The sequence below is a fragment of the Hyperolius riggenbachi genome, chromosome 2 (genome assembly GCF_040937935.1).
Source record: "Hyperolius riggenbachi isolate aHypRig1 chromosome 2, aHypRig1.pri, whole genome shotgun sequence".
Classification (NCBI taxonomy): domain Eukaryota; kingdom Metazoa; phylum Chordata; class Amphibia; order Anura; family Hyperoliidae; genus Hyperolius; species Hyperolius riggenbachi.
In genome coordinates, this window is record NC_090647.1 from 183175044 (window position 1) to 183247132 (window position 72089).

The window sequence follows — 72089 nt, forward strand, 5'->3', positions numbered from 1 at the left end:
TGTCTATTTTTTTTACAGTTCAAATTTTTGGGGATTATTGTGATAAAAAGAATAAGTACAAACAATTTCCTTTTATTGTAGTTTAACTTGCATCTGTCAGGTTAATCTCTATTGCAGAATGCCAGTAAGGCTTGGTACCCATGGAATGATGAAAGTGCCAGTAACTAACGAAACATGGCAGATGATTCGTTACTCGGCAGGTGGGAACAGTCGCCTCACAACAATGGTTTAAGATTGGTCATTTCGGATGCACAATGCTATTGTTCGCAACCTTCCCCCTGCCTGCTAGAAACCACTCTGTTGCATGCACTAATCGTCCCTCTGCTCCCCTCACATAGCACATAGGCATCGTCAGACAGATGTTGCTAATGTGTATATACAGTGTTATGGCTGCGCTGTTGCCCTGCAGGGATCAGTATCTTATCAAAAGAGCTCAGAGAAACATCTTCAGGTGAGTATGTAGCTTAACTGTTTGTTCAGCAGGAATAATATGATGCCCAACCCTGTCAGTTCCTCCTATCCAAAAGTTAAAAGTCATTTGCTTTTATTAGGCAACACATGATATTTGTTTTGTGTAATTTAACTTGCACCTTTAAGGGTAGCTTCTTCCCTCCCTGCATCACTTGTCACATGACTGCAGAATGCTGGTAACTGTTTATTTAGCAGCATTACCATTAAGCCCCCTATCAAATCATCCTACTTAGGTGGGAAATGTGGCCCTACTATAACAAAGGGTTTGAAAACCTTGTAAAAAGTTAAAATAAATTCTTAAAGAGAGTCTGAAGCGAGAATAAATCTCGCTTCAGACCTCATAAATAGCAGGGGCATGTGTGCCCCTGCTAAAACGCCGCTATCCTGCGGCTTAACTGGGGTCCCTGATCCCACAAATCCCCTTCGTAAAGCGGGGGAGCGCTTCTTGGTTGGGGCAGGGCTAACCGCCGCAGCCCTGCCCCACGCGCGTCTGTAAGCACGTATCTCCGCCCCCCCCCCCACCCCTCTCAGTCTTCCTTCACTGAGAGGGGCGGGGGAGAGGCGGCGATGTGCCGCTGATAGACGCGACTGGAGGCAGGGCTGCGGCGGTTAGCCCTGCCTCCAGGAGCGACCAAATGTACGACCAAGTCGTGCGGGGGGGATTTGGGGGTGAAGGGACCCCCGTTTAGCGGCGCGATAGCGGCGGTTTAGCAGGGGCACACGTGCTTCTGCTAACTTTGAGCTCTGAAGCGAGATTTATTCTCGCTTCAGAGTCTCTTTAAATACAGGAGGATACATAATCAAAAGATTGTGTGACTAGACTAAAATGTTTCCTTATGTGATAAATGGAAACAGCTGTTGCTTTCCAGATGACCCTCCTTCAGTTGGACAGCAGAAGGAACCACAGAGATTGTTTGCTAATATAAGTCAGTGTCGATAAGATGTATTAAATACAAATGAAAACCAAAAATGGGGCATGTATCATGTTTGCTAATCACGAGAATGCTGCCAAGATTTATGACAAACAGATAAAATCCTCCTGTGAATTTCTTGCATACCTTGGAAGGTGTGACATGGCCAGAAAGGATCATAAATCCAGGATTCACTCAGATTAAATAGTTATGCATCTTAATGACATTGATTTATATTGGAAAAAAATCTATGTGCCTCCTTCTGATGTCCAAATCTATATAGGTTGAGGTTTTAAAGATCGATTTCAGTACACAGCATGTAAATGTCTGAAATATCTATTTCTATACAGATAGTTTTCTCTTTGAATCTTATAAAAAAATAGCCAGTAAATTGTATCATACTGATTCAAGACTTTCTGTGTTTGCCCATTCCCCAACAGCAGGCACAGAATTGACATGGAAATGTAACTTTTGAATTGGTGTTATTTTTGTTCACAGTTTTTCAAAAATGTCTTCTGTATTGGGTTTTTACAGGGACGTAATAAGACTGCAATGGTTATAGTGTACCTAAACTGACGTGACATGATGACATAAACGCAGATATATATAATACTAAGCCTACATAGAACTTGCCTGTGAACACTTTTTATTTTTTGTGTGGCAAGTGTTAATAGTGTATTATCTATAGAGCCTTCTACTACCTAACAGCTATACTATCTAATAGAGATAATTTGTATACAAATTAAGCAATCAAACAGTAAGTCAAGTGCAGCCCCGGCTCTCCTGAAGATTAAAGGATTGTTTCCACTAGGGGTGATTTGCGTAATTTCCCCGCGTGCAAATTTGGATAGGGAGATGCAGCCTATTGAAATCAATAGGCTGCCAATTGATTCTCATGTGGGGAAAAAAACAGATGGCATGTAGAAAAAAATCGCATCACACATGTGAATCCCTATAGCTGTTCATGACAGAACTGGAGGGATTGGGATGTATTCTTGCATCACAGCAAGTGGCAGCATGCATTTTATCTAAGTGAGCAAACACTGCTGATAACTGGAGAGAGCAGAAAAGTTGAAATGTACATTATTTATTTTTGCACTTATTTGTTTGTTTTCTTCTTTTTGAATGCTGCTAGATCTTTCCTGTACTGTGCTTAAGATGAGCTTAATGTATTCTTTGTGCTTTATCGCTATATTTCTACTGTACTCAGTATTTAATGTGGGATGTTATTTACTGTTTTTGTGAGTAGAGTGGACTCTGTGGGCCAGATTTATCAAAGTGTCAGCGACAGTTTTTTCTTCTAAAACTGTTCTAACCAGCAGAGGAACTGTTCTGCATGATAGTAAGAAGCTTCTTAAATCCTACGTAATAGTGGCAATTTAGCGTGTATTTCTAGAGCTGCACTACAGTTAAGAAAAGTGCAAATCCATCCCTAAACTGCTGCAGATTATGAAGTGTTTAATAGCTGTTCTACGGATAGTGCAGCAGTGCAGGCTAGGCATGATTTGTGAAGGGCTCCTCCCCCTCACTCAGAGCCTGCTGACAGCAGATGTATTGGTTACCTCAGCAACAGCAATTCCTCGCACACATTGGAACTGTCTGAGAGACCTTCCTAACTCCTCCTATTCCTAACAGTTTAAGAAGGAATCTGCACTGTTTAGTGATTACTTAGGAAGTCTGAGGCAGTTCTGCACGGATTTCTAAAAACATACTAATATTTTGTCTCAGACAATCTTGATAAATGTCCCCCTGTGAAACCTGTAATTAGAGTTGTCTCGAGCCTCTGATTTTAGGTTCGCAAACCTCTACGCGAACATGTGAAAAAAGTTTGCGAACCGGAGAACTTCACGAACCGCCATAAACTTCAATGGGCAGGCAAACTTTCAAAACTACAAACACTAATTCTGGCCACTAAAGGGATGGAAAAGATGTTTCAGGGGGTCTAACACCTGGAGGGGGGCATGGCGGAGTGGGATACACGCCAAAGGTCCCGGGGAAAAATCCAGATTTGATGCACAGCAGGGTTTAAGGGAAGAAATCACAATGCATTACTAAATTGGAGGCCTAAAGTGCTTTAAAACATCTTGCATGTGTATAGATCAATCAGGTAGTGTAATTAGTGTACTGCTTCACACTGACAGAATAAACTCACTTTGTAATGCACCGCAAACAGCTGTTAGTGTAGTGACGGGTGGCCATGCTGGACTGGTGCGCACCAGGCGAGAGTGCAGGCGATGGCGGTTTTCAAGCCTATATGGTTGGGCTGAGGTAGCTCAATGACAGAACAACAGTGACTGAGTGTCCAGCTGATTGAATTTGGTCTGTCCACAATGAAGCAAGGACCTTATTATCTTTTTAGGTCAGATGTGCCCCCCAACACACTCATATAGCCGGTCATTGCTTCATTGTGATACTCAAGCCCCTTCACCGCGGAAGTTATGATCACGAAGGGGAATTTACACATGTACATGCCTTTTGTTTTGTTGTTGCAGCCCAGCGCAGCCAGAAAAATTAGGCAGGCATGTACTTGCACCAGAACAATTATTATAGTGGCCGCTGCTAGCAGCGGTCTTAAAAATTTAGGAGTCCACCTGGAGTCCTGGACCCTGTTGGTGGTGGCGGAGAAGGCAGTCAAGCGGCCTGCAGGCAGAGATGCTGTGTGGGGACCGACTTAGTCTTGGGGCAGGCAGTCACACGGTATGCAGACAGAGATGCTGTGTGTGAGGACTGTCTTCGGGCAGGCCTGACCGTGCTTTGCAGACCAGGCATCCGTGGTCAGATGGACCCTTGACCCAACGCTGTGTGCCAGAGATGACACCACTTGCCTTTCAACATCACGGTACAGTTTGTGTATCGCCTTTTTTGAGAAATAATTGTGTGATGGTATCTCACACTGCGGTGTGTGGCTATGCTTTTGTGTGCTGCTTTTCCTCAAGTGGTCATCCCATTGCAGTTTGTGCTTTGTAACCATGTGCCTTTGTAAGCTAGTTGTTCCTACGCAGGTCTTGGTCTTTCCATGGCTCAATTTTCGGTGGCAGAAAGTACAGATGGCATTGCTCTCATCTGAGGCAGACACACAAAAAATGTCCACACCGCTGAGCCCTGGGATGATGGCACTTTGGTGATGGCAGCCGACGGAGTGTTAAGTGGGGTGCCAGAATCAGAGCAGGAGGAGAAAGATATGTCATGCTTCCATCTGGAAGCTAAGGAAGATGAGGTGTTCCGTGTTAAATAGTCAACTACGTCCTGACAATATTGGGGGTTGATGACACGTGCCTTCTTCTGAACACTGAACTTTGGTTGAGGGCCGCACAAAATCACGACAGCACAACCTCAAACAGACCTGCCGGGTGGCCTGCCTCTGCCTCTTGTTTTGTCCATATTGGGTGGGATGAAATGAAAGGTATGCACAGACTTGACTAATACGATATGCGGTTACACAGGTGCAGTGAAAATGTTGCAGTGACTGCTGGTACAACAATGTGCGGTCACACCGTTGCAGTGAAAAGGTGACTGCTGGTACAACAATGTGCGGTTACACAGGTGCAGTGAAAGGTATGCATGGACTGGTATATAAAACAGTGTGCGGTCACATAGATGCAGTGAAAACTATACAGTGACTGCTATATAAAACAGCGTGCGGTCACACAGGTGCAGTGAAAGGTATGCAGTGACTGGTATTACAAATGTGCAGCTGTCACACACACAGGTACAGTATACAGGTATGCAATGACTGGTAAATATAACTGTGTGCTGTTACACAGGTGCAGTGAAAGGTATGCACGGACTGTTATTACAAGTGAGTAGCTGTCACATAAACAGGTACAGTGAACAGGTATGCCGTGACTGGTATATATAACTGCGTGCTGTTACACAGGTGCAGTGAAAGGTATGCACGGCACGGACTGGTATTACAAATGTGCAGCTGTCACACACACAGGTGCAGTGAAAAGGTAGGCACTGAATGTGCTGGGCCTTGCACAGTATAGCAATTAGCAAGGGCCAGCTGCGACAGCCAGGGCTGTATATGCAGTGTTAGTGGGCCGCACACAAAAAAAACATCACAAGAACATTAGCTCTCAAAAGAGCTTTGTTGGGGTGCTTTTTAGCAATATGTATCAGCAAGGAGCAAGCTAACAAGCCTAACAAGAGCCTAACTAAGCTTTCCCTATGTCTCTGCAGCAACTTCTCCCTTCTCTCACTACTACAGCAGGCATGGGCTCGCGGAATTCCGCGGAAGCTTAAATTCCGAATTCCGTCGGAATTTGGGTTTCCGGGTCGTTCCGCGGAATCCGGAATATACAATCCGGAATTCGGAATTCCGCGGAAATCAGACAAAACGGAACCGGAATGAATTGACCAATGAGGAGATGCGGAATGAGTTGACCAATCATGATCAGAGGAAATGTAGCGCGGTAAAAAAAACCCGTAATTCCGTATATTTAATGCGGAAATCTGTATAAATATACGGAAAATTTGATGTAAACGGAAAAGTACTGTCCAATAACTGTCCTCATAAATTTACACCAATCACAGGCCCTAGCAACCACATCCTAGCTACCTATCAGAGTCTATCCCACCCCTCTAGTATATAAGACAGGCTTATGCTGATGTCATGTGTGGGTTTTAGTTAGAGGAGAATTGTGAAAGAGAGAGCTCAGAGCTGCAGTATTATATTGTGTGCTGTTGAGACATTTTTTTTCACTGTGATTGCTAATTTGCTATTATTGCTATATATATTAGATAGATACTAGTAGTAGTGAGAGATAGATTTGATTGTAGTGTGATTGTAGACAGTGTGAGAGCAGTTTGAAGTTAGATCAGGCCTGTATTAGTAGTGTGAGTGAGAGACAGATTTAGTGTGATAGATACAGTTTGAGTGACAAGTGACTGAGAGTAGTTTGAAATTAGTAAGTCAGTGAGAGTGGTTAGATAAAGCTAGATAGTCTAGTGTATTTTATTTCCTTTTTCATAGTGTCAGTTTTTCTTTTATACTTTGTTTCATTCACTTTGATTTCATTTTGATTTCATTTCACTTTGATTTCATTGACTTCATTGATTTTCTTCATTGATTGCCTGTAAGTCCCCTTCCCTCTTCTTAAATAAAATTTAATTTCACTACTGTCCCAGACCCCTACCAAAAAAATATAAAAATGAGGCACATCAAGAAGAGTGTTGGTGGACGAGGTGGGTCCTCCTCATCAGGACGCCAGCAGCAGGCAGGGCCCAGCAATGTAGAAGAAAGTGATCAGTTTGAGGTTCTTCCTGGGCGCAGCAGGGGAACTCCCCGGATCACTTCTATGTTCCCAACCACTGGGCGCCGCATCATTGGCAAGCAGGATGCGGCCTCATTGGTTGACTGGATCGGTGCGGAGCCCTCCACCCAATCTGAAGAGCTGATGTGCAGTGGCAGCAGTGCAAATAGCAGGGAAGACTCTGTGGCAGCTGGTCATGTTGCAGAGTCTGGCTTCTCCCCCAATCTTTTGGACGATGATGCTGACGAGGGTAATATTGGACAATTGTGGGGAGAAGCCCTGCATGAGACAATGGGACCCAATTCACAAAGTTTGGTGGAGGATGTGGTGAATGAAGTGGCTCCAGTTTTTTCTCCATCCACTCGTCCACCAAGAAATGCCCCAGTCAATCGTCGTGAACTGTCAAGTCCCCATTTGGAGGACGATTTGTCTTGTGTGGGTGATTATGAGGTGACCGACAAAAATTGGACGCCAACTAATTCACCGAACAGCAGCAGTGAAAGTGAACCTGTTAGGCGTTCATCGGTCAGGAGGGTGCATCTGGTGGAGTCTAGGGGGGGCATGGACTCCGCTGGTGGTGTGATAGGCAGCAGCAGCAGCATGCTTAATCAGCAGGGCCAAACACAGCAGCAGCAGCAGCTTGTCCAGCAGCCTGCAGCACCATCTGTGAGCACCCAGTCCCATGCTGGTCAGCGACCGGTCAACACCAAGAGAAAGGGCCGGACCTCCCAAGCATGGGACTATTTCACTGATCACTCACAGGATCCTTCCCGTGCAGTGTGTAACCTGTGCAGTGTGTCGGTGAGCAGAGGGAAAGCAGCATCTGGGTTTGGGACATCAGGTTTGCGTTCCCACCTTAAAACAAGTCATATTGTGCAGTGGGACTTAATAAAAAAAAATACCAGCCAAAGTAAAGGCAGCAGTGCACAGAGTGCGGCAGGAGGAGATGCAGCAGTTCCTCTCAGCCGTTCCTCTGTGCGTCCTGTGCAACCTGCGCAGTCCCACTGCATGGCTGTTCCCTCTGCACGCCAGGCTGGTGGCGGCAACCAGACCTTGGCGGTGTGCTCATCACCAGCTGTCTCCTCCCCACAAAATGTTGCCGCCCAGCGCCAAGCCTCTCTCACTGAGATGGTTGCACGGAAGAGGCCTCTCCCCCCTAATGATCCCATAGCGCTACGCAACAATGGGCTCGTGGCAAAGCTGTTGGCCCAACAGCTCTTGCCCTATCAGTTTGTGGAAAGTGCCCCCTTCCGCCAACTGATGAGCTGTTTGGCTCCACAATGGCGGGTCCCCAGCCGCCATTACTTTTCCCGAGTTGCTATCCCTGCCCTACACCTGGATGTAGCTGGGCGTGTATCCCTTTCATTGGACTACGCGGTTTGTGGAAGGGTGCACCTCACTACCGATGCCTGGACCAGCAGGCATGGGCAGGGACGCTATTTGACTGTGACAGCTCACTGGGTCACCCTTCATGGCGCTGGGGAGGGTATGAGCTGTGGGGCTCTGGTGGTGCCGCCCCGGGGGGTCAAGGGGAGGCCCGTCTCCCTCCCTTCTGCCACTTCTTCTGTAGCAGGTCAGGCCGCTGCTGAGCCTCCCAGCAAGCGGCCACGCTGTTACGCTAATCTTCAGCACAAGCGCTGTCAAGCTGTGCTGAGGATGGAGCCAGTGCAAGACAGGAGTCTCACGGGAGATGTGATCCTGTCTGTCCTACAGGAGCAGATCCAGCAGTGGCTGACCCCCCGAGATCTGTTGACAGGTAATGTGGTGTCAGACAATGGCACCAACATTCTGGCCGCCATTCGTACTGGTGGCTACACACACCTGCCTTGCCTCGCACATGTCCTCAACCTCATCGTGCAACGGTTTCTGCGAACCTATGAGGGTTTGAGTGACGTGGTGCTTTTGGCACGTAAAGTGTGTGGCCACATTAGACGCTCCGCAACCGCCACCGCGTCCTTGGCCAAACTGCAGCGCATCCACAGCTTGCCGCAGCACAAGCTGATGGTTGACTGCCAGACGCGGTGGAACTCCACACTGTACATGTTGAGAAGGTTGTTGGAGCAAAAAATGGCGGTCATCCATTACCTGTCTTCAGCCTCCTCCTCCCATTCGTCAAGACCACCTCCGGAGAATCTGACTGGGGACCAGTGGCGGCAGATCAGGGAGGTCTGCAATGTTTTGGCACCTTTTGATGAGGCTACCAAGGTGGTCAGCATGGAGCACTGCAACATTTCCGAAGTGCTTCCCCTTGTGCTAATGCTGGACAGGACACTGGGCCACCTGATAGAATTGGCGGAGGAAGGCCATGCTGGGGCAAGTGGTGGAGAGCCCCAGGATGCTCAGGCCCAGGAGGAGGAGGAGGAGGAGGTGGTGGTGACAGAGTCAGGGCCTGAACATGCGGGAGAGCTAATCGTCCGGGGGTGGGACGACCTTAATGAGCAGCAGGAGCATGAAGCAGAAAATGCCCTTTCTGACAGCCAGGAAGAGTTGGAAAGCGGTCATCTCTCCCACATGGCTGCTCACATGCTCCTCTGCCTCAGGAAGGACCCCCGGATCATCCGACTGAAAGCGAGGGATGATCTGTGGGTGGCCACCATATTGGACCCACGCTGCAAGGGGAAAGTGGGGGAGTTAATGGGATGTACCCAACAATTTAGCTCCCGAATGTCAGCAATCCGGCAGGATTTAATCAGGCGAGTGGAGCAGGCCTTTCCACCACCACCTGAACCTCCGCTTTCCCATACTCAGCGACAGCCAGCTAGTCACAGCCAGCAGAGGTGTGGTGGCGGTAATACGAGCAGCAACCCCACCCGACCTGTTAATCTGCTGGCTGTGATGAGGGGATTTTACACGCCCCAATCACCCAATACTCCCACCAGCAGCAGCACTATCGGCAGCAGTAGTACTAGTCACCACCAACGGCTGGTTCGCATGGTGAATGACTACTTGGGGTCATCCAGTGCAACAGACAATATGGATACAGATGACCCCATGGAGTATTGGGTGAAAAAGCTGGACACCTGGCCTGAGCTCGCTCAGTACGCACTGGAGGTTCTGTCATGCCCCGCCTCCAGTGTGCTTTCTGAGCGGGTATTCAGTGCCGCAGGAGGGGTGGTCACCGACTACCGGACCCGTCTGTCCGCAGAAAATGTGGACAGACTCACATTTATTAAAATGAATGAGTCCTGGATCAATGACCAGTTCAAAGGCCCTGTCACTGATTCCAGAGAGTGAGTAAAAGGGTCTTGTCATAATCCCTCGCACGCTCTCCCGCAAAATTATATATTAATTGGATACAATCTCCCCAAAAATTTTCTAATGTAAAGCGGATCCGAGATGAAAAACTAAATCTAACAAGTCACTTGTCTATATACTGTATCTTGTCTAAAGTTTAGGGGCTTTATTCACAAAGCGGTGATAACTCAGTTATCATGCCTAAAAGACTTTAGGCATGATAACCTTTGCACCACACTGGTGAAAAGTCAGTTTAGGCATGATAAGTTTAGGTGTGATAAGTTTAGGTGTGATAAGTTTAGGCATGCTAAGTTTAGATAAGTTTAGTTCGCTTGCAAAGTCCCGCACGCAAAGCAGCGCCATTAAACTCTATGCGAAGTGCACCAGACTTTGCTAGCGCAAAACTTTTGATAAGCTGTGCACTGCGGTGCTAACGCAGTTGGGGCCTGATTCACAAAGCGGTGCTAACAGTTAGCACCCTGGTGAAAAGCCCTTTATCACGCCTAAACTCAGTTTAGGCATGATAAGTTTAGGTGTGCTAAGTTTAGGTGTGATAAGTTTAGGCATGATAAGTTTAGGTGTGATAAGTTTAGGCATGATAAGTTTAAGCGCCAACTGCGTTAGCACCGCAGTGCACAGCTGATCAAAAGTTTTGCGCTAGCAAAGTCTGGTGCACTTTGCATACAGTTTAATGGCGCTGCTTTGCGTGCGGGACTTTGCACGCTATCTACACTTATCTAAACTTAGCATGCCTAAACTTATCACACCTAAACTTATCACACCTAAACTTATCACACCTAAACTGGCTTTTCACCAGAGTGGTGCAAAGGTTATCATGCCTAAAATCTTTTAGGCGTGATAACTGAGTTATCACCGCTTTGTGAATCAGGCCCAAGGTGCTTAAACTTATCATGCCTAAACTTATCACACCTAAACTTATCATGCCTAAACTTATCATGCCTAAACTGCGTTTAGGCGTGATAAAGGGCTTTTCACCAGGGTGCTAACTGTTAGCACCGCTTTGTGAATCAGGCCCTAGATGTTTTACACAGCAAATCTAGCTGTAAACAGCTTCAACGGTATATTTTTCAACAATATTATTTTTTCCCGTGATACAAATGTGAGCAGAAATGTTTTCTGCTTGTCACTATTACACAATTACACACACAGGCACGCTTATCTGTGTCTAGGCATGCAAATCTGCATATCTGCATATTGTACTCTGTACTCCTATCTCCTCCATTACAAAGGCAACTGATCTGTATCTGCACTCTGTGTGTTGTCCGGGTTGAAAAATAGTGATGTCCGAGCTGTGGCGAGAGTCCAACTGTGGCTTCGCAACCGCTGCCTGGCTGGAACTAATGTATTTTATTTAAAAATAATTTCTGCTGCCTCTAACCAAAATTACTTCTGCGGCCGCCAACTCAGCTACCTGACGTTATACTTTTCTGCCCAGGTCTCTAGTGTGTGAGGGCCTGTACTGCTGCCATTACCTGCTGTGTCAAACCTCATGATACCTACCACTGCTGCGACAACTTCAACTTCTTGACATTATATCCTTCAATCCAGGTCTCTTTAGGGGCCGAGGGCTTGTACCGCTGCCGAAATTATTTCTTACTACCTGCTGTGTCAAACCTCATGATACCTACCACTGCTGCTGTGACAACTTCAACTTCTGGACTTTATAACCTTCAATCCAGTTCTCTCTAGGGGCCGAGGGCCTGTACCGCCGCTGAAATTATTTCTTACCACCTGCTGTGTCAAACCTCATGATACCTACCACTGCTGCTGCGACAACTTCAACTTCTGGACTTTATAACCTTCAATCCAGGTCTCTCTAGGGGCCGAGGGCCTGTACCGCCGCTGAAATTATTTCTTACCACCTGCTGTGTCAAACCTCATGATACCTACCACTGCTGCTGTGACTACTTCAACTGCTGGACTTTATACCCTTCAATCCAGGTCTCTCTAGGGGCCGAGGGCCTGTACCGCTGCTGACATTATTTCTTACTACCTGCTGTGTCAAACCTCATGATACCTACCACTGCTGCTGTGACAACTTCAACTTCTGGACTTTATAACCTTCAATCCAGGTCTCTCTAGGGGCCGAGGGCCTGTACCGCTGCTGACATTATTTCTTACCACCTGCTGTGTCAAACCTGATGATACCTACCACTGCTGCTGCGACAACTTCAACTTCTGGACTTTATAACCTTCAATCCAGGTCTCTCTAGGGGCCGAGGGCCTGTACCGCCGCTGAAATTATTTCTTACCACCTGCTGTGTCAAACCTCATGATACCTACCACTGCTGCTGTGACAACTTCAACTTCTGGACTTTATAACCTTCAATCCAGTTCTCTCTAGGGGCCGAGGGCCTGTACCGCCGCTGAAATTATTTCTTACCACCTGCTGTGTCAAACCTCATGATACCTACCACTGCTGCTGCGACAACTTCAACTTCTGGACTTTATAACCTTCAATCCAGGTCTCTCTAGGGGCCGAGGGCCTGTACCGCCGCTGAAATTATTTCTTACCACCTGCTGTGTCAAACCTCATGATACCTACCACTGCTGCTGTGACTACTTCAACTGCTGGACTTTATACCCTTCAATCCAGGTCTCTCTAGGGGCCGAGGGCCTGTACCGCTGCTGACATTATTTCTTACTACCTGCTGTGTCAAACCTGATGATACCTACCACTGCTGCTGTGACAACTTCAACTTCTGGACTTTATAACCTTCAATCCAGGTCTCTCTAGGGGCCAAGGGCATGTACCGCTGCTGACATTTTTACTTACTACCTGCTGTGTCAAACCTCATGATACCTACCTCTGCTGCTGTGACTACTTCAACTGCTGGACTTAACCTTGAATCCAGGTCTCTCTAGGGGTCAAGGGCATGTACCGCTGCTGAAATTATTTCTTACCACCTGCTGTGTCAAACCTCATGATACCTACCACTGCTGCTGTGACAACTTCAACTTCTGGACTTTATAACCTTCAATCCAGGTCTCTCTAGGGGCCGAGGGCCTGTACCGCTGCTGACATTATTTCTTACCACCTGCTGTGTCAAACCTGATGATACCTACCACTGCTGCTGTGACAACTTCAACTTCTGGACTTTATAACCTTCAATCCAGGTCTCTCTAGGGGCCGAGGGCCTGTACCGCTGCTGACATTATTTCTTACTACCTGCTGTGTCAAACTTCATGATACCTACCTCTGGTGCTGTGACTACTTCAACTTCTGGACATTATAACCTTCAATCCAGGTCTCTCTAGGGGCCGAGGGCCTGTACCGCTGCTGAAATTATTTCTTACCACCTGCTGTGTCAAACCTGAATATACCTACCACTGCTGCTGCGACAACTTCAACTTCTGGACTTTATAACCTTCAATCCAGGTCTCTCTAGGGGCCGAGGGCCTGTACCGCCACTGAAATTATTTCTTACCACCTGCTGTGTCAAACCTCATGATACCTACCTCTGGTGCTGTGACTACTTCAACTTCTGGACATTATAACCTTCAATCCAGGTCTCTCTAGGGGCCGAGGGCCTGTACCGCTGCTGAAATTATTTCTTACCACCTGCTGTGTCAAACCTGATGATACCTACCACTGCTGCTGTGACAACTTCAACTTCTGGACTTTATAACCTTCAATCCAGGTCTCTCTAGGGGCCAAGGGCATGTACCGCTGCTGACATTTTTACTTACTACCTGCTGTGTCAAACCTCATGATACCTACCTCTGCTGCTGTGACTACTTCAACTGCTGGACTTAACCTTGAATCCAGGTCTCTCTAGGGGTCAAGGGCATGTACCGCTGCTGAAATTATTTCTTACCACCTGCTGTGTCAAACCTCATGATACCTACCACTGCTGCTGTGACAACTTCAACTTCTGGACTTTATAACCTTCAATCCAGGTCTCTCTAGGGGCCGAGGGCCTGTACCGCCGCTGAAATTATTTCTTACCACCTGCTGTGTCAAACCTGATGATACCTACCACTGCTGCTGCGACAACTTCAACTTCTGGACTTTATAACCTTCAATCCAGGTCTCTCTAGGGGCCGAGGGCCTGTACCGCCACTGAAATTATTTCTTACCACCTGCTGTGTCAAACCTCATGATACCTACCACTGCTGCTGTGACAACTTCAACTTCTGGACTTTATAACCTTCAATCCAGGTCTCTCTAGGTGCCGAGGGCCTGTACCGCCGCTGAAATTATTTCTTACCACCTGCTGTGTCAAACCTCATGATACCTACCACTGCTGCTGTGACAACTTCAACTTCTGGACTTTATAACCTTCAATCCAGGTCTCTCTAGGGGCCGAGGGCCTGTACCGCTGCTGACATTATTTCTTACCACCTGCTGTGTCAAACCTGATGATACCTACCACTGCTGCTGCGACAACTTCAACTTCTGGACTTTATAACCTTCAATCCAGGTCTCTCTAGGGGCCGAGGGCCTGTACCGCCGCTGAAATTATTTCTTACCACCTGCTGTGTCAAACCTCATGATACCTACCACTGCTGCTGTGACTACTTCAACTGCTGGACTTTATACCCTTCAATCCAGGTCTCTCTAGGGGCCGAGGGCCTGTACCGCTGCTGACATTATTTCTTACTACCTGCTGTGTCAAACCTGATGATACCTACCACTGCTGCTGTGACAACTTCAACTTCTGGACTTTATAACCTTCAATCCAGGTCTCTCTAGGGGCCAAGGGCATGTACCGCTGCTGACATTTTTACTTACTACCTGCTGTGTCAAACCTCATGATACCTACCTCTGCTGCTGTGACTACTTCAACTGCTGGACTTAACCTTGAATCCAGGTCTCTCTAGGGGTCAAGGGCATGTACCGCTGCTGAAATTATTTCTTACCACCTGCTGTGTCAAACCTCATGATACCTACCACTGCTGCTGTGACAACTTCAACTTCTGGACTTTATAACCTTCAATCCAGGTCTCTCTAGGGGCCGAGGGCCTGTACCGCCGCTGAAATTATTTCTTACCACCTGCTGTGTCAAACCTGATGATACCTACCACTGCTGCAGTGACAACTTCAACTTCTGGACTTTATAACCTTCAATCCAGGTCTCTCTAGGGGCCAAGGGCATGTACCGCTGCTGACATTTTTACTTACTACCTGCTGTGTCAAACCTCATGATACCTACCTCTGCTGCTGTGACTACTTCAACTGCTGGACTTAACCTTGAATCCAGGTCTCTCTAGGGGTCAAGGGCATGTACCGCTGCTGAAATTATTTCTTACCACCTGCTGTGTCAAACCTCATGATACCTACCACTGCTGCTGTGACAACTTCAACTTCTGGACTTTATAACCTTCAATCCAGGTCTCTCTAGGGGCCGAGGGCCTGTACCGCCGCTGAAATTATTTCTTACCACCTGCTGTGTCAAACCTGATGATACCTACCACTGCTGCTGTGACAACTTCAACTTCTGGACTTTATAACCTTCAATCCAGGTCTCTCTAGGGGCCGAGGGCCTGTACCGCCGCTGACATTATTTCTTACTACCTGCTGTGTCAAACCTCATGATACCTACCTCTGGTGCTGTGACTACTTCAACTTCTGGACATTATAACCTTCAATCCAGGTCTCTCTAGGGGCCGAGGGCCTGTACCGCTGCTGAAATTATTTCTTACCACCTGCTGTGTCAAACCTCATGATACCTACCACTGCTGCTGTGACAACTTCAACTTCTGGACTTTATAACCTTCAATCCAGGTCTCTCTAGGGGCCGAGGGCCTGTACCGCCGCTGAAATTATTTCTTACCACCTGCTGTGTCAAACCTGATGATACCTACCACTGCTGCTGTGACAACTTCAACTTCTGGACTTTATAACCTTCAATCCAGGTCTCTCTAGGGGCCGAGGGCCTGTACCGCTGCTGACATTATTTCTTACCACCTGCTGTGTCAAACCTGATGATACCTACCACTGCTGCTGCGACAACTTCAACTTCTGGACTTTATAACCTTCAATCCAGGTCTCTCTAGGGGCCGAGGGCCTGTACCGCTGCTGACATTATTTCTTACCACCTGCTGTGTCAAACCTCATGATACCTACCACTGCTGCTGTGACAACTTCAACTTCTGGACTTTATAACCTTCAATCCAGGTCTCTCTAGGGGCCGAGGGCCTGTACCGCCGCTGAAATTATTTCTTACCACCTGCTGTGTCAAACCTGATGATACCTACCACTGCTGCTGTGACAACTTCAACTTCTGGACTTTATAACCTTCAATCCAGGTCTCTCTAGGGGCCGAGGGCCTGTACCGCTGCTGACATTATTTCTTACCACCTGCTGTGTCAAACCTGATGATACCTACCACTGCTGCTGCGACAACTTCAACTTCTGGACTTTATAACCTTCAATCCAGGTCTCTCTAGGGGCCGAGGGCCTGTACCGCTGCTGACATTATTTCTTACCACCTGCTGTGTCAAACCTCATGATACCTACCACTGCTGCTGTGACAACTTCAACTTCTGGACTTTATAACCTTCAATCCAGGTCTCTCTAGGGGCCGAGGGCCTGTACCGCCGCTGACATTATTTCTTACTACCTGCTGTGTCAAACCTCATGATACCTACCTCTGGTGCTGTGACTACTTCAACTTCTGGACATTATAACCTTCAATCCAGGTCTCTCTAGGGGCCGAGGGCCTGTACCGCCACTGAAATTATTTCTTACCACCTGCTGTGTCAAACCTCATGATACCTACCACTGCTGCTGTGACAACTTCAACTTCTGGACTTTATAACCTTCAATCCAGGTCTCTCTAGGGGCCGAGGGCCTGTACCGCCGCTGAAATTATTTCTTACCACCTGCTGTGTCAAACCTCATGATACCTACCACTGCTGCTGCGACAACTTCAACTTCTGGACTTTATAACCTTCAATCCAGTTCTCTCTAGGGGCCGAGGGCCTGTACCGCCGCTGAAATTATTTCTTACCACCTGCTGTGTCAAACCTCATGATACCTACCACTGCTGCTGCGACAACTTCAACTTCTGGACTTTATAACCTTCAATCCAGGTCTCTCTAGGGGCCGAGGGCCTGTACCGCTGCTGACATTATTTCTTACCACCTGCTGTGTCAAACCTCATGATACCTACCACTGCTGCTGTGACAACTTCAACTTCTGGACTTTATAACCTTCAATCCAGGTCTCTCTAGGGGCCGAGGGCCTGTACCGCCGCTGACATTATTTCTTACTACCTGCTGTGTCAAACCTCATGATACCTACCTCTGGTGCTGTGACTACTTCAACTTCTGGACATTATAACCTTCAATCCAGGTCTCTCTAGGGGCCGAGGGCCTGTACCGCCACTGAAATTATTTCTTACCACCTGCTGTGTCAAACCTCATGATACCTACCACTGCTGCTGTGACAACTTCAACTTCTGGACTTTATAACCTTCAATCCAGGTCTCTCTAGGGGCCGAGGGCCTGTACCGCCGCTGACATTATTTCTTACTACCTGCTGTGTCAAACCTCATGATACCTACCTCTGGTGCTGTGACAACTTCAACTTCTGGACTTTATAACCTTCAATCCAGGTCTCTCTAGGGGCCGAGGGCCTGTACCGCTGCTGACATTATTTCTTACCACCTGCTGTTTCAAACCTGATGATACCTACCACTGCTGCTGCGACAACTTCAACTTCTGGACTTTATAACCTTCAATCCAGGTCTCTCTAGGGGCCGAGGGCCTGTACCGCTGCTGACATTATTTCTTACCACCTGCTGTGTCAAACCTCATGATACCTACCACTGCTGCTGTGACAACTTCAACTTCTGGACTTTATAACCTTCAATCCAGGTCTCTCTAGGGGCCGAGGGCCTGTACCGCCGCTGAAATTATTTCTTACCACCTGCTGTGTCAAACCTCATGATACCTACCACTGCTGCTGCGACAACTTCAACTTCTGGACTTTATAACCTTCAATCCAGGTCTCTCTAGGGGCCGAGGGCCTGTACCGCTGCTGACATTATTTCTTACTACCTGCTGTGTCAAACCTGATGATACCTACTACTGCTGCTGTGACAACTTCAACTTCTGGACTTTATAACCTTCAATCCAGGTCTCTGTAGGGGCCGAAGGCCTGTACCGCTGTCGACATTATTACCTGCTGCTATGTCAAACCTTATGAAACCTACTTCTGGGGCTGTGACAACTTCAACTGCTGGACTTTATATCCTTCAATCCAGGTTAGAGAAGTGTTGTGATCGTCACAAATTAATAAAAGTATTCTAAGTAGTAGAGTGAGAGGAAGATTTTAAATCCTGAACAATTTGAGGGACAATTTAACTTCTGATTTAATTTCAACCGATCTTTTGAAAGAGTAAAATTTTAAATGAAGCCTTGGTTAAATTGGACATTAGAATGTTTTTTTAGTTGAACACGCAACATTTGTTGAATGTTGTACAATGAAATTCTTAACACAGACATAACATATTGGATACTTCTCCCCATTACCAAAATAAATTTTGGAGCCGACACCAGACAAAAACATACCCGGCCACCGCCAGGCCATTAGCTAGTGAATGCATAAATTGGTTAATTTAAAAAAAAAAAAAAGGACTTTTTTTTAAGCAATATTTTAATTGCAATAAAAAAAATAAAAATAAATAAAAAAAAAAAAAAAAAATATATATATATATATATATATATATATATATATATATATATATATATATATATATGTGTCTATAAATATAAAATATACAAACATGAACAACAATAAACATATACAGATTTATCCATTTAAAGATTTAAATGGCAAAATACCAAAATGCTCTCATAGAGAGAAACAACAAATTGTGAGAACAGTCATAGTCAACCCACAGACCGGCACAAAACACGTACAACATCATCTTGCTGCAGAGGGAGTCACTGTGTATTGTGCAACCATTCGGCATACTTGACACAAGGAGATGCTGTATGCGAGAGTGATGCAGAGGAAGCCTTTTACCTGCACACACCACAAACAGAGCTGCATGAGTTATGCTAAAGCACATTTTGGATAAGCCACCTTCATTTTGAAATACGGTGCTGCGGCCTGATAGAACATTAGGTTATTTTTTCATAACAAGGTGCGTTATGTATGTATGAAAAAAAGAAAGCACATCATTTCAAGAAAAGCACCTGCTAATGACAGTAAAATTTGGTGCTGGTATTGTTGTTGGCCTGTGTGGGTAGTGCAGGGACTGGAAATCTTTTCAAAGTTGAGGGACGCATGGATTCAACTCAGTATCAGTATCAGGGTACCAATGTCTCAGAATCAGTGATAAATCTGAAGCTGCGCCAGGATTGAAACTTGCCACAAGACAACGACCCAAAACACTAATCAAAATCCACTAAGGCAATAAGGCATTCATGCAGCAGAGGTACAAGTACAACGTTCTGGAATTGACATCTCACCCAGACCCAGACCTGAATGAATTAACAGCAACGCACTTCAAGTTACAGTGGCTTGCAAAAGTATTTCGGCCCCCTTGAAGTTTACCACATTTTGTCACATTACTGCCACAAACATGAATCAATTTTATTGGAATTCCACGTGAAAGACCAATACAAAGTGGTGTACACGTGAGAAGTGGCATGAAAAACATGCATGATTTCAAAAAATTTTTGGAAATAATTAATTGAAAAGTGGGGTGTGAGTAATTATTCAGCCCCCTTTGCTCTGAGAGCAGTCAGAGAGCAGTCAATTGACCATACACATTGCCTGATGAGTGCTAATGACTAATTACAGTGCACCTGTGTGTATTCGAATGTCAGTTCTGTGATGGCCTCAGAGGTTGAAAAAGACAATATTGTGAGCAACAACACCATGATGACTAAATAACACAACAGACAGGTCGGGGGTAAAGTTATTGAGAAATGTAAAGCAGCCGTTTGTCGACAAAAAAATTGTACTGCTGCCATTCTTGAAATCTTGGAAAAAAACCTCTTGAAGTCTGCAAAAGACTGGAGACTTGGGTGGACGTTCACCTTCCAGCAGGACAATGACCCTAAACAGAAAGCCAGGGCAACAAATTACAATGGTTAAAAAAAATATATATATATTCATGTGTTGGAATGGGCAACTCAAAGTCCAGATTGAAATCCAAACGGGAATCAGTAGCAAGATATGAAAACTGCTGTTCGCAAACGCTGTCCATCTAATCTGACTGAGCTGGAGCTGTTTTGCAAAGAAGAATGGGCAAGGATTTCAGTCGCTAGATGTGCAAAGCTGGTAGAGACATGCCCTAAAAGACTGGCATCTGTAATTGCAGCAAAATGTGGTTCTACAAAGTATTTACTTTGGGGGCTGAATAATTACGCACACCAAACTTCACTAAGCAGTTATTTATTTTGTTTTTTAAAAGTTTTTGGAATCATGTACGATTTTCGAGCCTTTTCTCACGTGTATGTATACAACACTATATACTGGTCTTTGAGGTGGAATAAAAAAAAATTACCGTATATTCTGTCGTATGAGACCACAGGGCGTATAAGACGACCCCCCAACTTTTCCAGTTAAAATATAGAGTTTGGGATATACTCGCTGTATAAGACTACACTTCTTCCAATGAACACCAAATAAAAAATATCATATGCTGGTGCTATGTATGAACAGATACTGGTGCTGTACTGTACGTGGTGCCCAGTATATAACAGTATATAGGCGATTGACTGGTTGGATTGGTCAACACTCCTTGTCTCCCTGTTTATCAGAGCGGCATGGAAGAATAGACTGCGTTATGGCCATAAAACACGCCTCTTTCACCTTCTGGCCTTCCCCTATTTACCTCCTTCTCTGCCTCTCAGATCGCGCACATGTGCGCCTGCGCCGTTTCACTACAGTCCCCAGCAGCGAGATATGAAAATCGGTAACAGGATAGAGCGTATCACCATGCATCAATTACACCCGCCGTATAAGACGACCCCTGACTTTTCAGAAGATTTTCAAGGTTTAAAAAGTAGTCTTATACGCCAGAATATACAGTATTTATGTTTGTGACAGTAATGTCACAAAAGGTGGAAAAATTCGAGGGGGCCGAATACTTTTGCAAACCACTGTAAGGCTTGAAGTTAAAAAGCAATAACATTTTCAGATAAACACAAGGGATTAATGATGAGAACAGTCAGAGTCAACCATCATCAGAACAACACAAAAGACCTGCATAATCATCTTGATGCAGTGACTGTGCAGCATTCAACCTATGGCCACACTTACACAAGGAGATGCTGTATGCGAGAGTGAAGCAGAGTAAGCCTTCTCTCCGCCCACAGCACAAACAGAGCCAAAAGAAAACCATTCAGGTTTATCATCTCTATGATTTTCTTCTGTCTTGAGCAAGACTTCAGGAACAAGTTACATTCTTCTTTTCCCAGCAAGCTGGGAAAAAGACTCATGCAGCTGCTGTGCCTCCTGTCTGTACTGCAATACCCTCTGCCGCTGAACCTCAGCTTCTGCCTCTGCCGCCTCTCTTTGTTGAACCATATTCGCCACATGTTGGTTAAATTGGGCTTCCAGTTGTTGCAGGCGATTTTCAAATTCTGCCCTTTGTTGCTGCATCCCGCTTTCATACTCTGACTTCCATAAAGCTAGTGTTGAAGTTAGACCCTGAACCTGAACTTCAAGCTGACCCACACGTTCACTGACATTTCCTGTGCCTGGAAATCAAAAGATGAAAAAAAAAAAAAAAACTCAATATGCATTAACCCTAAGTACTAATAAAAGTCAACTGCGATCACATTTCAATGTAAAAACTAGACGTTGTCGTTTAAGAGGAAACCACAGGACAGGGTCGGACCGGGAGCTGGAAAAACTGAAGAAATACACTTGCTGGCCAAGCAGCAGTAATAATCAAGTGTTGCTGCTCACAGTAAAGAAGACTTGCTGAAGGTTTGCTTTGGGTGTGATAGCATTGGGTTACTGCAGCTTGGCCAGTTTTTGCTCAGTTTTTCCCCCTCACAGTCCGACACTGCCACATGATGTTGTCTATGTGTCTGATTGACTGTATGTGGCTCCGCCTAACTTGACCAATTTTAACCCCAGTCACCCAGTGACCCAGTGTGCCAACCAAGTATGGGAAGTCTGTCTTTAATACGTTGAGAATTACAGCTGTTTACATTTACTCATTGAAGTCACTAGGGAAAATGAGATTGACTTTTTGTTGCTCCGCCCTATTTTTTTAGTCCCCAAAATGTGACATAATGTTTCAGCTTCACTCCATGACCAAGTGACCCAAGTTTGGTGAGTGTAACTTGTAACTGTAACAAAGCTTTACGAGTGGCAATAGTTTCAAATTTTCCAATAAAAGTCTATTTGAAATATGGGGTTTCAGATTTCTACTCCTTAAACTCTGGTAGGAGTAGCGTATAGGAAATTGATACATTTTTTTGGCCGTTAATAACTCCACCCACTTTGGGATGACCCCCCCCCCAAAAAAAAAAAATATTTGTATTTGGGTTGACACCAACAATATGTGTTCCGAGTAAGGGGGTTGTAGCTTCAAAATTGTCGGAGTGGCAGCGATTTGAAATTTTTATCTGTCAAAGTCCATACGGAAACAGGGGTCTTCCAGGATCCGCTGCAAGGGCCCAGAGTGTGGGAACGCTTAATAAAGCACAAACGACGAATAAGTGTGGAAATTTTGGCGCTTTTACACATAAAACTGTAGGAGGAGTAGCGTGTAGAAAATGGGGGGGGGGGGTGTGCACTACTAATAATCAAAAGAACGAGCTGAAATATTAATTTTCTCAAGTGCTACTTTTGCCTTGTGGGGATCTGTGATACTAACACTGGACCTTAAAGAGGAACTCTAGCCTAAACAAACATACTGTCATATGTACAAGTTACAGTAGTTATGTAAATTAAAATAGATAGGTATTATAATCTCTTAAGCACACTGTTTTAAAAGGACAGGCAAAGGTGTGTGATTTCATGATGGCAGCCATATTTTTGTTTGAAAGGAGGAGATAGGGAGCATGACACGCAGTTCCAACTGTCCTGTGTCCTGATCACCTCTCCCAGTTGCTAGGCAACGTGATTAACAAAATAGAAAATCCCATCATGCTCTTCACAGAATCAGGGTAAAAAAGCCCTGTTTTTTTTATTTGAAGGACAGATCTTTGCTAAAAATTCCGCTAAAAAATGTTTCTTTGGTAAGAAAAAAAAAGTTCTGATGCTGTGAAACTGTTAGAAACACAAAGCCTTTTCAGTTCTGCTGAGGCGATTTTTAGTCCAGAGGTTCATTTTAAGCTTTGCAACTGTAACTTTATCATTCAATGACACCATCCATTTTCCGACTTAGAATAAACTTGTAAGACCCTTAGCAAGGACATTTTAATCCTCACTAGTTAGCGGGTCCGGGGAATGCAGCCCCAAAACCTCTCACATGATGTCAGCAGGCAAGTTTTAGCCGCTTGTGTTGTATGTCTAAATTAAATGTTGTTTAGATTATTATATTTAAGATAACCTTTTTCATGAAATTTATCTTTTGATAGTGTTGCACATGCGCCCAAGAGTCCATTCTTAGCTTTGTTTTATACTACTATTCATGTTGACATGGTGAATGTGCAGATTTTTGAAAATTGATTTCAGATATATTGCAAATATTTTTTGGTCGACGGTCTAATTGGAAGTTGGCCCGTTATCTAAGTAGTCACTGTGTAATCATTGTTGATTAACACTGAATGCATTTTGTTACAACTGACATATGCAGAAAACGATTGGTGAAGCCACAAATCGCACAACCATCAAAGGGATGGCCTACAGCAGCAGAAGACCCAAGCGGGTACCACTCATCTCCACTACAAATGGGAAAGAGGCTACAATTTGAGCAAGTCTCCCAAAATTGTCCAAATGAAGACTGGCAAAATGTTGCCTGGTGTTATGAGTCTCGATAGATTCAGAATGTGGCGAGAAAAGATTGCGAACCTGGGACCATCATGCCTTCTTACCACCGTGTAGGCTGACGGTGGTTCTTTAAATTTTTGGGAGATCTTTTCTTGCCACACTTTAGGGCCCTTAGTGCCAAATTGCCAATGGGGCATCATTTACATGCCACGGGCTACCTGAGCATTGTTTCTGACCATGTCCATCCCTTCATGACCACCATGTACCCATCATCTGATGGCCACTTCCAGCAGGATCATGCACCATGTCACAAAGAATAATTTCAAAATGGTTTCTTGAACATGACAATGAGTTCACTATACTTAAATGTCCCCACAGTCACCAGATCTCAACCCAATAGAGCATCTTTGGGATGTCATGGAACAGGAGCTTCGTGCCCTGGATGTCCATCCCACAAATCTCCATCAAATGCAAGATCTATGCCTCATAGAATTAAGTGTGGTCTGAAGGGAAAAGTGGGTGAAACACCATATTAGTACGGCGTTCAAAATAATCCTTCCAATGAGTGTAACTATTTAATGTGGAAAAATTCGACAAATTACCATTATCAGTAATTTATATACTATACATTTGTTACAACCCAGTTGTGTATAACGCTGAGAAGCATGGGAGTGTAGAACAATGCCAGCTGAGAAAAATGGTGTATGAAAACTGTCATACAGTAGTGTATCAGTTCCTTCCTACTTGCTGAATCTTTATGCTATAAAAATGTAAGTCGAACTTACGATCAACTGGTGTGGTGGATGTGCTTCTACCAGCTGTACTCCTGCTGGCGCGGCGGAGGTTGTGCCTATGTTCCACAGACAATGAAGCTATGGAAAATGAAAAACATGGTATTATAAACGACTGAACGATCTAATTACAACAAAAACCCAAATTTTTAAAGAACAAATAGCTTTTTAACCAGACAAGGTCTACAGTGCAAGTCAATTCTTTCTAGTACAATGGTAAACCTTTTCAACCTTTCACAGTACATACAGCAATCCAATGATTACCTTACATAAATTATTATGTCAAATGAAACTTAAAGTTTTGAATAGAACTTGAAGAACTAAACAGGGCATAGCAAGACAATCACCTAATCATTAAAGGCAAGAGAATGCGCAAAAAGTTAATTACCCATTATAACACCATTTCACCACCTACACTGGGATCTGACCTATTAACCCTTGTTAAATATATACTTTTTATAAATTTCACATGAATCCATATTATATCAGTTGTGACAAAGTGGCTGGGAAGGTGCCACTCTCTTTGTCACAAGTGATGTGCGATGGACGGTATGTTGCACCCAGGTTCAGGCGCTACATCCTGTAGCAGCTCCGGAGGATAGGCTTTTGCTGACTGTCAGGAGTGACAGGGGTTAAAGCCTTGAGAAGGGTCCGGAGCTGACCAGATGTAGAGCAGGGTGGGTGCATCTGGTCGCCAGGTCCTGGGTGGAATATAGTATGCATTATATTTGTGGACTGCTGCCTGTCTAGCCCACAAAGGGTTAACAACAGAGCTAACAAGTCTCTGGAGAGGAAGAGGTGAGGAGGGGTGTGTGACAATCCAGCCCCGCGATCCCGTCGAGATCTGCTACCGTTAGCGTACGCAGGAAGTACGGGCGCAGACGGACAACGAGATCGGTTGCTGGATCGTCAGAGGTAAAATAGAAAATGAAAAAGGAGACAGAGCGTGCCAATCCCGTCTAATCTGCTCCCGTTAGCATACGCAGGAAGTACGGTGAACAGACTGACAATAAGGATTGGTCTTGCAGCTGCCGACAATATGTAATGGGACAAACATCCACCAATCCCGTATTACTAGGCCACTGTTGACATGCAGGTCTCATGCACTAGAGACTGCTGGAGGCAAATTCACTGTGTGCGTAGTAAACGGTTAAGATTGGTTGGAGGTGCCCATACATGTACAATTCTGATTGTATATACAATCGGTAAACTAAAAATATCGGTTTCGCGCTGGAAATCGGGTAATAAACTGCCACCACTCTCTCAAGTTCAGGGAAGAAAGAGACTCCCGCTATCATAATACGGTAGCCAGCCCAATCACGTTCAACACGCCCAAGTCACCGTTCGGGGAATAGTCACTTCCGACGGCTTAAAGACTGAGCAATGTGACGTTAAAGAACGGTTACTGGGTCCCTATATGATGCAATCTCGAATTGTATTTACAATCGAGAAACGAAAGTTATCGATTTCGCACAGGAAATCTGGTACTAGCTAATCCTAGAAGGAAGAAACGGTTATTTACAACCTAGCTAGCAAACAATTTATAAGCAAATCATAAAACAATGCGGTAGTATGACTGACTCTTCAGAGGGCAGATTCGTTATAGCAGCAATCAGATGACCAGAAAAGGCACACAACTGAACGATAAAATCGTTAGTTTATTTCTAAACTACATACACACAGCTTATTTTAGAACAGATTGATTGGACAGAGAGAAGAGAGGAAGAGAAACAGAATGTCTGAATATACAGTTTAAATACCGTTATTGGTAGTCCCTGCGGCAATCGCAAGTCTTTGGCGAAAGTCCCAAAATGGCGGTTGCCATGCGGCCAACAGGCCTTTGTTAGAAAGTTCGAAGATGGAGGTTTTGGCCCGTGTCCCTGCGAGCTGCCAGGATGTTACTAGGCATCAGATTGAAGGTAAAGGACCCAGAGCTTTCTGGGCTCTGTCTGGTTATAGCCCCCACTCCAGCAAGGAGGGGTTAGGGGGCGTGGATCACACACCTCTTTGGAACAGGAGGTCTCTGCCCCTCTCATAGAGGCAAGAATTTACCTGAATCATGATAAGTGTGCTCATCTGCAAACCGTACAAGTTATGTTAAATCTAATAACATTTTTAGGTTTGTCAGAATTTATCAAGAACGTTGATACCAAACTTGGGGGGTTTAGAGTGAACGGTGACCCCAAAATGCATATCTCTGCTTTGGCAGGGCTTACCTTGAAATCAGAAACATCCAAGCGTGCGGTTGGTTCAAAATTTCAGAATAAGCGGGTTCTACAGGCCGTTGCCTATTTGGGAAGTCATCTTTATGATAAAAGATGGATTTCATATTTGTGAGGTCACAGATAGGTTTCCTACTAGTCACTGAGAAAGCCAGCTGTAGTCTCTAAGTGGCTTCTGCAGGATGTTAGCAGGACCTCCTGTGGCTGCTCTTTTCATGTAAGGAGCTGAGGAGCCACCAAGTCTGGGTTAGGCAGTGGAGGTGTGAGATTTCCCTCTTTCTGCCTGCTTGGGGGTCCCTGAATGCCCAGGACCCTTTGTCACACGGAGGTTTGAAAAAACTAGGTAATAAGAGCATTTTCTACATTTGACCAGGGAGAGGAACTGTTAACCCCAGGCTTCCCTGGTCTTTTTATAAACCAAGCCTTTCCCTATCTGCTGTCATTTTTTTAATAGTGGCAACAGGGAATATTTTATAAGGCTCTAACTACTTTTTTAGGACGAATAAACGTTGATTTGTCACAGGGTGTGTCCAGCAGGTTCTGTCAGTCTGGACAGAAAAGGTTTTCGTTTGTTTCCAGGAAGTAGCTCTGCTGAGAAGCTGATGCAGGGGACTGCATGTGTTTGGACTGACATTTGTGTGTTACTCAACGCTGAAAGTAAGCACCCGGCCGGAGTTGGCCTTACCTTTGTTTTGGTGGAATTACTTTATTACTGAACTGCAAACTGTTGTTTGTGAACCTGCTGCCAAAATAAACTTTGATTTATGTTTGCATATAAACCTGCTTGGAGTTGCTCTGTTCCTGCTACAATGCTTACCATCTGAAGAGGGTCCTCACACAGTCCATATGTATTATTCACTTACGCCTTCTATTCTATTTTGCACTTTTGCCTATTTTATCTTACTTCTGAAGTAATGTACTGTACTGCAGCACAGTACTGAACATGAACAACTCTGTTTTGCAAACAATGATGTGCCCTGTTATTAATATAACTGCTGCCATTGTTAAGAAATATTGCTTACAGCATGGAAACCGTCTATGACAGTGACTTACTGAGGCAAATGAAAACTTTGAAGTACAAGGTAAACAAAAAACTGCTGAAGCAGTCGGATTCACAACTTTGATAACATACAGAGTGCGGTCATTTCCTTACCAATGCTTACTTTCAACATCATGAAGAAAAAAAAAACTTACATGCAACCGATCGGCTACGGCGCCTACGTTTCCTACTCCGGCCTCTGTGTTTCTGTGCAGTAGGAGGAGCAGCCGTTTCAGCTGCAGCAGCGGTTTCATCTGCAGCAGCAGGAGTTTCCACTGGCTCAGCTGAGTCACCGGTAGGAGGGCTGCGATCAGGGCTGGTCCTGGGAGTGATGTTGGCTGAAGAGGGTGGAGAAGAGGAGGAACGGGCCGGCTCCTGCAGTCGTGCTGTCCTACGATGATGACGAGCTGGAAAAGAATGTTGGAAAATTATCAAAAAAAAAACACATACTAAGTAAAGGTAAACATTGCATTGGGGAACAATAACTACACAAAGTGAATGATAGACGTTATCAATATAATGATATAGCCTTACCTAAAGAATTATTAGGAACACCCCTTCAATTTATGATTAATGCAGTTATTATGATACCCCGTTGCTGAACTCTGCCTGTCCATTGGAGTACGTATCTGTCTCCTGAATCTGTACCTTATCTGTCTGTGTGTTAATGACCTGGCTTGTCCGACCTCGAGAACTGGCCTCACTGTTAGAGGCAGTTCCCAGACCTGTTAGTGACACTCCCTCATTGGTGTCACTCACGTTCTGTCCTTCCCACTATTCTCAGCCTGGCTCCGCCCCTTGGGGAGCATCAGGCCTGTGGAAGGAATCTGATCCAGAGTACTTGCTCTTACTGTCTAGCACCTATCCTATAGGTGTTTGGCTCAATATATACTGTTGCACCGAACACTATCATCTCTCAGGTGTCCAGAGGTTAGAGATATATCTGATTATCGGTGATACTGCAGATCATCAATAATCAGGTATATATCTGCATTCTCGGTGATACTGCAGATCACCGGTAATCAGACCCTCTCTGTGTTACACCTATCGTTACATAGAGGGTAGAGGATTATGGGCCAACTGATTCAAGCTGATAGAAGAGCAACGTTAACTGAAATAACCACTCATTAAAAACAAGGTATGCAGCAAAGCATTTGTGAAGCCACAACATGCACAACCTTGAGGCACATGGGCTACTGTAGCAGAAGAACCCACCGGGTAGCACTCATCTCCACTACAAATGGGATAAAGAGGGTACAATTTGCCAAAGCTCAGCAAATGTAGACAGTTGATTTGAAAAATGTTGCCCGGTGCTATCATTCTCGATAGACTCTGATTTTGTTGTAAAAAGAATGACAACATGGAACCATCATTAATTATTTCTTTATTTCAGTATTTATATAGCGCCGACATATTACTCAGCGCTGTACAGAGTGTATTCTCTTGTCACTAACTGTCCCTCAGAGAGGCTCACAATCTAGTCCCTACCATAATCATATGTTTATGTATGTATTGTATAGTGCATGCATCATAGTCTACGGACATTTTTTAGGGAGAAGCCAATTAACTGATCTGTATATTTTTGGGATGTGGGAGGAAACCAGAGTGCCAAGAGGAAACACACGGAGATATGGGCAAAATATACAAACTCGTTGCAGATGTTGACTTGGCTGGTATTCAAACCATGGACCCAGCGTTGCAAGGCGAGAGCGTTAACCACTATAACACCGTGCTGCCCATGTCCATCATGCCTTGCTACAACTGTGCAGGCTGGTGGTGGTGATGTACTGGTGTGAGGGATGTTTTATTGGCACACTTTAGGCCCCTAAGTGCAAATTGGTCATCATTTAAATGCCACGGGCTACCTGAGCATTGTTTCTGACCATGTCCATCCTTCATGACCACCATGTACCCATCCTCTGATGGATACTTGCAGCAATATAATGCACCATATCACAAAAAAAAAAAAAAAAAAAAAGGTTTCTTGAAAATGCCAATGAGTTCACTGTATTAAAATGGCCCCCACAGTCATCCGATCTCAACCCAATAGAACATCTTTGGGATGTGATGGAACGGGAGCTTCGTGCCCTGGATGTCCATCCAACAAATCTCCATCAACTGCAAAATGCTATCCTATCAATATGGGCCAACATCTCTAAAGAATGCTTTCAGCACCTTCCTGCATCAATGCCACGTAGAATTAAGGCACTTGTGAAGGTGAACATGAGCCAAACTCCATAATGGTGTTCCTAAAAATCATTAAAGGTGAAGGTTCAGGGAGGGGGGTTAAAAAATAGAAATCCATTTCCACTTACCTGGTGCTTCCTCCAGCCCGTGGCAGGCAGGAGGTGCCCTCGCCGTCGCTCCGCAGGCTCCCGCTGGTTTCCGGTGCCCGACCCGACCTGGCCAGGCCGGCTGCCAGGTCGGGCTCTTCTGTGCTCCAATGCCCGGCACTTCTGCGTCCCACGCCGGCGCGCTGACGTCATGCGCAGTACAGCCCAGCGGACGTCCGATGACGTCAGCGCGCCGGCGTGGGACGCAGAAGTGCCTGGCCAGGTCGGGTCGGGCACCGGAGACCAGCGGGAGCCTGCGGAGCGACGGCGAGGGCACCTCCTGCCTGCCACGGGCTGGAGGAAGCACCAGGTAAGTGGAAATGGATTTCTATTTTTTTACTCCCCTCCCTGAACCTTCCCTTTAAGGTGAGTGTATTTAGGGCTGGTTATGCTAAAGATGAGAATAGTCAATGTAAATAAAAAATGATATAGAAATATCAAAACAAAGAATTTACTTACATCTCCTAATGTCACGTTTTATTCTCCTCACTGCTCCTGGAGTTTTAGATTTGAAATCACTCCACATGGTCTGTAATTTCTTTACAGACCATGTGCGATTGAACCTGGAGCGAAGACCGTCAGAGAGCTGGCCCAATACGATCCTCTTTTCCTCTCTTCTGCCCTTATCATAACGGCCTTCCAACATGGTCTGTAAATATATATAAAAAATAAATTGTCTAAGTTGTAAGTAGTACTGTAAACATCAAATGCAGCAATAAAGACAATATCAATACAAGTCCAAAAAAAAAAAAAAAAAAATTGTCACTGGTGACTATGAAAGTCGTTACAGATGAAGCATTCATTGTAGTTATTGAGAAATGTATTACAAGACAGCAGTGGTGCTCATCTGAGCTAGGATCTCCACGTTACTCGGATATCCTAGCTCTTTTTCCACTATTCTAATTCGAATACCGAGCTCGAATAGTATTAGCTATCTGGGCTGTGCTATCCGAGCGCACTCGGATAGCAAGCAGCTATCCGGAGTTATCCTAGCTATCCGAGCTCGGATAGCGTCACGAGCTATTAGCGGCATGCCAGACGTCACCTCGAGTCCTCACCAGCAAATCAGAGGGCTCAAAGCCCTCTGACTGCAGCCAATCACAGAGGGGGAGCATGGACAAGCCCCCTGTGAGGCTTGGTGGTGTATTCTCCACAGTCAGCATGCAACGCATGAGCTGGCGTGGAGGAGGTACACACACTAGCACCAGGAAACAGGCTATCCCTAGTATAGTGGAGGGGAGGACTGACTCCAATAGGAGATTGTGGCGCACAGAGCCGGTGCAGATCTGACAGCCACAAACAATGCTTTCGTTATAACGTCTCAGCGCAAAGTAGCGCTGAGCGCATAAACCAGAACTGAGGAGATCAGGACAGGTAGACAGAATGAACGCTTGCTAGCTAGCGGCTACTTAGCGACAGCAAGCGTCCAAAACCAGACAGACTGGAATGAGGCAGCCAATGCGCTGTGGCGATGGCGTGCCTCACAAAGACAGGACAGGACAGTCAGAAAATAGCAGGATTAAGATAGATGAACGTAACACAGATAAATATACAATAAGTATGTTTTCCTAGCGTATTACAATTACAGCTATCAATGAAACTATTTGTAACTTCTGACTAACATATGTATATATCGGCAATGAACCGATATATGACATAAGCAGGAACGCTGACTAGGACTGGAGTAATACAGGGAACAGGACTCAGAAGGATTCGCTATCTCTTCGCAGAGATGAACGCAATCCACAAACAGTAACAGAACAGGATTCAGAAGGATTCGTTATCTCTTCGCAGAGATGAACGCAATCCACAAACAGGAACAGAACAGGATTCAGAAGGATTCGTTATCTCTTCGCAGAGATGAACGCAATCCACAAACAGGACCAGGAACAGGATAACTAGCTCAGCACGGGTGTTCACGGTACGCGCAAACTACCAAAACGTGCTGGAAAACTGACTAACTGAACACAGGAAATAAACAGTTCGTGTACGTATATATCAGCAACACTGATATATCAACGTAACACAAATACAAGGAAAATAATAAACGTTCTGGTATGCATATATATTGGCAATGAACCAATATATGATGCAAAGACCAGCAAAGTATCTTTAACAAGAAACACGATCGGGGGCTAAAGCGACAGCAAGACAGGCTTAAGCTGAAGCTATGAAAACCCAAGGAAACCCTGCAGGAAGCAGATCTTTATACTGAGGTCATCCAATGGGAGCAGACATGCAGATTCCCACACAGGTGAATGATAATCAGTCACAAGCCGACAGCAGGGAAAGACAGACAAAGCTATGCAACTTGCATGGAAATAGATCAGAACTGCCTGAGCTGCAGCACTACTTCCAGCAATAGCTGCTGCAGCAGCGATCATTACACCCCCCCTCTATAAATAGCGGACACCATCTTGCCTCACTCGTCCTGCTTGCGACTTACTGACTGATAGTACTGATAGAACTGCTCCAGTGCTTTTTGTCTGTGTGCAAGTGCATTGCTATTGTTCTAAACCTAGCGTTTTTACACTCCAACACTTGATCTTCAACTGTATTGCTTTGTATTGTAGATAGATTGTATTTTTGGTAGTTTAGTTTGGGTGATTACTAGGGGGACTAGGGAGGGAGAGAGACTGTCACTGGTGCTGCTGCAGGCCTGCAGGCAGCCAGCAGTTAGGCCCTGTGCCTAGGCAAGGCAGCCCGCCCTGCTCTGTGCTCTAGTCTCTAGTTAACTTACCTGTGCTATCACCTGTCCTACTCTACTCCTGTACTACTACTACTTCTGTGTTACAATAGATTTGTACTATTTTGTAGTTCTCAAGGCCCAGATTTAATGCTATACCTGTCCTGCTGTATCTGCTCTCTGTAATCTAGTCACACCTGTTGTATTATTTAGCTAGATTCTTCTATTGTTTAGTTAGTAGTACTGTAGTGTACTGTTCTCTAGTCTGTGTATAGGTACCGTCCGTCACCGCGTTACCTAGGGTCTTTGTGTGCGCAGTGCACATCTGCGCTGTCCGCACCCTCTCGTTAGTGCTACACCCGTCCTATTGTTTATATATTACTTCTATTGTGTATTCGCTGACTTTAACTGTAGTCTGTGTATAGGGACACCGTCAGTCAGCGTCAGCTAGGGTCTTTGTGTGCGCAGTGCGCACTCACTCATTAGCGCTACACCGATCTCTGCTGTAGAGTACACCTGTCCGTCACCTCACACACCCACCACCACCAGTCCCACCCCATTAAAGTACCCCACTTGTCACACCCGCCTTTACATACATAAGGTTTATTTTTCATTTGTATAATATTAAAAATATGTCTGGCGCCGGCAGCCGTGGTTTGGGCAGGGGCAGCAAGGGCAGCAAGGCCATCGCCAAGAGAGGAGGTCGTGGGCGTGGCAGCCGCGCCACCATCACCATGTGCAGTTCTGCGTCTGCACCAGTGGCTATTCCGCCATTAGCCACTGGCCGTGGACGCCTTGGCCGCCCAACAGCTGGGAGTCACGCTGCAGAGACACAGCAGCAGCAGCAGCAACATGTGGCCCAGATGTTCCTCCCACCGGCAGGTCGTAGCCGTCCTATTGAGGAGAAGGACGCAGACGCTGTAGTGGAACTGATGGTGGATGAGCAGGCCACCATTAGCTCTGGAAACGAGTCCTCCATCCCCGTCACCACTCCTGTTCGCAAGAGCAGCAGCAGACGACCAGCACTGCCTGGGGAGCAGGAGGAGGAGTGCAGTTCTCCAGCCCCAGCGGGCGACATAAACACCCTGTCACTCAGCACCTTTATATCCCAAAGCACAGCGGGGTTATGGAATGCTTTTGCGGAAGAATTGGCAGAGGAAGGAATGCTCATGGGCACTTTGGGGGGTGATGCTTTGGACAGTCAGACAGTGGTGACTGTCCATCCGCCCATGCATGCAGAAGGGGAGTTTGGGGGATCCCAGCAGGACATGTTTGTGGAGGGGGAGGATGATGATGATGACAGGGTGCAGGACAAAGACTTGGTGCCATGTCCTGGGAGTGGGGATGTCATCAGCTCTGAGGAGGAGGAGGAGGATGCGTCTGCGTGCATTGCTAGAAAGATCAGCATCGCAGGAATGGGAAGGATCACAAGTGGGTGTGGTATGCAGGCCACACAGCGTGCTGATCAGGAGACGAGTTATGCCAGTGCCACCACCAGCCGCACCAAGAACCCCCCCAACCACAACAGGGAGACCAGCGGCAGCAGCACCTTCCAGCCGAAGGGGCAACTTCACCTCCCCAATATGGAATTTTTTCACCCTTACATATTTGGAGTGCAAGTATGCCACCTGCAACCAGTGCCGCAAACAGCTCAGCAGAGGGAAGGAGGCCTCTGCGTTTGGCACCACCTCTCTGGTCAACCACCTTTCACGAGCATGTGGAGTTCGTGAAGTTGAAGGAAGCTGGCAGTGGCAGACCTGCCACCACTGCGAAGCCATCGGCAGCAGGAGTGTGTCAGCAACGCACTGCTCCTCCTCCCTCTGCAACTCCTGCCGCCGACACTGAGGCCTGTCCTGGTAGTCCGAAAGTGGCCTCCTCTGCTCCCTCCACTGCTTCCAGTGCCAGCAAAAGGCCTCGCCAGACCCTGCTCAGCGACACCTTCCTGGGGGTGGTCAGGGTTCTGCCTTTCATCAGCCGTCGCGTGCGTCAGCTGAACGGCTTGCTGGCATGGGCCATGTGCTCCAAACTCCTGCCTTATTCCCTTGTGCAGGAGGGGAGCGACATGCGTGCGTTCCTGATGTGTGCAGCCCCCGATTGGTCAATCCCCAGCAGACATTATTTTGCACGCACAGCCATCCCTGCACTTCACCTTGTGATGGCCAATGTCGGGAGAGGGCAGGAGCACGCGGTGGGTCAATGGGTCCACGTCACCATGGACTCGTGGAGCAGCCGGTTTGGGACAGGCCGCTATCTGTCCTTCACCGTGCATTGGGTCAGCTTGGTGGAAGGGGGTGAGGAGGGGGGAGCAGCATCGGCCGGCACTGTCAGAGCAGCAGCAGCAGCACCAACAACGCAGTAGGTGGTGCCACCATGCAGGGTCAGCGGAACAGCTGCAGGTTCCTCTGATCCGCTTCCATCCTCCGGCACACCAGCCCAAACCCCCCGCCTCAGAGGAGGACAGCACTCTCGGCTCTGGGGATGCCAATGATGTGCCAACAGACGTGGCCAGACTCTTCCCAATGGCAGCGCACATGCTGAGGTGCCTGCGCAAGGACCCAAGGGTGATCCAGATGAAGCAGAGGGAGGACATCTGGATCTGCATGATGCTGGACCCACGTCTGAAGGGGAAGCTCAGCCAGTTCCTGCCTGCAGGAGGAGACCGTGCGCAACAAATGAGGGACTTGCAGCTGTCCCTTGTTGAGCGCTTGGAAGAAGCCTTCCCTCAGACATCCACCCCCACTGTCCAGCCAGCACAGAGGCAGCAGCAGGTGCCTGCATCCACCAGCAGCAAGCGCACGCGCACCACAGACCTGCTGTATCTGACCCAAGAGCTCTACATGAGTGTAGAGCTGCCAAGGACTAGAGAGGAGGTGCATGCAGCAGCATCCTTCTACAGTCACAGGCAGCGCTTGACCCGCATGGTGGCTGACTACATGGGGTCCTTCAGCGGGCTTGACAGCGTGGCCCCTGTTGATCCCATGGAGTATTGGGTCAAGCACCTGCCAATCTGGAGCGAGCTTGCGCAGTACGCCATGGAAGTGCTCTCCTGCCCCCCTTCCAGCGTACTGTCAGAGCGTAGCTTCAGTGCAGCCGGTGAAGTCGTCACTGAGAAGCGATCTCGTCTGTCTCACAAGTCTGTGGACAGACTGACGTTTCGCAAAATGAACCAGGCTTGGGTGGAAGGCGAATTCATGGCCCCTGTTGTCGGCGAGAGGGGGACATGAAGTGACGACTGGCACACACCAGGCTACACCTGCTGCTGCTGTTGTATTTCATCCTGCTGTCTGTGTCTCCACTGCCAGGGAACACATTACAAAGTGCTGCTGCCCATGCGCCACCAGCTATTACGATCAACAATAGCTGCATTAATTTGAAAAAAAAAAAAGGAAAAATGTCATTAATTTAGAGGTGTCTGGGTTGAAAACTGTGCTGTCCCAATTGTGTATTGGACACAATGTGGGCTTCACGACCGCTAGGACCAAGGGCCTACTATGTCTCGCTACCTGCACTCCTGCCTGCTGCCAAATGCCAGTCTGCCACACACACTCATCCTCCTCACGCTGCCTGCTGCTGTATTGCCTGCTGCTGTCTGTGTGTTTCCACTGCCAGGGAACACATTACAAGGTGCTGCTGCCCATGCGCCACCAGCTATTACGCTCAACAATAGCTGCATTAATTTGGGAAAAAAAAAATGTAATTATTTTAGAGGTGTCCGGGTTGAAAACTGTGCTGTCCCAATTGTGTATTGGACACAATGTGGGCTTCACGACCGCTGTCAGGAACCTCATGATGTTCATTTACGGCCCTAGAACCACCGCTAGGAAACAGGGCCTATTATGTCAGTCACATCACACTGCCTGACACACATTACTCCTCCACCTTCTCATGCAAACACTTTTCATGAAGTTAATTTACAATTTTTTATATCTTTTTTATAACTACTACATCACCACCTAATCACTTGATGTTTTTCTTCAGAAAAAAAAGGTGGTTTCATGCATCATTGACCTCCAAACAAGTTTTACAAGCTATTTAAGGCCAGCTCGAATATTTTACTCGAATACAGACTCGGATAGTGACGTCGGATATCCGAGTTTGAACCGGATATTCAATTACATCGGATATTGAACTTCAAGTGATTTCGGATAGTTTACTATCCGAATTCGACCAAACTCGAATAGGATAATGAGGTATCCAAGCAACACTGCAAGACAGGCATTAATACAGTAAATAAAAAAATTACTTTAATTATAAAAGTTTTTTCAGCCTTCTTGAGGCGGGCGGAGGTGCTGGTCCTCTCCCTCCTACTGCTCGTCACTGCAGCTGTCATGATGGCACACTGGCAATCCGGCAAGTCTATAAATATTAAAATTGTCAACTAAGAAATACATTCTTTCAAAGGTTAACATTTTATTTAAACAACTATGTCATGATATAGCAGCTAGTTATAATGTTGGGATAATACCGCAGCATATTTTTGCCAATTTTCTGTCGGCTGTGTACTACTTCAGATGTGTATGTATGTTAAGAGGACAGTATAGTACATTTGCATCTAAAGGTGAGCTTTTGTGAATAGTGGGAGCAGAAAATGCTACATTGGTTAGCTACCCTCTGTCAAGGAAATAGCTTATTATACCAATAACCAGCACTTTGGTCTGCTATGAAATACTGTCTCATATGTGTATTTTGCTTTTGTCACCTGTAACTTTTAGTAGAGAAGTCTACAGTGCCTATAACAAGAAAACGGGTAATTAGACTATTAGCCAGGCAGTGTCCAGAATTAACACCTGGACTGGATGCAGTGTGCATTGATCAAACCAGCACAGGAGCCATGAATTTAAATATGACAGCCTGCTGGAATGTTAAAGAAGCCTGGAAAACCTTACTAAGAAGTCTTTTGATGTGTGTGGTAAAATACAATTTTATCTGTGAAAATTACATCTATGGGGAGATGGGAAATGTCTGGAAAAGCAATTAAAACTAGTTCATCCCCGTCCAAACGGGCTTGCAGCCTCAAGGCATATCTCCCAGCATATAAGGCAGGGCTAGATTACTATAATCATCTTCTCTTGGAGGTAGCGCATAGTAGAGATGATCCCGATCAAATCAGAAATTGCTAGCTGATAACAGTGCAATTAGAGGGCAGGCAAGCTTGTAAATATACACAGCATGATACAGAAATGATCTGGAGGGTCCTTGGGAAAAAAAATCTGTTTGATCTATCTCCATTGTTATAATGAATGCATGTGAAGAATTGCAGATAAGGCGTGAAACAGGTTGAAAAGTTTGGATAGCCATAGACTCCAGGAAGGCTGCTTTCTGACTTGTGTGCAAGACTGGCAGGGACAGCAGTCCTATTACCTGCAACTAGTCTCTGACTCTGTGTAATGTGGGACTGCAATACAGATTAGCTCTCTGCTCCATCTCCTGCTATTCTCAGTCTCACTCCATTCCTCCTCTCTCTGTGCTAGTGCACGACAAAATCACAATAGCAATCGCCAGCAATTTGAAAATGTGACTTGATAATTTGGGCTGAGGCTGCCATGATAATGGGCCTCAAGTCTATGTTTTCCCCCAGGCCAAAAGGTCCAAGTCCTCCCCTGGCAGCAGCAGAGTGTGTGTGTATAGTGTATGGCTACTGTGTGCTGTGTGTGTATAGTGTGTGTGTACGTGTGTATAGTGTGTGTGTGTGTAATGTACTAGGCATGAACGATTTATCGATTTTAAACCGAAATCGGGATCACGGAAACGGCGATTCCGTGATCGTCAGAGTGGCGATTTTTACGATATCCCCCGCCCTCCCGCTCTGCACTCCCCTTGCCGCTCTGTGTACAATTCGCGGCAGCTCAGCGGCTCTCATTCCCGGCGGTTCGCCTGCAAACTTCATTCTCCCACTGTGCGCCGCCTCTCCTCCTCCGTCATCAGCTCTTTTGGCTTGTTCCTCTGCCTAGCGTGTCATCAGCTGGGCGGGTGCCGGGCATCAGACTCCGCCAACAGGCTCTCACTTGTTTTCCTCTGCAGGACAGTGGAACATCAGAGCTGCCTCAGGTAGACTTTTAGGAGCTGGAAGAAGCCGGCAAGTAAAGCTTTACTTCTTTATTGTACCTCAGAGCCTCCACACACGGGCTTGTTTTCCCTCTCTCTCCATTGCTAGCTGGGCCTGTCAGATAAAAATAGTGTGGCCACTGGCCAGCAATCAGGCTTAGGAAATGGAATTACAGGATCACAGTTCAGCGCCCGCCTCCTTTGCACAGTAGAATTCTGAATGAGGCTTACAGCCTGCTAAAGCTTGATTTGAAGAAAATCGTGGGTCAAATCGAAATCGCAATTTCTGACAGAAATCGTGCGATTCAATCTTTTCCTAAAATCGTTCAGGCCTATAGTGTACTGTGCATAGTGTGTGTGTTGTGTGCAGTGTGTGTGTTGTGTGCAGTGTGTGTGTGCGCGCGTGTATAGTGTATGTACTGTGTGCATTTGTATATTGTGTGTGTGTGGTATATGTGAGTGCATGCCGCAATAAGTATATTTTATGGTGACACACTCTGCTGCATTACAACTATTTTCTGGTGAACCCATGCCGCAATAAGTGTATTTTCTGAATTTCGGGTGAAACGCTGCTGTATTGGGGTGGTCTTGGGGGAGGGGTTCACCACAGGGGTAGTGTTCACCACGAGGGTGGGGGGATGGCGCTGAGCTGCAATCACGGGGGGTGGTGTGGGGGGGGGGGGGTCCAAGGATTTCTTGCCGGGACTCGGGAGTGACAAAATGTCTAGAGACGCCTCTGCCGGTGTAATGTCAGCATGGGCAGCACAGAAGCTCCATTCTTCACTGAGTATCACGCATGCTCAGTGGGGAGGTAGAAGGTATTTTCATGAAATATCTCAGCTTCCACAGCACGTACACACTCGTAATGTTCAGATTAGGGAGGGGACCCCTCGATCTAGCTCTGTGCCGAATTGAAGCCCCCGACCCCCGCTGGTTCCCGGTTTGTTGTAATCAGTCTCGGGAACTAGCCGGGCTCGGGGGCTACAATTCGGCACAGAGCTAGATCTGGGGGTCCCCTCCCTCCCCTGAAAATTTCGGGTATGTACGTGCTGCGAAAGCGGAGATATTTAGGACGTTGTACGTGGCTGCACATTTGAATGGGACGCAGGCTGCTAATGCGCATGCGGGGCTGCCCAATCTGCGGGGCTGCCCATTCTGACACTACACCGGCAGCCACCGTCCCACACACAGTTACGTCACACGTAGGCCTATGGGGCACCACCACACAGCGGGAAACAGGCAGACCCACCTCACGCTTGTCACAATTCAAGTTTTACAATGGTGCCCGCCCACAACCACTATATATGTAACAAATAGTACAGCACACAAAAACCTGTCACTGGCAAGTGGCGACTACAGTGTTACAGGTGCAAGTAGGGTATGGTAAACAGTGTGTTAAAGGGAACCAGAGAGGAATGGGTTGTTAAAATAGATAACGCTTTCATACATACCTGGGGCTTCTACCAGCCCCATAAGCCTGGATCGCTCCCACGCCGCCATCCTCCGCTTCCTGGAACCGCTGGTACTGGGCCCGTCACTTCCAGTGGACACGGCCAATTGTCCGCATCACAGGGGCTCACTCCATACCCGTACGCATGCGGCTGCGCAGTAGGCAGCCTCATGCGTACTTGTATTGAGGGAGCGCCATGTGATGCGGAGAATCGGCCGCGTCCGCCGGCCGACTCGCGGAAATGACGGGACCCGGTACCGGCGGATCCATGCAGCAGAGGACGGCGGCGTGGGAGCGATCCGTGCGTATGGGGCTGGAGGAAGCCCCAGGTATGTATAAAACATTTATTTGATCCTCTCTGGTTCCCTTTAATGATTACTAATATTCACAGCAAAGCATCTATAGAAGTGATTATTATTAGCAGCACATGACCATCAATATAGAAATAGTCCTGTACTTGAGACACGCCCTTTTGGGGCACCCCTGGCCCAAACACCCGATTCCTAGTTGCAACCTCTGCAACCGCCATATTGCTACACCCCTGCACTCCAGAAAGAGGGGGAAAAAATAGGAAAACAAAAAAAATACAAAAAGGACTAGGAGGGACTGTCTCTACAAAAACAACTGTTGTTAGGTAAAAATGAGAAAAAAAAATTTAAGCATGTAAAAACATTGCTGCATACATTGCATACATACAATGGCACATATATACTATTTGCACACATACACATATATAAATACAAATTACTAAACTTACCAGAAAGGTGCTGCTGATTCTGAACTGTCTCTGGACGAGATAAAGTCACCCAAGGCAGCTGTGTTTTCGAGTCTCGCCGTCCACGTGCAGTCCTCCTGAGTCCTGACTCCTCTGATGACGTACTTCCGCCCCGGCAGCAGCCAATCCGTGCCAGCGTTTATAGAAAACGGATTTTCGTATTAAAATACGAATTTTTTTTAAAACAGCTTCCTTCTAAAACTTTATTAGTTGTTCACCAGACTACACACAAGCAAACGGAAATACGCGTAGGCATTATGGAAATACAGGTAGTATGCGGAATTATGCGGAATTATGCGGAATTCCACGGAATACCGCGGAATACCGCCGGAATACAGCAGTAACGGAATTTATCGTTTGCGGAAAGCGGAATTTGCGCGGAATCGGAAATTGGCTATTCCGACCATGCCTGTACTACAGCAGCAGACAGAGTGAGATCATGGCTGACGCTGCTGACTTATATAGGGGAGGGGGCTCCAGGAGGGAGTTCAGCCTGATTGGCTGCCATGTGTCTGCTGACTGTGATGTAGAGAGTCAAAGTTTAGCCCAAGGATGTAGTATGGGGGGCGGGTCGAACTCGCCATAAAGTTCGTGTTTCGACGCGAACCAGCGATGTTCACGATAATAAGTTTGCGGCCGAACCGTTCGGGACAACTCTATTTGTAATTACTGTGCTTGCTGTCCAAGGTACTTTTGTACTCATATACTGATGCTACTGGGAGGGAGGGTATTAAAGGGAACCTAAACTGAGAGGGATATGGATGTTTACTTTAAAACAATACCAGTTGCCCGGCTGTCCTGCTGATCTTTTTGGCAGTAGTGGCTGAATCACAGACCTTAAACAAGCATGCAGCTAATCCAGTCTGACTTCAGTCAGAGCACCTGATCTGCATGCTTGTTGAGAGGCTGTAGCTGAAAGTATTAGAGACACAGGATCAGCAGGAGAGTCAGGCAACTGGTATTATTTTAAAAGGAAAAATCCATATCCTTCTCAGTTTAGGTTCCCTTTAAGATGTTTTGGTGAATCTAACATTATAGAAGCAGAGTAGAATAACTGAAACACAGAATCCTACTCAGGATAACAATGCATAAAAAAGAAGGAAATACCAAAGTAAAGCCACCATCCTAGTATAAAATACAGTCAGTGTAGAATAAAAAAGTAAATCCTTTGTAAAGATGTGCAGCAGATCCCTCACAAATACATGCTGTACGCAAATATCTCTTTACCAATCTCACATTCCTCGTGTTTTAGTCAGAAACTAGTAAAGTTTTACTCTTCTTCCAGTCTTTATTGCACCCATCTGTGCTCATATATTAGCCAAAAATTGAGTATTTCCATTCCTTTGTTAAAAAAAAAAAGAAAAACGAAAAAATGAAACACGTTATTGCCCCTGGAGTTTTTGCAGCAGATGTACCCCAATGCAGCTGTTTTATTTAAAAAGAAAAAAAAAATCAAAATTCTGACCACTCCTGGCCTTGCTTATGCTGATAGTCACTCCCATCTATAGGAATATGCACATTGACTCTAACTGGGTGTAAAGAATTTTTGAATGCATGATGTTTTGATGCCTGGGTTCTGAAAGTGCATTTCTTCTTTCCAATTTTCTGTTTGGCTCACTCACCGAAGAGTTATATTTCTGTTTTCCAATGCGTTCTTTGCCTTGTTTTTTGATTACACTTTCATGTGAAGCATGCAAATCGCATGCGATTTTCAGATGCAAAATTAATTTTTTTTTTGTTCTTCTTTTGTACAATTTTTTCAAAAATGCAAGACCTTTTTCAAAAATGCAAGTTATTATTAATCGCTTATGGGGAAATACAAAATCGCATCAAGCATGGTTTTACTTCATGCGAAACCCAGAAAATAGTAACATGATTGTCAGGTTTTTTTCTGGATGTGAACCTCACATTTAATAGAAACAGGCCCATAGGAAATCATTGCTGTGTTCACACCCAGTGGAAACAGACCCTTACCGTTTTACATTGGTTATACAGTGTTACAAAGTTATTGAACAAATTATGTTTCGATTTCCTGTGTCTTTCTCCCACCTACAGTAAACCTGTAGGGAAAAAAGTGTCCCTGGGGGGAACTTACCTTGGCAGGGGGAAGCCTCTGGATCATAATGAGGCTTCCCTCATCCTCCTCAGCTAGCCAGATCCAGCGCTGGCTCCCCCGACCAGTCTCTCACAATAATATTTTCAATTGCCTCTTCGTGTATGCGCAGTAGTGGCTCCCCACTCGGCCTCTAGTCCAATCAGGTCTGCTCTACTGCACAGGCACAGACGGATCGTGCCTGCGCAGTAGAGAGGACCCGATGGGGCTTGGCTATTTCTGCCGGAGCCTGAGGGAGAGTAGCTATTGTGCATGCATGCACTGCTGACAAGCGGTGACAAGCAAATCTTTGGGGGGGGACAGCGCTGTCTCCCCTCTGGTGAGGAGGGCATGGGTAGCTGCTTTAGAATCCAGAAGCTTCCCCCTCCCAAGGTAACTACCCCTCAGGGTCACTTTTTTCCCCTAAATGTACACTTTAAGAGTTATGCTTGAAAATGTTTGGATGATTATCACTAACAGGCAGTACAATCTTTTACCGTGCTGGCGCTACCATTGAGGCAATGGGGAAATTTCCTCAGGGCCCCGGCTGCTCCAGGGGCACCCGTGCCACCAGACCACCTATGTGGCCTCCCTTTGATTGTCCCCATGGCCCCCCACATGTTCAGTGGCTAAACTGCCTTATAATATCTTACCTATCCCGGCCGTTGCCTCGTCATGTCTTCAGCCACAATGCCTGCCTCTTCTCTATGCCAGGCACATGTTATTTAAAATAACATGCGCCGGATGGAAGAGAAGCTGGCAGTGAGGCTAAATACAGAGTTCGGGCCGGAGCAGCCGGTGCAGCCAGAAGAGACTTCTATATATATATACAGCAGCAAAGTGATACACTTCACTGAGTGTTCATCCAAGGACAGCTAATGCAGATAAAAGGATTATGTGAAAGGATATAAATATTTCTGAAAAAGAACCATAAAGCAGTCTTGATAAAATTATTTAGAGGAGACTAGAAAACTTTTCTTCTCAATGAGGGATCATTTGCCAAAGTCTCTAGAGTGTAATAAATTGTGTGTAAAAAAACAAGCATAAATAAGCATGAAGATAATATAAAATAAATATGAAAAGTTGGAGAACTTTCATGCTTCTGATAAATCAGAAATATAACGTTTTTAAGATATCTATTTTAGTCATGTAGAAACAATCCGTAGAAGGTGACTTGTCTTTTATTGTTGTATTCAATCTATTTGCCATCAGCTATTATCAATCACCCGTGATCAATTCATTCCTCTTACTGAGACACTGTCATCACTCAACCCCTCTGCTGTGGCACAATGTGTCTTCATTGTGTCTGCATCTGCCTGCCATTCTGAATGCTTATGGAGTAAATCAAAGTCACTACTAGTAGGTATATTTGGTGCCATATTATTCATTCCATGTGGCAAAAGAATTGGTCTTTACTTAATAACTAAGACATCATGCTTTCTTAAGTGGATGGGGCTGTGCAGATGGAAATATTGATTATTTCCGTGCTTAAATCCTCTGATCTGATCACCTAGAAGGCCCCATGCTGAGCATTCCTTTTCTATGTTTTGCTACAGCTGCTGGTTAAGTGGTGAAGGTCTGGCTGCTTTAAAGGGAACTTGAGATGTCCCATGCTTACCTGGGACTTCATTAAAGGATACAAGAGTTCAAATGAAGATGAAAAATGGGGGGAACAGGCATGTATAGTGAGCTGTCCTGATGCTCACTGCTCCCCCCGTTCTCCTTTCTGCCCCTCCGGTACCTATAATTGCCCTCTGGCCCCGTCTTACTGGCAGTATGATCGGGTATCAGTGCACCTGATGAATCACAGTGTCCCCAGTTGCTCCAGTCCAGACAGTGGTACAGAAACATCAGGCAAAATCGTAGTGAGTATACAGGCCGAGGTCGGCAGCAGATCAGATTGGCAAAGGTACAGAATCAGAAGGCTTAATCAGAGTAAGAGGTCGGGCAGAGGTCGGCAACAGATCAGATTGGCAAAGGTACAGAATTGAGAGGCAGAGAGTAATCAGAGGTTCAGGCAAGAGGTCATACACAATAAATCAATAAAAAAAAAATAATAATAATAATCTCCTAAGCAAAGTGTGAATCTCCGGGGTCCTGCCGGATCAAACACACATGGATCTGACTAAGGTCTGAGAGCTTTCACTGCGAAGTTTCAGCAACAGCAGACAATGAGCCACTGACAATACAGGGCTTAAAGAGAACCCGAGGTGTGTTTAAAGAATGTTATCTGCGTACAGAGGCTGGATCTGCCTATACAGCCCAGCCTCTGTTGCTATCCCAAACCCCACTAAGGTCCCCCTGCACTCTGCAATCCCTCATAAATCACAGCTGTGCTGTGAGTCTGTGTTTACATCTGTAGTGTCAGTCTCAGCTGCTCCCCCACCTCCTGCATAGCTCCGGTCCCTGCCCCCGTCCCTTCCCTCCAATCAGCAGGGAGGGAAGGGATGCAGGCGGGGACTGGAGTTCTGCAGGAGGCGGGGAGAGCAGCAGACTGACACTATAGAGATAAACACAGCCAGCTCTGAAAAGCTGTTTGTCAGCAGCGTGGCTGTGATTTATGAGGGATTGCAGAGTGCAGGGGGACCTTAGGGGGGTTTGGGATAGCAACAGAGGCTGGGCTGTATAGGCAGATCCAGCCTCTGTATGCAGATAATATTCTTCAAACCCACCTCGGGTTCTCTTTAAATACAGACAGGCAATTCCAAACTACCCGCCCAGCGAAACCCGGCCAATCAGCAGCGAGAGTCAGAACACTGCTGCCAGCTGACCAGCCTCCTCAGTGCATAAAGGTCCTGTCTCCCGGTGCACGCGTGCGCTACTCTGCTCTGATGCAACCTGGAGAGACCTGTTCTGCCGGAAGGAGATGTCTGTGCGGACGCGACGAGATCCGTGATGACGTCAGACGCGTGAGCGGCGGCTGCACCGCTTCCCGCTGCAGAGGTAACTAGATCACTCCTAACATTACCCCCCCCCCCTCGAGGCGTGGTCTCTGGACACTCCCCTGATGCGCTTTCAGGATGTGGATGTGATGAGTGAAACTGTTGTTTTAATTCCTCAGCATGAAGATGATGAGCTGGGACCCATGACCTCTCCTCAGGACCATACCCTCTCCAATGGACCAAATACTGTATTGAATTCCACACCTTGCGAGAATCCAAAATCTCCTCAACTTCGTATTCTGGTTCCCTATCAATAACCACAGGGGGGGGGGGGGGAGAGGAATCCACATATACAGCTGGCTTAAGCAAAGTAGTGAATGATTGGTGTCAGGACACCTTCTGGGGAAAAGACACAGGAAACAAAGACACGGGAGCCCAATAGTGCAATATGTTCTGTCAAAATTGTCAATGTAGAAGATAAGAATCTACTCACAAGAGTAGGTTGCAGAGGGGCAACCGACCACAGGAAGCAGGCGGAGACAATTAACCCGACTCCACTCGGGGAGGTCTCTAAGGACCTGGATGCGGTCGCTCTCCTTGGAAAAAAAAAGGGAGGCAGATGTCCACCGTGGTGTAAACCACATATGTTCTGCCTCCACCCCTCACACGGGTATCGTATGGGGGTTAGGGATGCACTAAATGCTTTAAAGAGGCGCCCTGGTGGTATATAAAAGCGTTTAAAAGCAGTTTTAAAACCGATAAAGGTTTGAGGTTGCTTACCTCAAGGACGACAAATCTTTGTAGGGACAAAAGATTTTATTGGTAGCACAGGCAACGCGCCTCACGGGTCTGAGCCCGCTTTCTCAGGCCAATAGCAGCGCCAGGCCAATTGAAATAGCAAGCTAAGGGAGCCTCTGCCACCTTTCTAATGCAGGAAAGAGAGAATTAGTCACTGGCAATTGACAAAACTTTGGTGACCTCCCCGTGACCACCTGAAATGGAGAAAAGCCTGAGGATGCGTTCCTGAGATTGTTATGGGCAAACTCCGCAAAAGAAAGAAACTTTACCCACTCATGTTGAGAATCAGCCACATAGCAACAAATAAATTGCTCTAATGATTGATTCATTCTTTCGGTTTGGCCATTAGTCTGAGGGTGGTAACCTGAGGAAAAGGACAAGGTCAGGCCCAAATGCTGACAGAATGCTCACCAAAATTTAGATATGAACTGTACTCCCCTGTCAGACACTATGTTTACTGGTATCCCATGCAGGCGAAAGATGTGGGTAACAAAGAGGTCCGCTAGCTCTTGGGCCGAGGGGAGTTTTTTCAAAGGCGCGAAATGAACCATTTTACTAAAGCAGTCCACGACCACCCAGATCACAGTTTTTCCTTCTGAAGCAGGGAGTTCCCCCACAAAATCCATGGAGATGTGGGTCCATGGTTCTGTGGGTGCTGCCAAAGGCTGCAGTGTCCCCGCAGGAGCCTGTCTGGATGGCTTGTTGCAAGCACAGACTGTACAGGATATCACAAACTCTCTACAATCATTTTTTAGTGACGGCCACCACACACTACGAGACAATAGTTCTTCCATTCTGGTTATACCAGGGTGTCCTGCATTCTTATGACTATGAAACATCTGTAAGCCTTGAAGGCGCAAGTGTAACGGGACAAACAGGACACCATCTGGCTTTCCCTCTGGAGCATCACTCTGATAAGGCTGCAGAGTGATTGTCAAATCCTCCATGGGTTTCCAAAGCGGCTACTACTATGTGCTCAGGCAAGATATTAGCAGGGAGCGAGGGCTGGACTGTCTCAGGTTCAAAGCAACGGGACAGTGCATCGGCCTTAATGTTCTTATTACCAGGTTTGTACGTGATTATGAACCTGAATCAGGAGAAAAAGAGTGCCCAACGAGCATGTCTCGCGTTGAGCCTCTTCACCCCTTCGATATACTCCAGATTCTTATGGTCTGTGTATACCGTAATCACATGCTCCGCCCCCTCCAACCAGTGTCGCCACTCTTCAAACGCCATTTTTATGGCCAACACTTCCCTGTTACCGATGTCGTAATTCTTTTCCACTGGTGAAAACTTGTGAGAAAAGAATGCACATGGATGCAACCGTCCCTGAGTTCCAGAATGTTGAGACAGTACAGCCCCCACTCCTACCTCGGAGGCATCCACTTCCACAATAAATGGACATGTAGCATCCACATGATGTAAAATGGGAGCAGCACAAAACAGTGTTTTAAGCTGCAAAAATGCCTTACAGGCTTCTTCAGACCAATTATAGGTATCAGCCCCTTTTTTGGTCAAATTGGTAAGGGGAGCGACCACTGAGGAGAACCCCTTAATACATTTTCTGTAGTAGTTTGCAAATCCTAAAAATCTTTGGAGGGCCTTTAAGCCCACGGGTTGCGACCACTCCAACACAGCGGAGACTTTCTCGGGTCCATTGACAGACCATTGGTGGAGATGATGTACCCCAAGAATGCAACTTCTGAGACCTCAAACAAACATTTTTCGAGTTTTGCGTCAAGGCAATTCTGTCTGAGATTCTCTAATACAAACTTAACGTGCTCCCTGTGTTCTCTGAGACTTTTTGAAAAGATCAGAATGTCATCTAAGTATACGACAACAAAACGTCCCAATACATCTCTAAAAATTTCATTAACAAACTCCTGAAACACTGCAGGAGCATTACACAACCCTAAGGGCATCACCAGGTATTCGTAATGCCCATCGGGTGTGTTGAAGGCTATCTTCCACTCATCCCCCTGTCTGATACGTATCAAGTTGTATGCCTCTCTCAGGTCCAGTTTGGAGAACACTTGCGCCCCAGAGACTTGTGAAAACAAATCTTCTATCAATGGCAGGGGGTAATGATTTGTAATGGTTATTTTGTTCAAAGCTCTATAGTCGATGCATGGACGAAGTCCACCATCTTTCTTTTGAACAAAGAAGAACCCTGCCCCAGCTGGTGATTTGGAGGGATAAATGAAACCTTTCTCAAGGTTCTCCTTGATGTATTCCTTCATGGCCAACTGTTCTGGACCTGAGAGATTGTATAAGTGTCCCCTGGGGGTATGGTACCTGGTCTTAGGTCTATGGGACAATCAAATTCCCTGTGTGGGGGAAATTTATCGGCAGCTCATGGGCAGTAAACATCAGAATGGCTGGCTGCTGAGCTTAATGGCTGCTTGAGACCAGAGCTCTCTGCCTGAATACCCTGGAAACCTACAAAAAGCAGTTTGAGGAGCCTCCATTCTTGCACTGAGAGATGGCTGAACATCCAGAGAACGACTGGCAGTACAGGAGGACAAAACCTGGGAGGAATTACAGCTCCCCAGCCCTGAGAAAGCTGTCCACCTTATATGCTGCAGAGGGACAAGATGGCCACCGCTCTGAAGACAGGGAAGCTTCTCCCTTCCACACTCCTTCTCCACTAGCACAGAGGAACAGGTTTGCCCTTCTACAGACCCCATACCCCAGGGGACATCAGGCAACTTATGAGGAGGATAGTGATGAAGAGAACTTCCAGCGCCAGCAGCAGGCCAAAAAATCGCGGGAGCGGAGCCCACTGAAGCCGGGACCCACAGTAGTGCCTCAGCCCGACCAGGAGAACCAGGACGCCCGGGTAGGTGATTCCCCCTGCCCAACGCGTACAAAACGACGCAATGTCCGCTACTGCATGCGTACAACACCCTGGACAACGCGTAAAAACGGATGCATTGATCCAAAGCGTACATTATGAACAGCTGCATCCTCAAGGCGTACAATATGCATCCCAATGCGTAATTCCTCTGTTTCAACCTTCTACTCAACCCCCATCTGCCAACCAGACTCCAGACCCCCTATCAACATTCCCCGCGACAGATCAGCCTATCACCCAACAATTCTTCAAGGATTTTATGCTTTCTTTCAGAACGGTGATACAGGACAACATTACAGCCAATATCGGGGCTGTTAGAAGTGACATGCAGTCATTGGCAGGACATGTAACACAGTTTGCTGGTGAGACAGATTCCAGAATCATTCACTTAGAAAAGCGTATGGATGAAATGGCAATAGCTCACAATCACCTCATTGATGCACACAAAGATCTCCTGAACCAAAACAAAGAAATACTGAACCAAAATAAATGGATGAAAGACAAGATCGCTGACAATGAAGATAGGAATCGTAGGAACAACGTGAAAATCAGAGGAGTTCCGGAGTCAGTGGGAAATAATGATCTGAAAGAGTACGTAAAAGACATCCTTAAAACTACTCATCCTGAGCTGACTGATAGCGAACTGACCATAGATAGAGCTCATCGCCTGCCAAAACCTGCTCACATCCCCAAACATTTACCACGTGATGTCATCACCCGCGTGCACTTTTTCCACGCAAAAGAAAAGATGTTATCTGCTACCAGAAGAGGGAAGAAACTCCCCCAACCCTACCAAGATCTTGCACTCTATCAAGATCTTTCACAGGCAACCCTTCAGGCTAGGAGGAATTGTTCTCAAGTTACCACCACACTAAGGCACAACAAAATAGACTACTCCTGGGGATTCCCGACGAAGCTCTTGATCCTGGACAATGGAAAGACATATGTTGCCAGAAGTCCAGAAGAAGCAAGTGACCTCTTGGCTAAGTGGAAAATTCCGATTTTCATCCCGAGGGACCCCAGGAAAGACAAACCTATCTACCAGGTTACCCTGTCAAAACAACTGTCTTCACCAAGACAAGCGCCCAGGTATGCCCCACATCAACAGATGGACACCACTCAGCCTCCAGCACAAGGAGATGAAGAAAACTCCGAGGTGGCTACCTCTTCTTCTTAAACAGATGGGTATTTGGCCACAGACTTTCCTTTTTTTCCCCCACAGAACTTTTTTCCTTAGGGAACTCCATCATCTTATTCCTCCTGAGGAGAACTGTTTTTGATCTGATCCACTTTGGTGGTCAAGGTCTACTAGACCACACTTTTCTGGACTAGTATTACTCCAGATTAGATCCTGAACTGTTCAAATTTCCTAAGTGACAGTGTCATCATGAATGACACTGCTGTCGCTACTTTTGTTGTTTTTTCTTTGTTAACCTCACTTCTCATTTCTACAGGTTCATATTTGGACTTAAGTTTTTGGTTTTATTGTGATGTTTCCCAGATGTCTCCTTCTTCGTTCTCCTTTCTCCGGGACAGGTACCTAGAGAAAGGTTACTATACAAAGTTCTTTAAAATTAATGTTATTGTATATCTCAGGTTTATTGTCCACAGGTTTATTGTATTAATTTCTAAGCGGATTTTATTCTTTACTCATGTCACTAGTCACTAGATCTTAACATTTTATCCCTAAACGTAAGAGGCTTAAACTCCCATAGGAAGCGATTCCTATTACAAAAATTGGCCAAAGAAGAACATACTGATATATTATGTGTCCAAGAGACCCACTTAAATAAACTAGGAGCAGAAAAATTCAAGTTGTTCCAATTCTCACAAATCCATCACTCTAACCTTTTAAAAAAGAAAAAACTTGGAGTCTTTATTGCTATTAAGGATTCGGTAGGATTAGTGGTCGAAAAAATACACACTTCTAACGATGGTAGAATGGTAATCATAAACGGCCAAATTAATTCACAAGAAATAACCATAGCTAACATTTATTCACCCAATTCTCACCAAGTGAATTTTTTGAATAAGAAACTTTCCAAAATAGATAAAGTCAAAAAAGGCCATTTGTTCATTACGGGCGACCTTAATGCGGTGGCTGACTTACAAGCTGATTGCACATCCAATAGAAAGAGACCCCCAACTACTATACAATCTACTTTAGTAAAAGCAGAGCTCTTTGATGTGTGGAGATGTCTCCACCCTATGGAGAAACATTACACTTTTTACTCCCACATTCCTAAAACCTTCTCTAGGATTGATTATTGTTTGGTGGACAGGTTCTCATTATCGTTAATCAAAAGTATAGATATAGGTCCTAGAATTTGGTCAGACCACTCTCCTCTCTTAATGAAAATTCAACTACAAAATTCCCCTCATTCTTTCAGAAATTGGAGATTGAATAATTATATTCTAAATTCAGAACATTCACTTCCCCAAATTAAATCAGAACTCTTAGAATATTTCCATTTTAACGATACTCAACAAGTTTCTCGTTTAACCCTCTGGAACGCCCACAAGGCATTCATGAGAGGAGTATTTATTAAACATAGTGCCTTACAAAAGAAAAAATCTAGGGAAAAAACAGACAAATTACTCGGGAAAATCAAATCCTTAGAAGCTGAAATCTACAACAAAAAGAAAAAAGAACTAATTCCAACCCTGGAAGAAACACGCCTTGAGCTGGCTGACTGTTTATATTCATATTACGATAAATGGCAAACGATATTAAAGGAAACCTCTTACTATGAGAGAAATAAGGCAGGCAAAGCTATGGCCAGAAAAATCAAAGGCAAAAGAATATATCAACGTATAATTAAAATAAGACATCCCAAATCTAATAACGTAGTACACCACCCACAAGACATCGTAGAAGCCTTATCCTCCTATTACGAATCCCTATACAATCTTGAATCAGACTCCAGCACCCATGTACCCTCCCCAATAGAAATAGACAATTACCTAAAAAGTGTTAGTCTACCATCTCTATCTGAATTTGAGCAGAAATATACAGGAGTACCTTTCCACCAACAAGAAGTTGAATCAGCCATAAAAACCTTAAAAAGGGATAAGGCACCGGGGGTTGATGGCTTCACCAATACTTATTATAAGAAATTCATTGACACCCTTGTCAGACCGCTTACTGACATGTTTAACGAGGTAGCAACCCTTGGTGCCTTCCCCAAAGAAAACCTGCCCAAAGAAAACCTGCCGCGTTGCGCTCGGGCTACGCATGACGCGGCTGCACGTGATGTAAACAGGAAGTAGGAGGGCAAGAGGATGGACGCTCGGCGTGTAGCGGCGGAGGGGACGGCGGCGGCTTTCCGTGAGTGGCAGCGTCGAGCGGATCGCGGCAGGAGAGGGGGACAATGCCACTAATGTTTTCTTTTCCCCTTCACAGGAGCGTAGGACCTGGCGGCGGAGGTGGCATCCGAGAACTGCGCCTGAGGAGGTGAAGAGGATCGCGGCTGAAGCGAGGGGAAGAGGAGCATGGCGGCAGGAACAGGTGTAGTATTAATGTCATTGTAGTGCAGCTTAGTGTTAGTATAGTACAGTGTAGTGTAGTGAAGCTGTGTGTTGTGTCAGTGCATTGTAGTGTAGTATAGTGTAGTGAAGGGTATTGCAGTGGTGTGCTGTGTTAGTGTTGTGGTAGTGTAGTGTAGCATAGTGTAGTGAAGTGTATTAATGTGTTGTGGTAGTGTAGTGTATTGTATTGCTGTGTAGTTTAGTTGTTAGGGCAGCAGGGATTAGTGTAGTGTAGATAGAGTAGCTTAGAGGCAGTTTTAGGAGGTAAAAGGTCCATAAGATGCCCCGGCAATGTAGACGCACCTAGGTTTAGTTTATTTTTTTTTCCCTTATTTTTGCCCTCTAAACCAAGGTGCATCTTATATGCCGGAGCGTCTTATATGCCGAAAAATACGGTACATATCGAACAAGAAGATTGGGAATTAGCCTATAAATCATTAAGAAAATCCTCCCACTGTGTTACCCACCAGGAGGCCTTTGTGAGGTGCGTCTGGCAATGGTACATGTCCCCAAAAAAAATTAGTAAATTTGACCACAAAGCTTCCCCCCTATGTTGGAGAGGTTGCAACCAAATCGGCTCACTACTCCATATTTTTTGGGAATGCCCCAAGCTTAAAAAGATGAGGTCAGATATAGAAACTTGTCTCAAAAAACTTCCTGTTTCATTAGATACTATTCCCCCGGCTATGTTCCTTTTCCATCTGGGAACCCTGGACTTGCCCCCTTGTGAACGACTATTAATGAACCACATATTCATCACCACCAGACATATGATAGCAAGTAATTGGAAATCCTTATACGTCCCCAAAATCAATGACATATTAAAAACGGTAGAATCCAATCTTCTAGCTGAAAAATCATGGGCTATCAGATGTGGTAATGTTCGGTCATTTATGAGAAGGGCAAATTTATGACCCACTCTATACCCCAAATCTACATTAAAAGAGTTCTAAAAACTTAGAGATACCCCACCCCCATATCTGAGAGGATACTCATATATACACACACACCAAGAATTAGAAAATACCTAGTCCTCTTACCAGGGAAAAAAACAAAATACAATTTGTGACAATGTTATAGGTACAAAAACCTGATGGATGTCTACTAATAAACACGAAGATTTTATGACGACTCCTGAGAATTTTATAACTGGACCATCGCAAGTAGTATAGATTAGTTAGATTAGATTAGTTTGTTTGTTAGTTGGTTACCTTATATGGTTAAGTATTACTATCATACTATATATTCCTAAAAGAATTTCAAAGGATTTTGAAGCTCATTAATTACTTGAAGCTACCATAACTAATGGTCATGATAGATAATATCATGGATCCGCTCCCTGGAATCTCAGTAGGGAGGCTTTTCAGTCCCCATTTTCCAGGTTGAGAGGATCCTTACATTATACACTTTATAATGTCATGATGCAACAGAGCAACACCAAAATGAACAGATATATGTTGGTGTATGGAACTTCCATACATCAACATTTATTCTCTACCTAGTTAATACACATAGACCTATTTTTGTTTTGTTCTATAATTGTCATTTATAACTAGGTTACTGCGCAACTAGTTCGAGAGGATTAAACATAAACTGTTAATACAGATGACTGCATATATACATGTTATATGCATTATTACTTAATGTTTATCTTTGTTTATTATGTTGTTTACTAGTCCATCTATATACACTGTATGGGTCTGTATATACCCAATGTTATGTTTACTGCTTCACTAAGCTTACTAAATGTCATTACTGTGACTGTATTTCCTTTAAAAATCCTTAATAAAAAACTATTGAAACCAGAATAAGCTACATACGGAGGAGGAACACCTTCAACATGAACCTCAGTGGAACACAGGGTAAGTTTCTCTAAACAAGAGTCTTGACAAGTTGGGGACCAAGCCATCAATTGCCCGGTGTTCCAATCAATCTGGGGCGAATGTTGGCGTAACCACAGGAGCCCCAGGACAACCATAGAAGATGACATTTGTAATACATAAAATTGTATTTCCTCTCTATGCAGAACTCCAATACTACAGGTGAGGAGAGGAGTTTGTGAGAGAGGTTGCTTGTTCTGTAATGGAGAGTCATCAATAGCGGTAACATAGATCTGCCTCTCCATGGGAAGAATGGGAATATTCCACTTAGAGGCTAGACCTAAATCAATAAAGTTTACTGCGGAGCCTGAATCAATGAAGGCCTGAGTGCAGAAAACTTGATTCTTCCACGTAATGGAACAAGGTAACAACATTTTGGAAATCTTTGGAGGTAAAACAGGTTTGCCTAGAGTAGTACCTCCTACTACACCTAGGCGGAGAAGTTTTCCAACTTCTTACTACAATTCTGAATGAGATGACCTTTCTCCACACACACCTTTCTCCTGTTTTTTTCAGATGCTGACATTTTTGAATGGCCTATCTGCATTGGCTCATCTGAACTAGTCGTGACCGAGGGAGTGGAAAAAACTGCTCTGGAAGAAGCACGTACCTTGCCCCATTTATGATACCGCACCCTGTGATCTATCTTAATAGCTAGGGCAATAGCTTCATCCAGTGTCTTAGGTTCAGGATGACTGATCATAATGTCTGGAGTCTTTTCAAATTTCTCTCTGCCATGGCGGCAATGTCGGGGTCATCATATATGACCGCCATGGCCTTAAAGAAAGCCTGAACAGACACTAAGGCTTCGTGACCGTCGGACAGATTATAGGCCCAGGTTTGCGAATCCCAGTGTAAAAGGGTTTTAATCAAGGTTACTTGCTGCAATTCAGTGCCTGACGATATGGGTCTCATTTCAAAATAAGTCATACACCTGTTTCTAAAATTTCTAAAATCTGACTTATGACCTGAACATTTTTCGGGAAGCGCCATCTTAGGTTCACGAACATGTGAGGGAGGCGATGATGATGCAGATCTCTGTGGGCTGCTTACAGCCTCAGAAAAGAGATTCAACTGAGCCTGCTGAGATGCAACACTAGTGGTTAACTGCTCGACAGCTACAGTTAACGCCTGCACCTGAGCATTTAAAGCATCAGTGAGATATCTGATAATCAGAACCAGCTCTATCAGAACAAAAGTCAGTATTTTATTTAATGTGTGATCACACGTGTTTTGGGTGCACAGTATTATACAGGAGTATTGATAGCCCTAAGTGGCAGGGTCTATCACTAAACAAAGAGTGGTCGTACAGGCAGAGTCGGTAACAGGTCGGTCAGGCAGCGGCACAGAAACGTCAGGCAAAATCGTAGTGAGTATACAGGCCGAGGTCGGCAGCAGATCAGATTGGCAAAGGTACAGAATCAGAAGGCTTAATCAGAGTAAGAAGTCGGGCAGAGGTCGGCAACAGATTAGATTGGCAAAGGTACAGAATCGAGAGGCAGAGAGTAATCAGAGGTTCAGGCAAGAGGCCATACACAATAAATCAATACACAATAATAATCTCCTCAGCTAAGTGTGCATCCCCGGGGTCCTACAGGATCAAACACACATGGATCTGACTAAGGCCTGAGAGCTTTCACTGCAAAGTTTCAGCAACAGCAGACAATGAGCCACTGACAATACAGGGCTTAAATACAGACAAGCAATTCCAAACTACCCTCCCAGCTAAACCCGGCCAATCAGCAGCGAGAGTCAGAACACTGCTGTCAGCTGACCGGCAGGTCAGCTGACCCGCCTCCTTAGCGCATAAAGGTCCTGTCTCCTGGTGCGCGTGTGCGCTACTCTGCTCTGATGCAACCTGGAGAGACCTGTTCTGCAAGAAGGAGATGTCAGTGAGGACGTGGCAAGATCCGCGGTGACGTCAGACGCGGGAGCGGCGGCCGCACCGCTTCCCACTGCAAAGGTAACTAGATCACTCCTAACACCTGGCCTAGTCATGCTTCAAATGTAAAAAGTGACCTGCGCTGTCCTGGTACTGAGAAGGGTTACAGGTGCTGCTCCTTCAACTGGGTGGCGCCAGTGATCCTAAGTAGCAGATAGAAGAAACAAAGGAGCGCTCCTTGGTGCATTCACTTTTTAATTTTAAAAAACACGCAACATGGATACACTTACAATGTGTAGATGAAATGAGCGCTTGTCAGGCCTGCTGGCGGTTCTCTCCCTGCTCCTGTGCCTGGCCGGGGCAGCGGGAGCGGTGGTGTCGGCGGGGGTGAATCGCGGTGGGTGGCGCCTGGTGCGCTGGAGCCGTATGACGTCATGACGCGTTTCGGCATAACCACACCTTCGTCAGGTCCGAAACGCGTCGTGACAGGTCCGAAACGCGTCGTGACGTCATGCGGCTCCAGCGCACCAGGCTCCACCCGCCGCGATTCACCCCCGCCGACACCACCGCTCCCGATGCCCCGGCCAGGCACCGGAGCAGGGAGAGAACCGCCAGCAGGCCTGACAAGCGCTCATTTCATCTACACATTGTAAGTGTATCCATGTTGCGTGTTTTTTAAGATTAAAAAGTTAATGCACCAAGGAGCGCTCCTTTGTTTCTTCTATCTCCTAGTCATGCTTCATCATGCATGTGTGGCCCCAGCCAGGCATAACGAGGGAGCGAGCCTAGCCAGGCCGCACATGTGCGGTGAAGCATGACTCACCAGACTTTTGGGCTGAATTGCCGGGGACTAGAACCACCTGTGAGGTGAGGGACGAGCGGCCCTAAGTGGGATTAAAGAAGCCCCAGTAAAGTATGGTACCTGAGACGCTTCTCGTCTCAGGTACACTTTAAGACCCAATTTATTTTTTTCACTGCTAGGCAAATTTCATTTTGGTTCCACTTCCATTTGCAGAACAACAAGTCTTTTAAACCAAAAATTAGGCAGGTCACCAAGCAATTACCCATGCTTAGAGGCAGAAGGTTCATACATTGTTCTACTTGAAAAACTATATAGTCCTCAGAGTAGAGGCTGAGACTAGACAGAACTAACACACATTTTACAGTCAGAGCTTAGTGCAGATAAATACAGAGCTGCTGCAGGCTACTGTATATGAGGCCTCTGTGTGTGGTTAGGTTAGATTGGATAGATATCTAAGGAGACAGGAAGATAGAAAATGAATGTTCTGCCTTTTTGGTCAGTAACATAACATTGCCGATGAGAATACTAGTATTAAATGCATCCATGCAGTGTTGGACTGGGAAGCAGTAATGCAGAGGAAATCCTCTTGCTGGCCAAGCAGCAGCAATCATGTGTTGCTGCTCACAGTGAAGACTTGCTACAGGTTTCTTTTGGGATTGATAACACAGGGTTTCTGCTGATTGGCCAGCAGGTGGATTTCCTCAGTTTTACCATCTCCCAGTCCGGCACTGCATCCATGTACAGGATTATCACCTGCCAGTACTAAAAATGTTGCTACCTGTGATAAATTTAAGAAAGTAAATCAGGGAGAGGAAAGATTTTATAATAGCAAACACTGACTAAATAAATGTATAAATAAATATTGTAAAAAAAAAAAAAACCCCAATTTTATTACCTAATTTTGACCTGAGTTCTTCTTTAACTATTTTTTGGTAGTTACACAGCATTGCAGTTGTAAATAGTAACGTAACACACATACACATATAGGATTAGTATGTTTAGCAAACATTCTAGTTCTTTCCAAAGAATTAGTATTACAATTCTATTTATTTAAAATATTTATAATGCTTTTTTTAAAGAGTAGTAAAGCTTTGTGTTTGAATATTAGGGTTACATGCATAAACATACATATAGAGGAAAAACAAAAGCTTAATAAAATATACACTTACATTTTGTGCTAGAAAACAGCCTCTATTTCAGGTTTGATGTACAGGCTGCATTACAGGACACGATAGTTTCACCAAAATAAAAAAAAATAAAGCAAAGAGGAATGAGCAGCTGGGGCATACAAAGATTAGGTGCCTTGGTAAGGTGTCATCACAATCAGCCCAATTCCACAAAAAGGACAACAGCTGTTGTCATTCTTGGTACGTATGCTTATGTATGGTAATTTGCAAAATGTGTGCTCAGCTTTTCAAATAAGGTAAAAACATTAACCAATTAGCAGCTTCAAAACAGTTATCTCGTTTGAGATAAGTGCACTGCTTTTGAACTCAGTCAGCAGAACTCGTTGTGCTGTAAATTCTTTGAATGCTTTGCTTTCTCCCTGCTAACAGAAAATAGAGAAACTAAAAGCAGAAATCCTCTATTATTGTCTCAAACTTCCCCCTAGTGACTAATGGCCATAAATACACATAACAGCAGTACTACTTAGTAGCAAATAAATCTAACAAATGAGAAATAAAAAGGTGCTAAAATAAATTGGCCTGGAGCACTTGCAAACCTCTAAATAAATTAGCTGCTATAAGGTTAACAAACTATTTACAATCTGTAGAAATAATTACATGAAAATCTACTACCGTAGAAGAGTCAAGGGAGATATCACCTGTCTCAGCCAGCTCTCTCTTGTCATGCAGCAACTGCTTTTTCCTGTGCCTGCCTCCCTGTTCATGCCTTAGCTGTGGCTGCTGCTTCTGCCTGTAATACAAGAGACTCAAGATAGACTAAGGGATTTCTACCTTTATCTTCCTGCAGCAGGGAATTGCGGTCAGAGGGGGAAGCAGAGGCTTGAAGTTGAGTAGCCGTCAGCAATATCACCTTTATGGGATCAGAGGCTATTTCATCATGCTTACCTCCACTAGGTCTGAGATTCGAGAAGTTATGTAAGCAAGAAACATACTGGGTATTTTATTTCCCTGGCCCACAAACCCATCAATGAGAATATAAAAGTCCCCAGTTATATTTAGAGGTTATGGGCTCACCTAAGCCTCAATTCTCTAAGGGCAGTTCGGTAAAATAAATTAGGTTGGTAAAATACTGCATTCTGTATTTTACCCTTTTTTTCTATTTTCACTAAGATTTCCCACATGGGGTAGTAGTTCGATAATTTACCAAACAAATATGCTTCAATTCACTAAGCCCTGCTCGGTAAGACTCACCCGCTGTGGAGCAGGTCAGGCAGGAAGCTGTGAGTCCTACCACAATTGGTGTGCATGAGTCTGGGTTTTTCTGTCCAGTGCATCCCTGGCATCCCTTTAGATGTGCTGCAGCCACCAGAGGAAGCTCTTCTGTATACCAGTATACATATATGCACAACTTAAGGAATACAGAAAAACCTTTTTGTGAGAAAACGCGGAAAAGCCGCCGCGTGTTCTGAAAGCAAGGCGGCTGATTCCGCGTCCAACGCGGTGGTTTGCACGCGTAGGCACGCGTCTGGTAGTGTGGCAGAACGCGGAAAAACCGCCGCATGTTCTAACAGCAAAGCGGCTGTTTCCGCGTCGAAGGTGGCGGTTTGTACGCAGCAGCGTGCCTTTGGAGTGGCTGGGTCTGTTAGTCCACATAGATGGATGAAGAGCTACGCACGCGCGGGCCAGAAGTCAGGACCTTTGTACCAGCAGGGGAAGTGTCAGCTGATCAGGACGATCAGCTGATTCCTGCTGGACTCATGATTGGCTGAGTGACTTGGGCGGGGCAGCAGAGTTCAGCTACTATGTATTCTGCTTGCTTGTCAGTTGCTGGTTGTCTGCCATTGCAAACACTTTGTGGAAGCATTCAGACCATAGTCAGATCCTTACAGTGTGTTTGAACCAGGTGGACCTGGGAATTCACACTGAGCCAGATTACCTTGAACTGTTTATTTGTTAGACCAGTTCCAGGGTGTTGAGATCAAGGCCCTCACACCCCAGACTAGGAATACTGTGTATCTTCTGTGTATTCTCTAGCATAGTTCCAGGGTGTTGAGATCAAGGCCCTCACACCCAAGACTAGGGAACTGTATTGTCTTTGTGTTATATTCCAGACTAGTTCCAGGGTGTTGACGATCACGGACCTCACACCCAAGACTAGGGAATTGTATTATCATTTATGTTATACTCCAGACTAGTTCCAGGGTGTTGATGATCACGGACCTCACACCCAAGACTAGGGAATTGTATTATCATTAATGTTATGCTCCAGACTAGTTCCAGGGTGTTGTGACTACGGACCTCACACCCCAGACTAGGATTGTGCTATTACTGTATTACGTTAGCCCAGTCCAGGGCAATACCTTTCATATTAGCTGCAGGGCTTCCTGCAACCCAGCCTCGGTCCCTCGCCCAGGGGTCCACAGGCTACAGGAATATCACCCACAGTCAGGGGTGAATTCCTCAGGAGTCTTAGGCCGCCAGCTCCTCTGGTGGTCTCCACTCAGAGTTGTTACTGTTACACCAAGCACTCTCACTATTCTGGTGTCCAGAGGATAGAAATACATCTGTATTATCGCTGATTCTGCAGATCATCGATAATCAGGCATATATCTGTATTCTTGGTGGCACTGCAGATCGCCAATAATCAGATTCTCTCTGCGTGCTGACACCAATCGTTACAGAATGGCAGACCGAACCCAAATGGACGCACTGTATAGCCATGTTGAAGTCCTGACCACCGCGGTAAATCAACTTTCCGTGGCAGTTTTGAACCAACAGACCCAGATATGTCAGATATTTGGGGCTATTCAGGAACTTCAATCAGTGCGATCTCCTCTTAGCACAGACATACGTATGCCTGTACCTGAAAGGTTTTCTGGTGACAGATCTGACTTTCGGAACTTTAGAAATAGAGTGTTATCATACTTTGAGTTAAGGCCTAACTCGTCTGGAACCGTGGCACAGAGAATTACATTCATTAAGAGTCTGTTGTCAGGGGATTCCCAGACCTGGGCATATGGTCTTCCTATTGGCATCAGGCCCTGACCTCTGTGGATGAATTTTTTGAGGCTATGGCTATAATTTACGATGACCCGGACATTGCCTCGACTTCTGAACGGAAGCTCAAGCTTCTGCGTCAAGGTAAAGGTCCGGTAGAGAATTATGCTGCGGAGTTCAGGAGGTGGGTAGTCTCAGCTAGATGGGACGCATTTGCCCTCCTGGACTGTTTTTTGGCCGGATTGTCAGATACTATTCATGAGGTAATGATAGGCCATCCTGAGCCCGAATCATTGGATGAGGCAATTTCTTTGACTATACAGATAGATCGCCGTTTGCGCCACCAGAGACAGGTTCGTGGTAGAGTGGCCAGAAGGTCTATCTTACGCGACTCTTCTCGGTCTCCCTCACCCCCAGGCGAACCTATGCAAATTGGGTACACAAGGCTGAGTCTGGGGAAAAGGAGTCACAGGAGCCCAAATAAGAACACTTTATATGGGTCCTCTAGACCAGACAAATGCTACCACCTGGGGGAAGTCAATACCAGAGGTGAGCAGGGTTCATCTCTGAACCATGGTCGGCTGAACCTTCCTTGTTCGGTTACGTGGGAAGGTAGGACCAAGTCCGCAGAAGCCATGGTGGACTCGGGTTCAGCAGCGAACCTCATAGATTACGATTTTGCTAAAAGCTTGGGGATACCTTTATCCGCACCTGACCGGCAGATTTCGGTCACCGCGGTGGATGACTCTCCATTGCGCAGTGCCCAGTTTCTTTCCCAAACCCCCCTACTGTCATGTTGTTTAGGGGCAGTGCATGAAGAGAGTTTACAGTTCCTGGTCCTGCCGATGAAGGGCTCTGCTGTTGTTCTCGGTATGCCCTGGTTACGGCTTCACTCGCCGCTGATTGACTGGGCTTCAGGACAGCTACTGAACTGGTCAGCCCATTGTCAGGAGCACTGTTTAAAGAGGGGTGAGGCGGAAAATACCAAGATACAGGTCGCAGGAAAGACAGGACAGTGTACAGATATTTCTTTTTTTTTTTTTTTTTGTAACACTATTTTTATTCAGTATTCAAAATGAAATCAGTTACAATCAGTAAAATGGAGTATATAACAGAGGATGAGAATCTTATGATACATAGTTCAGACTCTTTTTTTAGTTTACAAAAGGTAAGAAAGGAATATTATTATAACATCTTCAGCCTAGAAGTTTTTAGGCTCTGACAAGTTTCCCTACAAGGCTGGAGGATTATAAGTCCATTCAGAAAAAGCTTACTACCGAACATTTTTTGATCCTGAAGCCCATTGATAATATATAAGAAAAACAATAATATTTGACCTAAGCATAAACGAATGCTAGTTATATAGGAAGAGGGAAGAGTGAGAATATTTTAAAGAGCTGAGGTAAGGTCCATTAGTATGTCTCTTTATAGAGGAAAAATATAGAGAAAAAGGTAAAAAGAGTAAAAGTAGAGAGTCAGAATGTAGCGGGGGTCACCATGCTCAGAGTCCTATTATAAAAGGTGGAAAAAAAATCACTATTTAGAAAGTGGAGTAGGCAAGGAGCCTTATACATTAGTGCTCAAGCCCATACATTTGATTTGATATAATCAGGGTGTCTCGATAGTTCTAGAATACTGAGACTGCTTTGTGATTAAAAAGGATGAGAGGTAAGGGGGGTCAAGGGGGTAAGTGGTCTGAGGTGTATTGAGGCCAAGGATCCCAGGTTTTTTGAAATTTATGTTCTGTATTCCTCAGGGAAGCTGTCATTTGCTCCATAGATTTAGTCCAGTTTATTTTATTGATTATCTCAGAAGTAGTAGGGGGAGCTATCATTTTCCAAGATGAGGCTATGGATAGTCTGGTGGCCGTCAAAATATGTGTAATCAAATGGGATTTAGAAGAGTTGATCCCCTTAACTGGCTTACCTAATAGCATAGTCAAAGGGTCTAGAGGAATCGAGACACCTGTTATCGAAGAAATCATTGTCTGAATATCTGTCCACATAGGTAATAGAAGGGGGTAGTACCAGAATAAGTGTTCCAAAGTTCCCTTGTAACCACAGCCTCTCCAACAAGTGTCTGGAGCATTGGGATAAATTTTGGAAAGTACCTCCGGTGTTAAATACCATCGAAAAATTATTTTATATATGTTTTCCTTAATTTGGGTGCACATAGAGGAATGTTTTGCATTATCCCATATTTTTTCCCAGTCTTCAATACTTATATTCATAGAAAGAGCAGAATTCCATTTAGTCATATATGTGTGGGATGGTATTAATGTGCCAGATTTAGTATGGAGAAGGGAGTAGATCTGAGAGATTAGTCCTTTTTGATGGCCTTTATGAGCACATAGTCTTTCAAATGTGGTACAGGAAGGTAAAGGTGTAGCCTTGTCTATATACCTGTGAAGGAAGTGGGAAATCTGATTATACTCCATAAGAATTTGCGGAGTAAAATCAAGTTTCTCTTCTAAGGTTGATCTGGTAATGAGTTTACCTGTGGAAAAGTCAGTCCAGTGACTTAAATTAAAGTAACCAAGAGCGTACCAGCAAGACATAAAAGCACTAGAGATTCCAGGCGGAAAAGCAGGGTTTCCTAGTATAGGATATAGTGGGGAGGGGTGCGACTTTAAGCCTGAGGAATTTGAAATGGATTTCCAGATTCGGAGAGTGAATGAAATAGTTGGCAGTACTTGGGATGAGGGTAGGTGTAGGGGCGACTTTGACCATAGTAGGGAGGCTAGTGATATTGGGTAGATATCTTTAGCTTCTATTAGTCCCCATTTAGTAAATACTGTCATGTCAGACCATTCTGTTAATTGTCGAAGATGGGTGGCTTGGTAGTATAGTTTTAGGTGGGGGAAGCCTAGCCCTCCTTGCTCTCTGGGTGACAAGAGAACAGATCTGAGAACTCTGGGTCGCTTATGATTCCATAGGAATTTAAAAAATTCAGATTGCAGTTTGGAAAGTTGAGATGCAGGAACTTGGACTGGAAGGGTCTCGAATAAGTAAAGCAGGCGAGGTAATATAATCATTTTTAGGGAGTGTATTCTGCCTATCCATGAGATTTTGTATGCTGTCCATTATGTAAGTCTTGTAAAATTTTATGGATAAGGGATGGGAAATTATGTTTATAGGTGGTGGAGTATGAAGCTGTTAAATGGATCCAAAGGTATTTTATTGTCTGCGTTCTCCAATTATAAGGGTAGTGAGATTTTAGGGAGGACAGTAATTGGGGGGGGGGGGATTTTAATTGGAAGAGCTTCTGTGTTATCCTTATTTAGCTTAAAACCTGAGATAAATTCATATTTTTCAATAAGCGAGTGGAGGACTGGTAGTGAGGTTATGATTTGAGTGATTGTGAGTAGTATGTCGTCTGCGAATAGAGATATTTTATGTTCTGTACTTCGATGTTCTACTCCTCGAATATCCGGATTAAGTTTAATGGCACAGGCCAGGGGCTCTATACTTATAGCGAAGAGGAGAGGGGACAGAGGGCAACCTTGTCTGGTTCCATTCCTGATTCGAAAGGGCGTGGTGGGAGAAAATGGTAGTTTAACAGAAGAGGTAGGGGAAGAGCCCTCAAAGCCTTGATGTTTTAACACACGGAATAAGAATGGCCAAGAAAGGTGGTCAAAGGCCTTCTCTGCATCTAAACTTAGAAGCAGAGAAGGACGACCTTCCCTGTTCATGAGTGATATAAGATCTATAGCCTTTCTGGTATTGTCTCCAGCTTGGTGACCCAGAACAAAACCTACTTGGTCGTTGTTTATGAGCGAAGTTAGTATTGGATTAAGGCGGTTAGCTAAAGCCTTAGTTATTATTTTAAGATCAGAATTTAAAAGAGAGATGGGTCGATAGCTCTGTGGCAATTGAGGGTCCTTTATTTCTTTAGGTAAGACTGTTAGTAAGGAGTTTAGTATTGTTGAGGGAGAGATTTCCCCTTGCATAATTTTGGAGGCTAGGGTGGAGAGATGGGGTAGGAGAATATCTTGGAATTTTTTGTAATATAGATAGGGTAAGCCATCAGGGCCAGGAGATTTAGAAGATGGCATATTCTTTAGGACCTCTGCCAGTTCTGGGACAGTGATGGGAGCGTTAAGTGAATCTCGTTGGGTTTCAGTAAGTGTAGGTAATTTTAGGGGATCTAAGAATGCGTCTACTGTAGAGAAATATGTAGAATCCTCAGGGTGGCCTGGAAGATTATACAATTTCTCATAGTATGTTGTAAAAATCTGTGCTATTTTTGTTGGGTCGTAGTTTACCAGGCCACTTGAGTCTTTCATGGAGTATATGGTTTGCTGGGAGCATTTTGGGTTTAATTTACGGGCCAGAATTGTGTGTGGTTTATTACCTCGCTCAAAAAATAGTTGTCTAGTCCATCGGAGGCTTTTTTCAAGTTAATTTGTTTGATGAGAGCGGATATCTTGTTTTAGTTTTTGCATCTGGACAAAGTGGGTCTGTGTGGGGTTAGATTTGTAAAGTGTTTGGGCCTTGGATAAGGAAGATTGGAGAGATAGTAGTTTATGAGATAGAGCGTTTTTCCGCCTGGATCCCTCAGCAATAAGTAAACCTCGGGTAAAAGCTTTGTGTAATTCCCACAGCATTTCGTATGATGATACTGAGTCTATGTTAGTTTGGAAAAATGATCGCAATTCCGTGGTAAGCTTATCATGGAAGGTTTTATCCTGAAGTAGCGTTTCATTTAATCTCCAATGCCGGGGCTTAAATGGAGTATGCAGCCAGTTCAATTGTAGGGAAACACTTTGATGGTCAGACCATGCCACTGGGTGAATAATAGATTCTGTGAGGATGGGGATTAGTGAAGTATTGGAAAAAAAATAATCTATGCGGGAATGAGAGGCATGTGGTGGTGAGAAAAAGGTGTATTCGATTGATGTAGGGTTGGATATCCTCCATAAATCAACTAATTTATATTTTCGCATCAGGATCCTAAACTTATGGGAATTGCGATCATGAGTGGTACCAGGGGAGGAGGTGTGCGAGGTACTTCTGTCCATACAGGAGGAGAAAGCGAGGTTGAAATCTCCACCTAATAGGAGGGTGCCCGTAGCAATTTTGTGAAGCTTGGCCAGAAAGGAGGAAAGGAAAGATACTTGTGCATTGTTTGGGACATATACATTAGCCAGAGTGATCGGTTTACCCGCCAAGGTACCTACTAGTATTAAGTAATGTCCTTGAGGATCAGGTATGGATTTAGTAATCTGGAGAGGGAGATCTTTTTTGTATATAATAGCAACGCCAGCCCTTTTCGTTTGACTGGATGCTAGATGCACAACTGTATAATGTCTATTTCCCAAACGTATTGTCTCTCGTTGGCGTAAATGTGTCTCTTGAAGCATGGCCACATCTATGTCCATTTTCTTAAGGTCTTGTAGCAGTGCAAGTCTCTTTTGGGGGATGTTCAGGCCCTTGACATTAAGAGTAAGGATCTTAACCATTGTCTAGGTTCAGGTAGTGTACAGTAGAGGAATGAGGCTCTGAGCATGGTGACAGTAGAAAAAGAGGATAAAGACAGAAGTAAGGTAAATCAAGGTAGGCAGAGGATATTAGCAACAACATCATAAACAAGATCAACCAAGTTAAGCCACTGTAAAAATTGTGGCCACATATAGTGACAGCTAAAAAGGTGAAAAGCTGTCTAAATGAGAAAGTCCTGGAGGAACCTGGGCCCCAAGGGGACCAGAATGCTCGTGGGACAGTTCTCCGGAGGCGGATGCCGGAACTCCCAGATGGCAGCCCAAAGCATACAGATCAGTGAGGGAACACAAATTAACAGGGAGAGGCCCAAAATGGCAACAGGTGTAAGGCCCAAAATGGTAACAAGTATATATAGCTATGCATCTATATGTTATTCACATTGTCATTTCACAAAAAAGCATAAAGGGCACAAATATCCACCTTTTATAAAAATAAGCTGCAAGATTCAGCTTAAGTCATGTATAGAAAAAGAAGCAAAAAAGGAAAAAGCACAGCTTTGCCTAAGCCATATTTGTTCAGGTGGATGACGCTTCCATAGAGTCTGAGTCTTGTGGATAGGTAAGGGTCCTTTTACACTTAATCAGTTGCTCTCAGTTAAACGGAAAGAAAACTGATTTTCAAAGTAAGTTCCATGTTTTCCTATGGCACCTTTCACACTTAACGCGTTTTAACTGAAATCTTCTTCCCAATGCACTGCTATGGAATAAACGCGTACCAACGCGCACTAACGCATACTAACGCACACTAACGCATACCAACTGATTAAGTGTAAAAGGGGCCTAAGGCTCCGAACCGGGACTCTGGACCAGTCAGTGACATGGCGGGCTTTCCGTGGGGGAGATAGTGCATTAGGAGAGCGTAGATGCTGAATCGAGCTGGGTGTGGGGGCTATAAGGCCCAGTTGTCGTAGAAACATAGGCGCATTGTCTAGATCTGACAAAGTGAATGTGGCTCCATTTCTGGATACTGAAAGGCGGAAAGGGAACCCCCATTTATATTGTATATTGGCATCTCTTAGTAGCTGGGTAATTGGCTTAAAAGCTCTATGTTTCGCCAGTGTGATAAGTGATAATTCATTATAGACATGCAGTTCATCTCCTTTGAATGTAATGGAGGGTAATTTCCTTAGTGCTTTAAGAACAGCTTCTTTAGCCTCGAAGTAATGTAAACGAGCGATGATATCCTTAGGTCTTTGTAAGGTTGGTTGGCGTTCCCCTAAGGATCTATGTGCTCTATTAATGCGCCAAAGTTCGTTCGGCAAATCAGGGACTACAGATTTGAAAAATTCTGTGATATGAGGCACGATTTGGTCTGGTTTAACTGTCATGGAGACCCTTTTAATACGAAGATTTTGTCTGCGTTCTCTGTTTTCACTATCTTCCTGGGCGATTCGCAGTGATTTTAGATCAGAAAGCATGACTGCCTGCTCTTCTTCTAAGTCTGCCTGCTTCAGGGTTATAGCATCTACTCTCCCCTCCAGAGTGTTAGTGCGTTCCCCTAGGCCTGAAATGTCTGCTTTTAGCTCCTGCATGGCTGTGAGCATGATCTGCTGGAGTGAGGAGTGCATGGAGCGGTAGTGTCTGTCCAGCGCAGATTCAAGCATAGCTGCAGTTATGGGAGCAGTGTCTGGTGTTATACTGGCCTGAGCGATGGGTGGATCAGCGCTGTTTGTGAGCTCGGCACCATCTTGGGACCCAGCGAGGCGGACGTATCGATCCATAGCTCCCTTCTGTCCTGTTGTTTTGGACGGAGCTTTCGGGGGCATCGGCTGCACGGAGTGTTGGGCTATCATTCCCACTGAGAGCCGCACGAAGAAGGCTGCGATGAAGCTTTGTGCGGCTCGGCTGAGTGCGGGGTGGGTTGGAGCTGACGGGTTAAGCGGCCATCTTAGTCGCGCCGCGCATGCGCCTCCTTTGTACAGATATTTCTAACGAATCCTGTTCCTCACGGTTACCTCTCATGCATGAATCAGATGGCAAAAGCGCCAAAGCAGACGCTTTAGACGGGTTTTGGGCCCAAAATCTTTCTATCACTGAAAAAACAAGCTGACAAAAAATCATTTCAGGTGCCCCTGCTCAAGCCAGCAGTGCAGGTGGATTCCACTCCCTCCCACCCTGTGTTGATTGATGACCGGCCTGAGTATGAGATAAAAAGGGAATTCTCTAACTTACATCCTGGAAAGCCAGGAAGGAGATACCCGGAGTCCACTCCTCAGGGGGGGTACTGTGAGAAAACGCGGAAAAGCCGCCGCGTGTGCTGAAAGCAAGGCGGCTGATTCCACGTCCAACGCGGCGGTTTGCATGCTTAGGCACGCGTCTGGTAGTGTGGCAGAACGCGGAAAAGCCGCCGCATGTTCTAACAGCAAAGCGGCTGTTTCCGCATCCAAGGTGGCGGTTTGTATGCAGCAGCGTGCCTTTGGAGTGGCTGGGTCTGTTAGTCCACATAGATGGATGAAGAGCTACGCGCGCGCGGGCCAGAAGTCAGGACCTTTGTACCAGCAGGGGAAGTGTCAGCTGATCAGGACGATCAGCTGATTCCTGCTGGACTCATGATTGGCTGAGTGACTCGGGCGGGGCAGCAGAGTTCAGCTACTATGTATTCTGCTTGCTTGTCAGTTGCTGGTTGTCTGCCATTGCAAATACTTTGTGGAAGCATTCAGACCATAGTCAGATCCTTACAGTGTGTTTGAACCAGGTGGACCTGGGAATTCACACTGAGCCAGATTACCTTGAACTGTTTATTTGTTAGACCAGTTCCAGGGTGTTGAGATCAAGGCCCTCACACCCAAGACTAGGAATACTGTGTATCTTCTGTGTATTCTCTAGCATAGTTCCAGGGTGTTGAGATCAAGGCCCTCACACCCAAGACTAGGGAACTGTATTGTCTTTGTGTTATATTCCAGTCTAGTTCCAGGGTGTTGACGATCACGGACCTCACACCCAAGACTAGGGAATTGTATTATCATTTATGTTATACTCCAGACTAGTTCCAGGGTGTTGATGATCACGGACCTCACACCCAAGACTAGGGAATTGTATTATCATTAATGTTATGCTCCAGACTAGTTCCAGGGTGTTGTGACTACGGACCTCACACCCCAGACTAGGATTGTGCTATTACTGTATTACGTTAGCCCAGTCCAGGGCAATACCTTTCATATTAGCTGCAGGGCTTCCTGCAACCCAGCCTCGGTCCCTCGCCCAGGGGTCCACAGGCTACAGAAATATCACCCACAGTCAGGGGTGAATTCCTCAGGAGTCTTAGGCCGCCAGCTCCTCTGGTGGTCTCCACTCAGAGTTGTTACTGTTACACCAAGCACTCTCACTATTCTGGTGTCCAGAGGTTAGCAATACATCTGTATTATCGCTGATTCTGCAGATCATCGATAATCAGGCGTATATCTGCATTCTTGGTGGTACTGCAGATCGCCAATAATCAGATTCTCTCTGCGTGCTGACACCAATTGTTACACTTTTACAATCTCTCCTTCCCCTTCTCTGCATTCTGAAGTCCCACCCTATGGAGTATTGGACTCAGTGGGGTGAGAAGCAGGACTGTGTGGCTCTCCCTATTGGCTGACTGCTACATCTTTCAATGTTACCGCATGGGGAGTGTCAGTTGCAGCTGGAGGTAAAAACCAAACACTTTTACTTGATTTATCAAATGCTTCAATCTTTGTGAATTGCAATTTCTTGACTTTTTTGAGGCATTTACCACACAAGTCAGTAATTTACCTCACTAGTCATAAATTCTACTTTTCACTGCAGAAATAAGTTTAGTGAATTGGCATTTAGCAAGGTGATTGGTAAAATCAGCTCTTTTCTGCATTACCAAATGCAGTAATTCTTAGTGAATTTAGGCCCTTATGTGAAAGGGTGAACAATGTTTTTAACCACTTCACCTCCAAGGGTGTTTCCTTTTAAAAAACCAGTGCAATTTTCACATTTCAGCGCTCCTTCTGTTGATTCTCCTATAACTTTATTACTACTTATCACAACGAAACAATCTATACCTTGGGGTTTTTTTAGCCTCCAATTAGGCTTTCTTTTGAGGGGGGGTACTTTTTGTTTAGAATTATTTTATTCTAACTGCATTTTAAAAATAAGAAAAAAATTGAAAAAATTCATTATTTCTCAGTTTTCAGCCATCATAGTTTTGAAATAATACATGCTAAAGCAATTAAAACCCACACATTTTATGTGCCCATTTGTCCTGGTTATTGCAATAGTTAAAATTTTCTCTAGTACAATGTATGGCACCAATATTTTATTTTGAAATAAAGGTGCATTTTTTCAGCTTTGCGTCCTTCACTTATTGCAAGCCCATAATTAAAAAGTAACTGTAATATACCCTCTTGACATACATATTAAATACTTCAGTCCCTAAGGTAATTATTTATGTATTTTTTTAATTTTATATATATATATATATATATATATATATATATATATATATATATATATATATTTTTTTTTTTTTTTTTTCTTTTACAAGAAAATGTCTCAGTAACTATTGGGGAGTGTGGGAGGTAAGGAGGTAATTTTAAATTAAAAAAAAGTATGTTAGCCTAAAAAAAATGGTTGTAGATTTAATTGTACTATTTGTCCACCAGATGTCCTTGCGCATAACTACCTTCTGTGTAGTATTACTACGCAAAC

The 72089-nt window shown here is 45.2% G+C and overlaps 1 protein-coding gene across 1 annotated transcript; it reads right to left on the minus strand.

The window, feature by feature from the left end:
* Positions 1-20816: 20816 nt before the first annotated feature.
* On the minus strand, positions 20817-37110 carry LOC137544176 (uncharacterized protein KIAA2012 homolog). The gene is made up of 5 exons (XM_068265243.1): positions 37062-37110; positions 30592-30781; positions 27955-28206; positions 24533-24619; positions 20817-21559 (listed from the first exon to the last, which is right to left on the minus strand). Exons 2-5 carry the CDS (start codon positions 30776-30778, stop codon positions 21258-21260), a joined length of 828 nt encoding a protein of 275 aa, XP_068121344.1. The 5' UTR covers positions 30779-30781; positions 37062-37110; the 3' UTR covers positions 20817-21257.
* Between the last annotated feature and the right edge of the window lie 34979 nt (positions 37111-72089).

Bases quoted from the DNA above. Each gene is read 5' to 3' on its own strand.
- LOC137544176 (XM_068265243.1), bottom strand. From the start codon at position 30,778: ATGTTGGAAGGCCGTTATGATAAGGGCAGAAGAGAGGAAAAGAGGATC. The intron at 24,620-27,954 runs GTAAGTTTTTTT...CATTTTCCATAG, and splicing joins CCGTAGCCGATCGGTTGCAT to CTTCATTGTCTGTGGAACAT. The intron at 21,560-24,532 runs GTAAGTTCGACT...TTTGATTTCCAG, and splicing joins ATCCACCACACCAGTTGATC to GCACAGGAAATGTCAGTGAA.